Source organism: Rhipicephalus sanguineus, chromosome 7 (genome assembly GCF_013339695.2).
Source record: "Rhipicephalus sanguineus isolate Rsan-2018 chromosome 7, BIME_Rsan_1.4, whole genome shotgun sequence".
NCBI lineage: Eukaryota > Metazoa > Arthropoda > Arachnida > Ixodida > Ixodidae > Rhipicephalus > Rhipicephalus sanguineus.
The window spans coordinates 153,534,827-153,606,915 of NC_051182.1; the positions used below are offsets into that span (position 1 = coordinate 153,534,827).

Consider the following 72,089-nt stretch of genomic DNA (forward strand, 5'->3'; position numbering starts at 1 on the left):
TGGACAGTGGTTTACATGCATAAACTAGAGTATAGTTTAGAACATTCCTGAAAAAAGAAAGAGAAGGGTAGAGGTTGATATAAGCGGGATATTTACAAGCGAATGTAAAAGTACTTCATAGAAATATATGCGTGCATGATGAACAAAATTATTCCTATAAAATAGAATGATTCAGTACAATACGCGAAACAACACTAATTACGAAAGAAGAAGGCGAGCTGACCATACGTCCCCGCCCTAATTTGAATTGGATGCCACAGAAAATTATTGTCATCAACCCTGTTTCAGGCATGCTGACGTGGCGTCGACGTATGCGCAAGCGTGAAATTTTGACTAGCACAGCATACAGTATGTACTAAGCTCTAGCAAGCTCTCCGTTTTTTTTTTCAGGTGTGTGAAGACGACAGCTTCAAAAACACGCTCAACGACTTTCAAGTGTACTCCACACTGACTTATAACAGCAGCCACTTGTTTGCATTCGACGATGAAGACGCCTTCAAGCAAAAGGTACAGTAGAACAGGACTACACTAATATTAGGCGAGACGGAGACACAAAGATGATGAGAAATCAATAGCCACATCCCATGTAACTGCCTATTGTCGAGGACATCGACCACTAGGGGTCTGAAAAATTGGCCGTGACCCAGTTTTGCCACTTCCGCTCGCTATGCTGTGCAATTTAGCGCTGCAGTCACATATCGACAACCCATCGCATGGTCCCCTATATAGGGGTACCTCGTACTGCACCATGGAGCGTCCAAGTAGAAGTACTCGGGTAATCGGCTATACGCGCACAACGCAGTCTCTCGACATGAAACTCAGAGAAATTTGACGGTCTCGCGTTGAGGCACAGTGAACAAACTAGACAGCGCAACATCTGTGAGTGATGACACTACAACTATTGTAAGGGTCAGGTTTGTTAGCTGCAGGAACATGGGCAGCCACATGCCAAACTGAGTGCTACGTGACGCGTCGAAGCGCGTAGAGATCAGATGTGTATCAGCTTGGTGGTTGCTCATCTATCTATCTATCTATCTATCTATCTATCTATCTATCTATCTATCTATCTATCTATCTATCTATCTATCTATCTATCTATCTATCTATCTATCTATCTATCTATCTATCTATCTATCTATCTATCTATCTATCTATCTATCTATCTATCTATCTATCTATCTATCTATCTATCTATCTATCTATCTATCTATCTATCTATCTATCTATTCGTCTCTGCTTCTCACCACAGTTCCTTGATGCTGTTACAGCTGTGCAGGCTGAAAGCTGATCACTCGTCCCTAGACTTCGGCATCGCCGTGTTCGACCTGGAGTACGAAGACTTCTCGAACGCCTGCGACTTCTTCAACTTGCGCGGCGCCTTCAGCCGACTTAAAGCTCTTCGTCATATTATAGACTTCTTTAGGACGAATTTCAAGGAGCCCTCGGACAGGACAACGTGCTTGAGCCTCACGCGTTAATGCCGAGAGCCAAGGAAGCCGTGCTGTGCAAATATAGCACGAGTAGAGAGGCAACGGCCAATAAAACGAATTACCGCTCTCTGTGGAGAATCATCTGAGATCGTGAGCTAAACCGAGAACGAAGAACCCCATTTATTGGAGGAAGATCCCGAAGGCGCACAGAACCTGCCAGTGTCCTATTGCGATAGTACGGGATAACGGGCATTCTTCGAGGGGCTCGTTTCTTTACTTGATACAGCCAATGAAACCAACGGACAATTACGCCAAGGAAAGTATAGTGGACATTTGTTGTTATTAACGTTTGTGTAATGATTACGAACTGTGCGGAAAGGAATTTAAGTGGACAAAAAGCACCCTTTCAGTCTGTGGGATCCGAACACACTGCCTTCGAATTACGCGTTTGGCAGGTTAGGGACACTGTAGACGTTAACTTATTGACGCCGTCGCCGTGATGGTCCCCCTAAGTGCGTCGAGATCCTATCACTCCTCGCGTGCGGTGCGTCCCGGGTAAAGTACAAGCTCTAACCAGGAACTAGGCGACAAACTTGAAGTATCCTGGCTATATCTATGACTTTACCCAGGACATGATTAAGAGTGTACGCTGTGGAATAGAGAAAGATGGCGAGAATAGAGAATAGAGAAAGATGACGTCGACAATGTTAAAGACTGCGACCGGTGGTCAGACGATCCGTTTGTTTTAGTCAGCCGGCCATGAGGAGGTCTACAGTTCGGGCTCACCACTTTCGGTTTCGTCGGTGCACTTGGTCAAATTTCATCAATCCGCAATTAGCGGCGGCCACTTTGGAAAAAACAAACGGGCAATGAGTTTTTCATAAGAAGGACTTGAATTGTCCCATATGAACGGACCTCCTATATCCCAATTGAAAAGTTAGTTTGATTGCAAAAACTGGCAGAGTCCCTTATGCATTCACCTAAGACGATTCGTAGGCCAAGAGCATCTTCTTTTTCTTCTCATTCGATGCATTGATCCTGCCCGCCACCCTCCGAAAGCTTTGTGCACCTCGTGTGGTTTTGCATTGCCTCCGTTATCTAAGCACTTTTGACGAAGCTACGATGTCAGTTGTACTGCAACTTCGGATTATTTTTTCTATGCTAATATAACTGCCCTGTTCATTTTTTTTTCGCTTTAGAGTTAGCGAAGTTAAGAAGCATACTTGACGCAAGTTTGCCGATGCAGCCTGTACATAAAACAGGCCAAGCAGAAGATCGCCACTGACCGGGCCGCCCACGTTATGGAACTGCATGAACTCGTGAACGCACAGCGCAGTGGAGTCGTGCGGGGACCCTGGGACGTACGTGCCCAAATCCCTTGGGCAAATAAAGTTTTACCTCCTCCTCCGACGAGGCTTTTCATGTGCGGTTCTTTAAGTACGTGAACCGTTTCTGAGGTCATTGAGCTTTGCCAGCGTTTCGACGACCTTCGCAGACAGCCTATTCTCAAGCGGCGCCAATCTGCATGCCACGAAGCCTTCTGGAGAATGCATTCCCAGGATTTGGGGACATCTGTACATGACGCCATCTCTAAGCGACAACAACGGCGTCCCGCCATAAGTGAACGGGAAATAGGCGAAAAAAAATATATATCTGACGAGAAAAGCTAGTTACCAAACAGGACTTCTCGTTACATGCAGAATGTAGCCACTCAAATATTTTAGCAAAATCGCAGTATCACACTACAAAACGTGTGGCTTCCCAGGAGTATTTAACACCGCCGATTGGAAACACATTGGACACCACTGCAAAATATTAAACACTCTGGGAAGCAACGCAGTTTGTAGTGCGACACTGTAATGTTACCAGAATGTTCAAATAAGTCTCTGCTGTGTAGAAACGGGAGTCCTTTTTGGCAACTAGGTTTTTTCGTCAGATATGATTTTTTTGGCCTATTTCCAATTCAGTTACGGCAGGCCACCACTCTCACCGACGAGATGTGGCGCTATGTACACATGTCTCCGAATCCTGATCATGACCGTATCTCCTCACCATGAGTCGCCCCTCGGGCAAATAAGAGTTCGTCCGTACTGAGGTGGCGCACAAGCTTTCGCTGCTGTGCAAAGCCGGGCAATCACCGAAGCCCTTGACGGCGACTCCTCACACCCACGCTTTCTCGGCAACAACCTCTGATATACGCCTAGGTTGTTGCTTAGCACCGCCTGAGATTTTGGCGCCATTCCTTCAGCTCTGCCACCACGTCAAGATGCTGGCTCTGTTGAGCGGTAGTACCCGCAGAACAATCATCGTCAAATAGTTTTCACTTGTTACTTAGGTTTATTTTGCTCACGAGCAAATTCAAAATGTTACTTCTGTTTCTATATAGCAGTGGGGCCAACAAAAAATCTAGCACTTGGGTGTGCTGTAAACAAAGTTCCTTAATGTTTATCTCTGGCCTTACAGACTTCGCAGTGCCTTCATAATGTTCAGCAGTGCGGCGGTTTGGGCACGTTGGTATTCCATCTTGAAAAACTATGAGCGCACGGAAAACACGGACGACAAAAAGACACACATATGCACGCACGGGAGTTTGGCGCATCGATATGGGCTGATTGTGTGCTATAAGTAGCAGTGAATCGCAAGAATAAATTTTGTTGGGAGTAGCGCCTACGTGTGTGCATATGTGTCTTCATAAAAAAGGTCTAAATATTGCACTTCCCTGCCAAATGCCCTATATCGAGAGATTTTCAGGTCGTTATAATCGAATGTAGCCAACTTCAGAAAGCGTCGCCATGCCCGGACGGAGCCAACTGCGGAGAGCCCCGGAGCCAACCGCGGAGAGCGCCGCCACACCCGGACGGAGCCAACTGCGAAGAGCGCCGGAGCCAATCGCAGAGAGCGCCGCCACACCCGGACGGAGCCAACTGCAGAGAGCCCCGGAGCCAATCGCAGAGAGCGCCGTCACACCCTGACGAAGCCAATATCAGAGGGCGCCGGAGCCAACTTCACAGAGCACCCTCACACCCCCAGTACAACTAGGGCCAAGTACCCTTGGTGGTCATTCATATGTATGGTATTCACCAAGTAGATGGGAACCTTGACACTCGACCACGTTGTACATGCGTACTAAACACATATCTGCGCAATATATTGTCCCACGAACTCCTTTTCAATGCTACCGTGTGTTACTGGCTAAAATTCTTAACAGGTTCAGGCCTCACCAGAGTGTACGGGAACCTTCACTGCTGCTTTTTAATGTTCTGATTGAGTTGCGTACACGACGCGAACAAGGCTGCGCAAAGATACTTTGAAATTGCCTCGCGATACAAGATACCCTGGCAACAAATATTTAAGATGCAAATACAAGATTATATATATATATATATATATATATATATATATATATATATATATATATATATATATATATATATATATATATATATACTACCCTTTACACTACAGCACACATCAAGTAGCTCTTCTTTACACTGACCTCTCGAAAACCTTTCATATTGTACCGCATTATTTCTTGTTCCGGATGCTACATCTCCAGTGGGTGACGTTCCTTGAGTCTATTAAAACTAGCTAGGATAAAGAAGCTCTTCGTTGCATTGACCTCGCCAAAGTCTTTTGTAAAGTAAAATTTCTTATTGCGGTTAATTACACATCTCCACCTGGGTGAGAATCCTTAAATGTATTAAAGTAGCACGGACGAAGTAGTTCTTAAGATTGGCGTCGCCAAAGCCTTTGACAAGGCACAGCGTAATCTCTTGTTCCGAATACTGAGACATCTCCACTTGGGCGATATATTAATTATAACGAGAGCAATAGGTGATATTCATATTTCTTAGTGTTTGGGCCGCATTGGGTGCTTCCGCCATTTTCTGCTGTGCGCAGTCGCGAAATCGTCTTCTAGCGCCTCCATAAAGAGAGACCATGGAGAGGTTGAACAGTGGTAGTTGGCGGAGGTTGCGAGCCAAGAAAATACGGCTGCTGAAATAACAAAACATAGCCGGTAGAAGTGACAGAACGAGATAACCTTTATTGCTCAGTGTTACTGGCTTTATAACTAAATAGAAAAGGTCATACGAATTTTCCTGATACGCAAGAGTACGACACGTGCAAACACTACTGCTCCTGTTATACATCAGCACGCGTACTTGAAAACACTGCATCCCTCCTCGCTAAGCTAGAGTATAAGTGAGACGATCTGGTGTTTTCCGTTGATGAGTCGAACGTCGTAGTTTTTGTTGGTCTTCGACTTGAGAGTTGACTTCTGGTACGCCTGTATCTTGACGGGGTTTTGCCTGCTTGGAACTACACTGAGCTTCATCGTTGATTTGGCTAAGCTTGCAAAGTCACGACCCTGAGTTCAACGTTTATAGATGCTTTTTCAGTTCCGTAACTCCTCCGCCGAAGGCGGCCGCCGCTTTTACCCAGGCAGTGAGAGGGCGCCACAGTCGTGAATAGCGCTGTCACGCACGCGGGCACACGTGTTCTTTCCCGTGAAAATATTTCCACTTGCGAAATGCGTTAACATTTGTTAACGGCGCACGAATAAAATAGGAGTACTTATTCGACGTGCTTTTTCTGATGATCGTCAAGCTCGCCGCTCTCATAATATGTTGGAATATTACTATTCTTTAATAATGTCAACCGTCTCCTTAAACATGGCTTTCGGCCAATAAAAAAGGAACCATCATCAGCACCATGATTATCATCATCATTCATTCTCGAGGCTGACTGACTCGGCATTGGAACGTGAATCGCACTGTTTCTCTTGAAACCACTTTCCTTCCTGCGAACGCTTATCTGCAATTCTAAGAGGTGGGTGGCTTCTCTCCGCCGCATTGCAGAACTGATTGGTACACATGCTCGGAGGACACATAGGCATGATTCATTCGCGTGAAATGTCGATATTAGGACCCTCTTAGGGTTAAAGGGTTCTTGAAATGTGTTTTTTTTTATTATCCCGCAAGATAACAGGTTACAGCTATGGTAAATCATTAGCACCATAGCTGAAATGGAGCACCTTGGTTTATAGCAGCTACCGATAATTAAGGCCCAACCGCATGCACGCGATTTTTGAGTGACGGCGACGAGCGACAAAATTTGCTGTCGCGGAGGGCCATCCATCGCCATCGAACATGGCAGCATCCCTGATCCTCGCTTCGGTTGCAATTTTCTCTTGATGCTTCTTACCGGCGCGTACTTCAAGGAATGCAAGTTATAGACTGCCTTCTTTACAGCCACATCTCACGCGGAGAGCGAGGCAGCGGTCGTATTGTGTCGTTAATCTTGTTTTCGACGGTTTGTTTGGTGTTTCGGTGGTAGCTTGCTGCACTTGTGGCAGCTTGCTGCAATGTCAACATCGTCGTCGTGTGAGGTAGCCCTTCTCCTTTCAAAGCAGCGATGTGAGGCGCTGCGTCTTTTCTTAAACGTTCCATGAGAGCAAGAGGAAACGTTGTCGAGATACGCCCCGTAGACTAACCCTAACATAACGCTGTTTGCAAACTGCGACGTAGCAGCGTACGCTTCTGGGCGCCCCCTCGAGATCACAACAGATACTACTGTCTCGGTTAACCAAAATATTGCGAAAAAAGAAAGTCACAATACGCTTTTATTGTTTCCTGATCTCACACAAGACAATAATAAATTTCGCATGTTGCCATTCATCTACTTTGCAATTCTTTTTCGCAATTTACCTGCGTGCGCGCGGTAGTTTTCAATCCAGCAATCGTGACCATGTGTCGCGAACATGTGGGTGTTCCCTTCGCGACGCGACAGCGCGACGGAACCCATCTGTCGCTCGTGGCCGTCGCTCGAAAGTCGCGTTCATGCGGTTAGGCCTTTATAGACTGCCTTCCTGGCACGCCATACTTTTTCTCCTGAACCTGTCCGTGGAGTGGTCTAGCTAAGCCTCACCTTCTGCGATCCTCCATGGGCACGTCTTTCATGCGGCCGCGCCTCACGTTTGTGTGGTTCATTTCTATGCACTGTACTTAGATTTAGGTGCACGTTAAAGAACCCCAGGTGGTCGAAATTTTCGGAGCCCGCCACTACGGCGTCTCTCATAATCATATGGTGGTTTTGGGACGTTAAACCAGAGATAATATTATCATTTCTATGCACCCCCCGCAAGGCACGCCGGCCGCTTTTCATCTCTTTGGTCTTCCTCAGCGTAAACGCCGACCGTTCGAAGCCGTGTCATCGCGGAGCCCGATGTGCGCGTACGCGCTCGTTACATCACAGTATATATGCGCCTTCAGTATTGTAAACTACACTCAGATATTTTGCACCCTTGCGCGACAAGATCCCAGCGATAAATTTCAGTGTTATAAAACTCGGATTCTTACAGCCAACTAGTATCTGAAAAAAAAGCGCACGAAGCGCTTACTTCTTCAGACTTCACGTGTGCATGGCAACATCGGTAGCTAAGCGTATCTGGACGGAAAGAAAAACTATCTTGCGTTGGTCTCTGTTTCCAAAAGCCTTTGTTTGGTCGTAAGTACAGAGACCCACATTAAATCACGCTCCGCGTCACTTCCCTCAATATTCTGTGTGAGCTGTCCAGTCACAGGATGGCACGACAGGTGTACTGTCCGTAGATATTTGTCACTGGTGAAATCAAAGCTTTACACATGGCGCGAGCTCAAAATATTTCCCGAAATCGGTGGCAAGAGAATGACTTATTTTGCATAGGAACACTGCGTTTTATCATTGCATGTGACGTTTTAAATACGCAAAGCTGTTGTCACGCTCTTGTAGCATGGCAACTAAGACGTGGCAGGGGTTGCCCAAATACATCCGTCATTTTGTATCTCTTTATGGTTTCGAGCAAATTGCCGATAGATAAACCCCTTTTAATTATCTGAAATACGGAGCCAACACAAATTTCATCTAGATTCACTGAATCAAATTCTTCGAAATTTAGAGTGATAGTTACGCATGGCTAGCCTCCGCGTCATAATGCGGAGGTTGTCGGTTCGAATCCCACCAACGGCAAGTTCTTTTTGTTTTTTGGCCACTTGCGCTTTCGCTTCATTGCATATATACTATGCTTCCATTAAAAATTACGCTAATTTTAGCGTCTTTATTTGTTGGCTTCGTATGCTTGTGAAACAAAACTAGTGCCTCGGTCAACTACCCTTCTTTACACAATGACGCGATGCACTCCGCAACGGGAAGTGCTGCACTGTGTCAAAAATGTTGTGCGACTGTCGTTGGTTATTACAAGTGGCCGACTTAGAACAAATTAAGCTACAGCTTGTTCGTTGAACGACACCAGAAGATCGACACCACAAAGCATTCAGTCACTTTCACATCGTGAAATCCGTCGGACGACAAAGCTGTAAGCACGTGGGTGTATGTGATTGGCTAGGGAGATCACGTGGTGTCGTAAATTTATCGCTACAGTTTAAATACCCCCGCTCAAACTTAATTTGGCAAAGCGAGACCTCCCGGCTCCCGGCGAGACCATGTGACCTCCCGGCTCAGGCACTGGCGTGTGGAGGGCCTCATGGAACGTGCTTTTCGACTGCGCAGCCGGAATCCTGTATTTTATTTCAATTCGCCTTCCTCATGCCAAAGTAATAAATGGAAAGGAACAAGCGATTATCAGAATTGGACATTCACGTCACTTTCACACAACTTCTTGCTCCAGTGAAATCAACATGTACAACTATCCCGTGGTTCAAGGTCAAGCGATAGGCACGCCAGCGTACGGACAGGAGAATGTCAACAGTGTAAACATCTACGACTATGCCGTGGCTCCAGTCCCGGCAATGGGCACGCCAGCGTACGGACAGGAGAACGTCTACGAGATGACGCCGTCATCAAACTACCCGTCCAGTTTCTCTTCAGGTAAAGAATTGCAACAGCCATTAGGATTTCGTCACTTCCATTTCAATGGAAGTTCCAGTCTCGCGTGACAGAGTGGCCGCGTTTTCAGTGAGCCAGGTGCGGTCAGTTAGAGGCATTGTTTTAAAATATGATTATGAATGTCTCAAATCACGTGCAAATATTGTCAGTTCTAAAGAAAAATGGTTATGTCATAAATTGCGACGGCCTACCTTTTTTCGTATAAACAAGGGATCTGAAGTAAATAAGTTTAACAATTATTTAAATATATTTGTTAATTACTCAATTCTATCTTACTTTAGCTTCCACAGAGTACTTGCACCTGGACCTAGAGTTCCCGCAAGAAGATGTATACAGGTGCTTGATTGCCATAGCACTTTGATTTTTAAAAAATCTGTATTATCAAAATAGGACGCCCCGTAGAAAGAGAGTGAAAGTTTGACAGTCCTTCTCCAGGGCTTAGCTCACTGATGCCACAGAGAACCACCGAATTTCTCGTACTAAGCCGCATGGGTGCCAAAAGAGGCACTGGAAAACTTTTAGGCGTTTTGCCGAAGGTGTCGTCTGTGAAATTTCCCTCAGCTGTGGCAAGTCCTACATAGTACAAACGGCATGGTGTACTAACGACCGCCTGAGGGAGCACGCCAATAGCATTGGAAAAAGTGATAGTGCACATCTTCCGGCGCATGTTGAGCCATGCTCATGTGTTCCACGTTTCGCGCAAGTAAAGATTATTGGCAAGAGTAGACATGAAAGGATGAGAGAACTATTATAAGCGTTTAATATTAGAGGGAAGGGGTCCGCCTGTGTCAGTGACATCAGTTGTGCTGTATGGATCTGAGTTGACCTTATTAACAGACAGCTTTCGTGATGACGTGTTTCACGTCACTCTTTCATGCATCTGCGCATGCTCGGAATGTTTCTTGGTTTGGAGCCTTTGTTGTCAATAAACTTCGATAAACGCCGTTGACACACCTCCAATCCTCGTCGTATTGCAGACTAACATATGTTATCCAAACTTCACTGTCATCATTCCATAAGCCAAGTTATGCATGTGTTTTGAAAAAAAAGCCCTTACGTTCTCATTTGTCTTACGAATGCGCCTGCGCGCGCTGCTTTTCAACCTATTTATTCCCGTGACGCCTACTGTTGGAACTAGCGCTGTGTCGGTGCTATTCTGTCCTCCGTCGTGTTCCTACAGTGCACTAAAATATTGTAATGAATCACCAACACGCCCAAGTCTACGCTCTATCATGTCAACGAAGAGTTGGTAGCTTGGCGCTCATCTGTCTCTTTTCCCTGTCCATGTTTCAAGCATTGCGCCAGAAATAACACGAAATCAGCACGAAATCGAGCGAGAACCTAAATTTCGTGCTAAAGACACCCATTGTATGACAGCAACTACGGGTGCAAAATAGGAAAATAACATAGTACTAAGCTCCATGTAGGTTCAAAATAAGGTTGATTTTCTTTCTTTTAACTGACCTAAAAGCACCGAGCAGTCACTGGCATGTTTGTTTCTTTCTTTTGTCTTTCAGCAGGAAGCAAGGTGGAAGCTATGTAAGTACACATTTGAAGTGCAAGGGTTAATTTGTGAGCGTCATAGATTGGCAGTGCGTACATTGGCAGGCAGATTACTGCGAGACTAAAATGAGCAGTTGTAGCGTAATTTCTCTCATATTCTACGAGGTTATGGAAGACTATTTTTTACTGTGAAAATGAGCAAATAGCGCTAATCTCTTCGACTCCGTTATTTCTCTAGCAATGCTGAATTCCACAGATTGAATAGCAATGCTGGTCGCGTAAGCTGCGGTGCTTTGTGCTAGAAACAAGGTTGCGGGTTCACTTCCCAACACCAAGGGCCGCAGAAGGTCGTAGAAGGAAACCATATATTGCCATGCTGCGTCTAAAGTAACTTTTGGCACAGGAAACACGCTAAACGTTACTGTGGACAAGCGGCAACTAGCCCGTCAACGCATTGTTGTTAAATCATACTACGTGAAAGTGGCTTATTCTTTTCCTCCCCTCGCGCGGTAGAAAGCCGCTAGCCTCAATATTTACGCGCGCAGGAGCGCTGCGCAAACCTGCAATAATAATAAACTGTAATAATAACAGCAGAAACAGCAAAATATTTCTTGGTGGGGACGTAGCTATGAGGGAACAAGTCACGCTGGCCTCCAGAGCACCGGGTATGATTTACTGAACGAAGTGTAGTTTAGAAGAATATTACTGAAATAAGTTCATTATTTATTAACGGCCCACAACGGCCATCGCTGCTCGACTCGGTCAATATAAATTCAATATATAAATGTGGAAAAGAATTAACTGGGCATACGCCGTTCACTTTTATTATTCTTACGTGCAGCAGAGGCGGCCTCAGGTACGCAGCCGTATTGATTGGTGTAATCATCGTCCTCGGAGTCATCGTCGCGGCTGTGACAGTGATCGCGCTCGCAAACGGTAAGAAAATTTCGCTCTTCGCGAAATTGGCGCTCACACGCACTGCCGCTAATATCACGCATTGGCGATAATATCACACGATCCCCGATTCTACAGACTCGCACCTTAATGTAATGGGCGTTTAATGCGCTTCTGGGTCTGTTGCACGGTGGTCTGTTGATTAAACATTCCGCTGTCGTCATCTTTTTTTTATGTGCTGTCATTAATACCTGTCATATTCAAGATGTTTTCGTGAGGCTGAAGTTTCCACGGTCTTTCAATTTCGTGTCGAGCGAGCTCCGTCCGTGCAGCCGAGCGCGTACGCGACCCGCGCATTCCAGGTCACGTGATACGCCCAGTCTCGGCGGCGCGAAACACCTGAAGCGGTAACAGGTTTTGCCGTGCGGAACGCTCGATATGTCACAAATTGACTGCTTTCTTTGGGTGTGTTCAGGCGAAAGCCTTAGATGGCTCATTAAACGAGAAAATCGACCGTCGGAGGCGTGAGCATGAGTGATGCAAAAATAATCATCGCGTGATGGTGTCACCATAAGACATCATGACTTCACACATCACTAAAACGTGTAATGTCACCGTAATATCACTATGACGTCACATGACGTGACGTCGCGTGATGACATGATCCCATGCCACTGTCGCCTGGTCAAAGAGGGGCCTTCTGGAGGCTGTGCAAAACCTCGTTAGCTGAACAATGCTTACATGGGAGTGGGGAAGGATAAGTACATCGACCGATAAGAAATAGGTAGCTTTCGCCTACGAGCTGTCTTAGGCTAATGCACAAGGGAACCCTGTGAGCTTTCTCATATGCTCTCCACGGGAACGCAGTTGCTCGTGGCGCCGTCATCTTGGGGCCCGAAGCATTCGTGTTATGATGAAAAGCTACAGCTGTACGAGGCAGGAGAGACAGGAGGGATTTCACGGCGCGCAGTGACGTTGTCATATTTTTATTGCCATAGCAATTACTTTGGCACTCAAAGCGCGCTTTTGCCGTCGCCGTCATGTACCGTATAAAAACGCAGATGGGTAACATCGACCCGCGAGTCGTTTGTTCTACGTGCGAGTTAAAGAGAGCGATGGCTGTCCACGGCAGCGTCTCGATTGGTAATTAAGCGCGCCAGCAGTCGCAGGTGCTTTCTTTCTTTTTCTTTTTCTTTTTGTGGTCGCACCTACAACGCCAACAACACTTGTGAGGCAATGCAAGCTTCACTTAAAAAGCCGCTGTAGACCTCGTTTGTCTAATGTATCATTTGACACATAGGTAGCCAGATGTCATTCACAAGTTATCCGAACTGATGATATCAGACTGGGACCCAGTTTTTTTTAAGTAAAAAATGCATTACAGCTTCGCATCTTTGTGCGCAGAACCCTTCTATGGCAGCTCCTCAGACGCGCAGAGAATCGCCTCTGAGCTGCAGTTGCAATGCAACTGGTTAACTAAAGCTGCAGAAGTAAATATCCGGCGAAACACCACTAACACAACAAACTCCCAAGCAGGTGTGCATTTGTTACACCTTTTCTTGCGCGCATTGCACGACACGTACAAGACGAAAAACTGCCCGATTGCCAATGGAGGCGCCGCAGTACCCTGCGGTGCCAGGTACTATTTGCGAGTATCAAGTGAACTCTTTTGACGTGGACATTATGGAACGTTTCACCATGCTATTTCCGTTATTAAGGGGCATGCGGGGCTAAAACACTGATTTTCGAAAAAAAAATATGCGTTTTCAAATTTGAGTTGTTCTGGACTGCTGTTTCATTAAAGATCATGCTCACCAAGTTCGGTTGTTGTCTGGGCAGCAGAAAAGAAGAGGACGAATTATCTTCACAAGACGGTGGTTGGCACATTCTTCCGAAAAAAGCGTCTTTGGGACGCTGTTTTGAATACGTGGCTGCAGAGCAGGCAAGAAGTCGAACGCAAAGAGAATGCCCGTTCCAGAACGTTTCTTTTCCACGCCTTTTAGTCACGGAACAGCTTCTGTCGAGATTACACCAGAGGACGAACAAAAAGAAAATTAATAAGAAAGGCATATCTTTAGCCGCAGCGACAGTACAGTCGTTGGCAAACCGAAACTGGAGCTCAGATTGGCGGAAGCATATCACGTGATCATCCACCGCCGTTTTTCCCACCAATTCTTAGTTACTCCTACTGTTTTTGTGTGCTGCTCGGCTTATCTATTTATCTGTTATTTTTCATCTGAGTTCATTGCGATTATCTGGTCGTGCGTGTTGTGACCGGCATGGACAGCTATAGAAAGCCTGAAAAAAAAGAGAAAAGACGATTGGGTGCAATTGTCACATAAAAGCCTCATGTGAAAGATGAAGGCCCTACCTATGCGTCAGGCCACATGACTTTATTGACCATGCAAATAAATAGCACGTTGCGAAACCTTTCAACTTCTCGAATAAATGCTTTTCGAATAGCTGCTTAAAAGTTTGGGTCTAGACTGAAATTTTGTCAGGAACAAGATAAGGTACTTTTTTGGATCCCTAATTATTACCGAAGACAAAAAAATTATCAGATGTCAAACATGCAGTGACAAGCAAAGACGTGAACTTCGAATTTAGAGTACCTGCATTTTTACAGAAACGACATAAAAAAATACATGATTGACCACATTCCGCACTACAAACCATCTAGAAGGCATGTAGTTAATGAAAATTTGTATATTTATAATATTTCTGAAAGGATAGCTTTCCTAAGTTGGCATACCTGATCGGTTGTTGTAACAGATGTAAGTATTTTTGTATTCATACCAGAGTGCCGCAATTTACAATGTGTTCTAATAACAAAAAGATAAGCAATCCCAGAAATTGATTAAAATCAATGCTGCAGGTCAAAAGTTGCTTATTCAGCCCCTCATCTCCCCTTAAATGAATACCTAGCTCCAATTTGTCAACCTGGTGTTCGGCTAATCAATATACCGGTTGTGCGGTATTTATGCGTGTAATAATAATCGAGCATTTCCGTCTTGCGGTGGATGCTGAACATTTTTAGTGAAGCTGCCGCATTTTCGTTTTTGCTCTGCATCCTTCTATTTCAAATAGCAGTCGCTACCAATTTCCGTTGATTAAATCGATGTTAAGGATTACATTCATTAATAAATGTTAATGATACCTAACCGACAATAATGCCAACGAAAGTAGAGGGGATGGTATTTGTAGCAGTGAAGATATAGATTTGAAGAAAGTAAAGTGGACGAAAAGATAACTTAATAAAGCCTTCCTTGGTTTCTCAGTAAAACGTGATGGTGTTGAACAAGTCATCTCGCATGTGTTCTTAGCAGCTAAAGTGGTTGCTTGGGCGAGTTGGTACGACATATTGGAGGTTAGCAGCGCGAAAGACGAAGGACCAGGCAGAGTTGTTTGTCCTTCTCTGCTGGTCATTCGTCTTTCGCGCTGTTTCCCTCCAATATGTTCTTAGCACTCATGCATTTAGCAACGTTCGAATCCTATGCAGTCAAATCTCGGTATACGAAATGCGGAAATATCGAATTATCGACTATAATGAAGCCTACGAAGAATAGTTGGGCCATGAATGCAGTGCGACGAATACACATCTACAACAAATTTTCGGATATAGCGAAGCCATTTGCTTGTCAGATGCGTCTAGGTTATAATCAGGTTTCCCTGCATTTTAACTCTGGCTGGACTGTGCCTCAATGAATGGCATTTCATTCTCAGGTCCGAACTCCAAACACACCACCAGTGGGACCGAGGAACACCCTGAGATCACTGAAAAGAATGTGAGGGATGCCAGTGGCCTGACCGTGGTGGTGCCCGAACTCGAGACTGCAGGTACGCCACCCCCAATCGAGACGAAGTCGACAGCACAAGACAACACCGGGGATTCGACCGAAGCGCCATTCACGGTATCGGACACCACTGACGTGGAAACAGAGTCCACCACCCCGACACCGATAACCATACCGTACAAGAGTGAGTGCATCACAAAGAGAAAATCAATTCTCTATTCAGCGACTATCATTTTCCACAAGTTTGAAGCATATTACAGGCAGTAAACGAGGATTTCAAATAATTGCATGCCAGTTGGCATAAAGAAGCGCTTTCCAAGTAAAATTGAGAAAAAACTTGTATTGATAAAAAACGGGGGACAAAGTATTGTCTCATAAGCCTATATAACGAATACAAAAACACACAGTAAAATAATAAAAAAAAAATAAAATAAAAAAGTGTCAGACTTTGTGATAAGCCTGCTATGTTAAAAATAGTGCGATACAGGCTTGCAGGCTCTCCATATTCTACCACTTGCGTACTTGATGAACGGCACGAAAAAAACAAGTACGAATGAGGAGCCCTATCGGGAAAATGGGCGCAAGCGAAGATCTTCTGCGTACCTGACGTACACCTTTTCTTTCTTTCTTTCTTGCTCTTTGTTTCTTTGTTTCGCATTGCGCAATCCTCCGCCCCCCCCCCCCCCACCCCCCGTTCCTTTCCTACATGCGGGGAGTTGGGCTTTGCTACACGTGCTTAAGTGGAGGAAGTGCTTAGTTCTTAGTGGAGCATCGCAGCACTTCATTTGCTACAGGCAACAATGATGTTCACGCGTTCTTATTCTGGCAACAATGAAATATGGCAGCGTGAAATGACAAGTCATTCCGGTAAAAGGTCATGTTGCCATATCAGAAAAGGCTTATCGCCGACAAGGGCGCGTACGAATACGCATGCGACCGGCGCTCCTTCGTGGGCCGCATTGCTTTGCGATCGCTGACGCCGGGTTTATCGCGTAGGACGCCGAAATCTGTTATTTATAAAAGATTCGCTTTAAAACTAGACTAAATAAATCACCAATGATTACGGTCATTCCTAATGCGAATTCTGAGCGCACCTTTTAGGCGTTTTGATTTTGTGATAAGTTGAGGCACGACTGTTTCGCTGGCCGGCAGACCGCGGAAGGCAGCGCGTGGGCGCGTTCCACAACAACCACCGCAGACAGGCCTCCGTTCATGCAGCGCTTTATTTCCATATATGGTATCGGTGGGCGCCTTCGCCGCATGTCTTAGTGATCACATCATCGGCAACCGCACGCATGCGCACTACTGTGGCGCCGCGGGTGGTCACCGCGGGACCTTTCGTCTCACCGCTGTCGTTCCCTCCTCCTTGCGATCTCCTCGCTATCGCCGTATTTCAACCTCCGCTGCTCATCGTGTTTGCTCTCTTTCTTCCTTCTTCGCGCTGCTGGTTACGACAACGCCGACGCCGCTCAAAGCAGGAACGGACACCTAATAGCTGCGCTCCAAAACTTGATTATTATGGGCGAACTTCTGACCAGAAAACTACATGCAAAATTTAAAATTCTGCTAGAGCGTTGCATACACAAGGTGTCCCTTCGACCAACGCACGTCTTCTCCCAAGCCTCGCAGGTCAACCCACTTTCTCCTGCCCGTGCGCGAGAGGCATGCGTTGAGCTGTCACAAGAAGCGCGAGCAGGCACGAGGCGTTCGTTCTCTTTCGTCCTCGTTTGCTCTATCGGTTACGCCGACCACGACAACGGCAAAGCCGCTCAACGCAGGAGCCGGCGTTGCCAACTGTCCAGGTGTACAACAATACTATAGCACAAACTAGGCCCACCGAGAAAAGACTGCACACTATTGGCGCCTATGCTGTGTGTGTGTGTGTTTGCGATCTTTTATGCACATGGCGTGTCCGCGCTACAACGATGTAGCAATTAGCAATGCAGCAATTATCAACGCTGCCCATTTTCTACTGGCGTTGTTTGACGGCCTGTTGGCTAACATTCACCGTATTATATAGTGTTCGCTAGTTGTTGGATAGCGTCACTGCTGTTGCTCAATGTCTCTTTTCTCTTGTAAAAATCGTAACGAAATGCTGTGCATTGTAACGGCGGTGTGAATGCTGTGCATTGTAACGGCGATTATTCTTGGGGAAATTTAACGCAGCAACTGCTTGTGGGACATATATTAAGGGCGCCTTTGTGCCCTATATCAGTCTCTACCATTTGGTGGCAGTCACGAAAATGCTAAAGATGCGCTGCGCCTGCGATTCTGCGATGCGTTGCGCCTTTGGGATTTCGCGATACGTCAATTCTCAGCAGAAGCAATAATGAACATGCGTGGCTTGCCTTGGAAGCGCACCACATCAAGAAAAATGTAGCTGATTCTATCAGTGCCACCGCTATATCTTTGTACTCCTGAGAATATGCATTTATGCGTGCGCATCTTGGTTAGAAATCAATGTTCTTACGTATGCAATACGTCTTGCTACGCGTGCGCATGCAAGAATTGTGTTTGTGGCATATATATGCGATGCCGAGAGAAGAATAAAGCAAGTCGTTAGTAAGCGCCAGCGCTTGTCTCTTCTATTCATTGTGGTCCGTCTTGATTTGCGCTGAAGTTCTGTTTAAATGCATCAACCACACTGCAGAACATTGATTGTTGGGCAGACGTGCCCTAGCAAATATATTCATTTTGTTTTTATCAGCGCATTGAATCATTTGCCGACGTGATAATAGGTCTTCCCGATACGCACTTTCACATTTATTTGGTCTAATAAACCATATTGCATACTGGTACGATTTATTGGCCGTTTTACATCCATTACACTTGATGAAGTGTAATAGTGTAATGTCTACCGCTGTTCGAATACACGGTGCCTACCGCACCTCTTAACCATGTCATTCGAAGCGTCAACGAACGGACGCGATATTGGCCAAATGAAATCACGTTACCAATTCACCGCGAGATCGAGTGCAGTCACCGCCTGGCGGCTCCTGGCTAAAACGCGCCTATAATGTCGAATGCTCCTTGCGTTGTCTGCTAGCCACGTCGTGTTTCCATGTGCGCGTACGTCATGCACGTCCTCGAAGGGCAGTTTGTTCCTTTATTTTAACGCAAGTTTAACTGCTTATACATATTCCTAACACGGTCCACATGGGCAATTGGCATTGCTCAGCTGCATATGCATCGTAATAAGATCAGTGAGTGCAACTTTCGAGAGGTCTGTGTATTGCCTTCGTAACGTCCTTTCGCCAGAGTCAGTTCAGTGTGGGTGCCACTTTCCGGTTCAACACATCATCAATTGCACTTGTCATCGTCCCAAATATGAGGAGTCTTAAATAGTGTGTGAATACAATGTTTTAGCCACTCGGTGGTAAACGAAAACGAGGCTCTAGGCCATGCACTTTCACGCTGTTGTTAGGTGTATAACTGCGGCACTGTAGTTTATCGGTTATGCGATGAGCTTTAGTTGTGGTTAATATGTTCTTTTATTGTACGGTCGTGGTCCCGCTACAGCAAAAAAAAAATATATCGAACAAAGTCTGACACTTCGGTACTTAGACTGTCCCCTAAAAGACAGAAAATGGAATGACACGGAAGTGACAAAGCGGACTTGCCGTGCGCAATTTAACTTGGGGCGAAACTTATGCAGAGACACCCGCGTCATTAATGTACGCTTTGAAGAACCTAGGCGTTCAAAATTAATCCAGACGGCGTGCCTTACTCTTAAGCCCCCTAATTTCACGCAAAACCTTATCTGTTTTTACATTGTCTTGAGCGTTTGTTTGGCGTTGTTATAGATTGACAGAAGGCAGCGGACATTATTCCTTTGAAAAAAAAAAAGCATACTTGTCCCATAAAGAATAACCGGACCTTTTGTTGCATCGCTGCCATGCACGTAATCAGTCGACGCAAGCTCTGTGCTAAGCTGTCACATTTTCATACTTTTACCTGACCAAGAACAAGTGCGTACGTGTTAACTGTCTCCGTGGCTCTAAAACGCTGTCAGCCACGTACCTTTCTTGGCTAAACTTATGAAGTGTCCCTACATTTCACCGAGAACTGAATAAGAAAAAAAAAACTCCGTATGTGTTTTCGTGCGAACAGTGCTATTGAACTCCTCACACAGGAATACAGACTTTCTTTCTTTCTTTCTTTTTTTTTTTGGTGTCATGATGAGCAAGAAGTAAATACTTAAGTAGTTCAGCCGCGCTACAGCAGTGTGTAGTAGGCGGAAGCTAAACACGTTCGAATAAGACAACAAAAAAAAGTCATAGTGCGACAGTTCAGAATGTCACCCAGGGCGATTAAAAGGGTATGGGCTTGAGCTTGTTGGTAAGGCTTCATGGTTTCAAAACAGCGCGTAAAGTACGAGGACACAGAAAGTAAGACAGGACCAGGCGCTGAACTGCCAACAATGCTTTTTATTTGTGCGAACACGAATAAATAGGCTTTTCACATGAGAGGAGGGGGAGAGATATTGCAAAAACGCATGCGCCCTATCCTATACAGCGCATGAAATTAACGGTGCAGATAGCTAATCTCTTTGTCTGTTAAGGCTATCGAAGGTGAACTGACACATGCTGACCCGACGTTATGCATTTCGTAGGCTTCATAGATTTCTCGGGCTCGGGAATCTCGGTAACTGCGAACGATGCGCGTCTGCTGGAAATCGGGGCTACACCCGCACCTAGCGCAGTGTATTGCCAAGTTGCTGCCGGTCTTCGCTCCAAGATTGCTGGCGTGTTCTCGTAGGCGGTCATTCACACACCGGCCGGTCTGACCCAGGGCGAGCATCCCTTTCATTGGCAGATTGCGCTTGTCTCACATTTAAGAGCAACGTTTAACAGGCTTCATGCATCGATTCGGCACTGAAGAGCGCATACATTACCAGTAAGCTGCACTCAACGCATTTTTGCCGACAATCAGCTCAAACCGCTCACAACGAAGCGCTGCTATGCGCGTTTGTATACGCGCCGCCGACCGCCTGTCCACACTAACGCAGCGACGATGCAGCCACCATAGTGTAGCTTGTTTTCGGGATGAATAGGGCTGGAGATATACATAACCGATTCTGAAGGGAGCGGTCCCAAAAACGGATTTGACTTCATCGAGGTAATCGTAAGCGATGGTACATTGACCTTCGATGTGTTTTGATGAAGTGAATAATTATGTTCGCTCAAACTCTATTTACTTATGCATGTTACGTGCTACGTGACATTGCCCCCGGTGTCGCTGTTATCAGTGGGGTGTTTTATGTTCGCTACATTCACCTCATAGTCGCGCGACGTGATTGCTGAACGCTACGTGCAAGCATGTCACCCCCCTTGTTATGGTAGTGTTCACGACATTGGCATCCAGAGGTTACAGCGGATTGTTAAGCGTTTGTTTTCAAAACTAGTACATTCACGCTCTTACGCAGAAAACAACCCATGGATAAAAAAAGACACAAGGCTACTCCTGTTCTGCATGATCGGACCCAAACTAATCGATCGAGGACTGGTGCTCCAGACTGTATTTCCATACTGCCGTTACGTACTCTACGATTCTGTCTTCAAGAAAGGCCCCACGCCATTCGACCCTAGCCATCTGGATCCCGCCTTGAGCCGCTTTCTTGGCTATAACCTACAAGATAAAGACGTCCAGAAGGGCATTGGCTTCGCATACAAGTGAGCAAATATTTACTTAAATGCTGAAGCACGAATGGCGCTGCATTTGTTCAATTTTTCCTTGTGATTTACACGATTCTCAGTAACAGTGCGTGCTCTTGCGATAAACTGAGATTCGCTGTAATTTGTCTACAATTGTTCATGGGGTTTTATACTTTGGCTGAATCATAGAACACGCCATTGCGATGAAAATTAATTGGGGCGTAAGGCCGACAATGACAATGGACTCTGGGTTTCCTTCGCTGTCACTACTATACAGAAAAAAGACGCCCTCTCTGTCATGCCTAAATCGATGAAAATTAATATTACAACTGCCGAACAAGAATTTTTACTCGAACGAAGGTTTCTGGAGAGGTTCGAGTCTTTTTTTTTCTGTCCTTCGTATCTGGTAATGGCGTTCTACTTGCTGACTCTCTGCAACGTGGCGCTAACGAAGTTGACTTGGCGCAATAGTAGACTTGGCGTAGACTTGGCGCAATGTATTCAACATGGGGAGGCTTTGCATTTCCTTATTGGCTTTCAAGAAATTCCCACTTCCTAAAAGCGCCGTCCCAAGCACTTGAGTATTTGGCGCGCACATTCAAACCGTAAAGAAGATAAGAAACTGCAGCGACCGACCATAGTCAATCAAGCCTTAGTGTCTGGCATAGGCAACATTGCACTCCCGAGTATAGAGCTTTTGTATATATTTCTATTGAAACAGAAGGATTCAGTAGATACACCGAACAATGATAGTACGTAAGTCAAACTACCATTCTACGAAAGGTTTTACGAAAAAGCTAGAATACTCGAATCACTAAGTAGTACCACTAGAGCTCTAAAGGTTGTTCTCGCGAATGTTAAAGGAGACGCTACAAACGAACTAAATGAAGGTGAATATTGCTTTCCCACTAATTTCTCATAAGTGCAAGACCAATGCGAGCACACGCAGTTTTAGAGGTCTTCTGAACTCGCAATCAATCTTAACTTCACGCAGGTACAGACAGCACCTGAAGGCGCAACTTACCACAAAAGATGTAGCGACACCAGCGATGGTGCAACATTTCTTAGACAACGGTATTTGCAGCTTTGGCATTCTAGACACTCCGACAAATGGCTTCGATAAATCAGCCGTCGAAGAATTGGTGGAAAGCCTGAAGGTGCGACTATTCTTTAGTAAATTTGTTCTTTCCAGATTTTTCGAACTTGTTGGGTCGAAAATGAGCATCCAACCCCGTAATAATAACTTGTTATGGTATTACAAAAGAAGGGGAGTGGTTTGAGGGGCTCGTATCTTCGTCAGACACAATGGAACCAACAGACAAATAAGCCAAGGAAGTCATAAGGTACACTATTTTTATGTTTTGACTGCAGTGTAGTAATTATGGCATAAATAGAAAGTAGCTAAAGTGGATGAAAAATCAAGTTGCCACGGGCATGAAACGAACATACAACCTTCGGATACCGTGTCCGATGCTCTACCAAGTGAGCTGCTGTGGCGGTCGCTTTCCCATTCGCTTTACTGAATAGTTATGGTATGCATTAACCTGGAAGTGTGAGCCAGTGCCGCTCACGGCCATGACGGCGAGTGTGGAACGCTGTTTTGTTGCCAGCAGGCGCGACGTAGCACGCAATATTTTCTCGAGGTGGCAGCTGACCAATAAACCCAGGCATGCTACATAAGGCGTCAAGTCTGCCAAGCCGAAACCCTCGCTGTGTAAGTACGAAATAATGCCAGTAGCTCAAAGGGCTCGCTCTTGGTAGCAAACAACAAGTGACACCAAGACACAATTATTCCAACGTAGGCATATGACACATTATTACGGTGCTTTAACTGTAGCGCAGGAATTATGACACAAATTCAAGGTAAATAAAGTAAATTAAAAGTAAGACATTTAATACCTCTGATAGCTGAAAATACGTTGTACGACGACAGCTCTGTTTTCAGAGTAGGGTCTACAGACTTATGTTACTAGGCGCTTAATTATGCATGCTATTTTTAACTTGAAAGTCTGTTGCGTGCCCATCATCACTGTTCCCATTTATGATGTGCACATCTTGGTATTCTAGGAGAAAGTTAAAAGACAACGTATGCTTCTGTTCCAGTAAGGTTCTGCATGTCCCAGTGCGTGCTGTTCGATGTCATCACATATCTGGCGTGGCACTGACTCTTGATTCTTTTTACAGTTACTCGACCGCTTTGTGGTGAGCCTGAGAGGCAAAGAGAAATATTGTCCCACCATTCTCGCCTTGCCGATTCCAGACACCAACTTGGAAAACATCTACGTTGAAATATTTTGGTAAGTTAGCGCTGAATGACCTAAATTAAACAAGCTGAAGACGTGAGCCCGTCAACAGTTGTAACCACGTTCAAAGAAAGGCAAAAAAGAATTATCGCACGCAGTTAAATTGCCTCGGCTGCTTGTATTATGGAACTCTCCAATACTGCGACAACCTACTTGATCGAAAGGTGGCTGGTCACCTGTAGATCACTATTTTCATAATCATTGAAGTGGGTTCGTCAGAATATTAACCAATGTTATTTAGGGGTGTCGCATGTGTACATTAAGCAGTTCCCTTCCGCGAAAAGAGTCTTTTTTGTCTAGAAGAACAGTCGAAATATTTAGAGGCGATGCTAGAGCACTTCATCATAATTTGTACCCGAGAATTTCGAGATTATACTGGACTAGGAGTGAGAGAAATGTTGATTGCTTAAATCGCACACATTTTTTAGAAGCTGCTAAAGTTACCGCACTATATACTTCACTTTCAGCCGACAAACAATAGCGATTCTTAAGCGGCTTTTGAGTTCCGTTGCTGAGTAAACTGTCGTTGCATCGACTCTCGTTTTGTAACAGCTTCATTCCAATAGCTACGTGTGGCAAATAAACGATTATGTGCCGAGTTTATGAATCACATGTAAGAAGCACAGGCACTGAAATAGCATCTGAATGCGACCCAGTTGGTACATATCTATACAGGTAGTGATTACACTGTACTGAGCAGTGCAGAGTATTGATGCTGTTCCGTATGCTCCGAGTGTACTGGGTGCCGGGGTCCAGTCAGGAAGTCTATCTATCTATCTATCTATCTATCTATCTATCTATCTATCTATCTATCTATCTATCTATCTATCTATCTATCTATCTATCTATCTATCTATCTATCTATCTATCTATCTATCTATCTATCTATCTATCTATCTATCTATCTATCTATCTATCTATCTATCTATAAGTTTTCAGCTGGCTTTGAGTGATGTCATACATGTTTCTGGCGAATATGGCAGCTGCCATGCCATACCCGCATTTGCTGATGTCCTTACTACCCTAAATATTATCTCGTTCGCATGCGCGAGCAGGAAAATATTCACGCCGACCATGGTAGTCATCCTGAGCCACTACGTGGAGGGTGACAACACCTTCAAAGACTGCCGCGTAATGCCGCCAACTATGCTGACAAGGCCTGCGTCACTCAGTACCAACAGTAGTTACAGATATGATCTGGTGAGAAAATAGACTTCACTCAGTACATGCATGGTTTCGATAGTACAATACGTATCTGTAAGGAGACACCTACTTAAATTGAGATCCAGAAACCTACTAGAAGTCAAAATAAGGCAGCATTTCAGGGGAACATGGAATATTGAAGAGAGAAAGAATACTTGGAATAAGTGGTGTCACTGTATTTAATGAAGACAAGGGGCCTCGCCTTCAGTTGGGCCTTCAAGAAGGCAATGCAACGTCTACGCGCTAGCATTGTCCGGTCACGGTTCTCCGCAGAGCGAAATCACGGTGTCCAACACATCGCGTTATGGGGATATTTTGCGCAGAATAATTCGCGGCAAGTTCCCCTCCGAGAGGAATTGCCGCAGTGTGAAAGACGCTCATTGTTATCGGACACATGCATGGCAGAAGACACGTATTTAAAGGCGGAAACATCAAAAACGGAAAAGTACACTTGACGTCAACACGAGAGATGCAAAAAACATGGTCATGTGATAACGTCACTCTATGATGTCATGATGAGCCACGTATACCAATATTTGTGACGTCATTATGGCGTCAATGTGGCGTCACATCGTGACTTTATCACATGACAACACATGACAGTTACGTCACTGTGACGTCAATTGTTGACGTCATGGCAGGACATCATCGGTGGGGTGATGCCGGAGTGGCGTGAGGTGCAGAAAGCTTGCAATGCCTCGGATCCCGGGGGTACTGCTTATTTATTGCAGAATAATAATAATAATAATAATAATAATAATAATAATAATAATAATAATAATAATAATAATAATAATAATAATAATAATAATATCTGGGGTTTAACGTCCCAAAAGCACGATATTGCCACGCGTCTTATTTTTCATGAGTTGAAGCTTCACCCTCGAAGACTGTGGGCAACGCGCTGCGCAGGCCGCGCCGCGATGTGTAAGACGCTTCGCGATTGTTTTAGAACGTTCCGTTAAGATTGCGCGCCGCACGCGAATGTTCCAGCTTTGTCGAGAGATAACGCCGCCACCAACGATATCGCTGGAAAGTTCTATAGCCCCTGTATAAAAGCAGACGCGCTTGACCGCTTGTCAGTTGATCGACGGTCGACGCTCTGTTCGCCGCTATCAGTGCATACCGTGTGTATTGCTGTAAATTAACTTTCCGTTTCCCGGCCACACGTTCGGCCAAATAAACAGTTTCATCTTGAAAACGACGGCTGCTGTCTTCGTCGACGTCACGACCAAGTGACAATATGATTGAGAGACGCCATAGTGGAAGGCTCCGGAAGTTTCGACAACCTGGGGTTCTTTAACGTGCACGTAACTCTAAGTACACGGGCCTCAGACATTTCCGCCTTCATCGAAAATGCAGCCGCCGCGACCGGGATTCCATCGCGCGACCTTCGGGTCCGCAGTCGAGCGCCATAACCACTAGACTAACGTGGCGGGGCTTATTACAGATTTCTGTAATAATTATTCGGTCCTATACCTTTCTTCGTTGGTGCTCTCCTTTTGTCTTATTGTTTGTCCCGAAAATGGTGCTCGTTAGATCAACCAAAAACGAATTTGATTGCCACCGTAGTTCATACGGCTGATCCTTTTGATATAATGAATTAGGCAATAGCCATGACAAGTCGCGTGTTACAAAACGCAGAGAATGGCGGCAGAAGCCATGAGGAGGATGACTTCACGAGGCATCGAGGCACGCTGGGCGGTCTCGGTCACCATGAAAGGTCGCTGGACTGTCCTAAAACCCGGACAACCAGCAGACTTCCTGTCCGAGTGTGTTTATGATCCAAGCGCGGAATCCTTCGGAAGCTACAAAGAAGTGAGTTCCTCAATAAGGCTTTTAGCGTGCTTGTTTAGGGCGTGCACAAATCAATGTGTGACTAATAAGCCTGCTGAAATGGCTGCTTCGATTTAATTGTGGGTACTTCTGTTTCTATTATTTAGGTTGATTCCCCGTTTCAGTCATTCATTATTCAGTTTCTCACAGAGCGCAGCAACGTCGCCTATACAGCGAAGTCCATTTACCTAAAAGACATCATATCACTCCTTACCACACAACGAACTTATGTCGATTGTTGAGAAGGCAATTTATGCATTTGCTGCAAGGGTCTTTCAAATGAGTGTGGGGACGCAACCGGAGGCTTCTTGGAACTGTTGCATGTTTACTTGAGCTAGACTTACGCTGAATGAAATGGAAGTGTCTTGCTACAAAAAACGGGCGTCTGTATTGCTTCTCGTACAGCCGCGATTTTAAGAGACCTGCTTGTTTCACATTCAGACAGGGAGGCCTGTTGTGCGCTATCAGGATCAGGGATTGACAAATGCTTTCGGCGTGTATATGGCAACCTAGTTTTAATAAATGACGCTACCATTTCTTTCCTCGTTCAGAACACGTTGGGCATGTTTAAAGATTGACTGAGCTCATTGTCACCAGCACATGAAGCCTCCAAAAGAAGTCCAAGGTGGTTTTTGTGCCTCAATTAACCTGTTCAGGTTACCATGCATGTGTGTTGTAAATAAAAACCACGAGCACTTCTGCCGTACAGGTCAGCGAACTGCAAGTTGGTTAAGTAGGTTACAGTGCACACTTGCCTTTAGAATGCACACAACATGTCTGGCCCTGATGCAGTTGAGGGCAGCTTCAGAGCGCCACTAGGTCGTTTTGAGGAAGTTGGTTACCCGACGCAGCTGCTTGTTTCAGTGGCTGAGGCGTTGCGCAGAAGGATCCGATCTGGCAACAGAGTTCGCAAAGCACAGCCAATATCAAGGTAGAAGGCGGCAGACATTCCTCACCTACACCGTGTGTCGCATAGACTGAAGTAGGCAGGCGTCCGGGTGTTTGTTTTCTTTTTTCTGCGCCGCACTAAATACATCAATTATGTGCTAGGAAAAAGACAGGGCGTGCAAGCGCGGACACAAATGAGAAGTCAAGACGCCACGAGAGCCGACCAACAACTGAAAAAAAGGCGCACGAGAGCTGAAAAGAAGGTAGGCACAAAAACGTATCTGCGCATGCCTAGGCAAGAGGCGATACCTATAAATGGGGCACGCCTAGTCGTCTGCGTGAGGTAACTTCTCAACAACGGCAACATTAAGAGCCCCGGAACTGAAGTCAGAACACCTTTATTTCTTTTATCAAACCCAAATTTAGGCGTTACTTTTCTGCGAACTATTTCAGTACCGTTTGCATCAAGCTAAATCCCTCCACCTGTACGGGTGCTCCATGTATCCGGCCTTTTTCGCATTCATTTTCTCAGGTGTGCAACGATCCGAGCTTCAGCAATGAGATCCACAACAAATCGGGAGTTTTCGGCGTGCTATATTACAACCGAACCAACGGCCGGATGTTCTCGTACGACAGCTATCTAACTTTAAGAGAAAAGGTAAAGTGACGTCGCCGCATCCCAGCTTTGATTGGGAACTGTGGTTCAGGGTTCTTTCAGGACTGCACTTGGGTGGCGCCACACTTGTGTCGACTACAGATCACTGAGCAGCACATACTGTGGTTCAGGGTTATATCAGTCAGCCATGTTTGTCTATGAAGGTTGGACGTGAAGAGTCAGACATGTTTTGCACCCTCTCTGGGTACAGCCTCACTGTATCGATGCCACAGTTTAAAACAAACATGGCTGATTGATCTGTCATAGGAATCGGTATAACTAGAAAGTGAGCCGCGTCTTCACAGGAGTAGTGGACTGTTTATTGAACAATAATGTCTGAGAACCTACACAATGTTTATTAAGTGTGCAGCACTTTAGGGGCCCGGGCTGTCGTATGCTGTCGTATGCTGTCATCGCTTGGCGTAACCCAAACAAAACCATGTATAGCATAGCCATCCGTAGCATACTGAGCTCGCGCTCAGTATGCTACGCAGATGCGCCACAGAAAACTGGTATGTGCCGTGTAGATCTTAGAATAGCACAGCCATGCATAATATAGTATAAAGAGGGCGTGAGAAAGCGAAGTGAGGAGGAGAATGGAAAGGGAGAGGGTAAAGCATCCCATAGCCTTTTACGGTATAGTTTGTCCGGCAGAGACAGCGGGCATGTGCAAGCAACTCGTAGCATGAAAAAGCCAGTCATTGTGTAGTATAGCAAGGGAATGGCAAAGGGAAGCGAAGGTGAGAAGTGATGTGAAGGTGAGGAGGAGGGGAAGAAGGAGGGGAGAAGGCAAACTTTGGCATAGCCATGCACGCTATAATTTATAAATTATATGAGAAAGGGAAGTGAGTATGACAACTGATGTAAGCTTGAGAGAGAGGAAAAGGAGGAGCGTAGAGGGTAAACCATCGCGTAGCCATGTATTATAGGAAGAGGTGGGAAAGAAGTAAGGGTGAAGAGTTGTGAAAAATGTGAGAGTTAGAAAGGGAAAATGTGATGTGAGGGTTAGAAGAGAAAGGAGTAAAGAGGGCAATATACAAAGAAAGAAGAAAGAAAGAAAGAAAGAAAGAAAGAAAGAAAGAAAGAAAGAAAGAAAGAAAGAAAGAAAGAAAGAAAGAAAGAAAGAAAGAAAGAAAGAAAGAAAGAAAGAGTACAGAAAGACCAAGATGTAGAATGAGTTAAAGAAAGAAGGAAGAACTAAATCTGCGTTCTCTTGGTGGTGGCGCTCAGATTTCACAGTCGTAGAGCGAGCTTTAATTTTTTTTATTGCGATAGCAATTATTGGACAGTCTCGGCTGGAAAATGTCCGTCCCCGTCGCCGTCATTCACCGTATATGTATAAGTATGTATATATATAGAAAAGCCACAAAGAAAAATAATTCAGAAATTCTTTCCGACGCGCGGAATCGAATGGGCGACCTCTCGCTTTGCAGCCCGCCACGTTAGACGTTAGGCCACGACAGCACCGTCTTTCAGCCTGCTAACGGCGAGCTATTTATATACCCCATGTCATTCAGCATGCTTTCGTAGTGACCACATAGATGGCGCGACGTGCGCGCGTGTGGCGCGCTTTAAAGATCGTCGCCCCGCTCCTGCGAACGCCGTCGCCGCCGTTGCTCTTCGCTCTACAGGATATGGTCGCTTTCGTGCGCTTACCTCGAGGAAAGAAGGGGCGGCTGGTGGCGTGCTTCGCTTCGCTCGCTGCAGCGGCCGCGTTTGCGAAAGGAGCGCGCTGTTCAAACAGAAATAAGTAACAACTGTGACAATTAGTTCGCGTTCGTCTTGTGTGTACCTGTTCGTTCGTTTCGTGCGTCCTGCTTTATGTTTGATCAGTGCGCTTCAAGTGTCGAGCTGTGACGCATTAGTTCGCGCACATGCTGTGTGCGTTCTTTTCGTGCGTCCTTTGGGCTCGAGCGACGCGCTGGCAATTTCGAGCTGCTTTCCGTTCTTCGCGTTACATTCCAATTTATTGCTATCGCATTCATTGCTTCGCCGTTGCGGTGAAACTGTGACTTTTTTTTATTTCTTAGTATGTTGATGAAGCTACACATGCATTACTGGCCTCAAGAATTTTTCAGTGAAAGCTGCTATGAGATCACAACAGCCGATTTTGGCGGCGTAGTTGTCCCTCAACACTGCCGGTATGCGTAAGTTTATCGCGCACAATGAGAAAAAAAAATCCATGACCAAGCGGGATTTGAACCCAGCCCTTTGCGCCGCAGTCGAATATTCTACCGCAGATCCACCCCGTAGTTTCAAACTCATTCGCAAAAAGGCCGTATACAGGCATTATGTTGGGCAAGGAATCACGTTAACCGATGTTATATAGCGTGGTAGAAGACTAGAATAACACCAGGCATTGCGCAATGAAAACTGCTACACAGTGGGTGGTTTAACGCTTCCAAACCGCCAAAAAGGGTTAGTCATAATTCTACATTATCAGCCACCGAATGAAACAGTTCACAAACTGTTTTACATATATGTTGCAAGGACCTCACTTCTCCGCAGAAGAATCAATAATTGTGTTATGAATACTTTCAGACTTCGCGCAAAATTATTTATGGTGGAGTGGGTTCCGCGCAATTTTACTTGTAGTCGCCCCAAGAGAGTTTACAGTGGGCTCCTGAAAGGCCACTCCTCCAGCTTTCGATGTGACTGTGCTGTGTGTTCTTCCCGCAGTAGGGAATCACCACATATAATGAAATTACAGCATATTATAGAGAGAACCGCAAGACATACGCGGCCCCGAACACAGACCTCACAAGGGAACAGGCTACGATCTGGAGGCAAATTCAAACAGATTCTTTTCGCAGCCCCCATCGGCTGTCTAAAATTTACCCGGAATTAATTCAACCACACTGCCGACATTGCGGCTGCCTGAAGGCTACCCAAAATCACATTCTTTGTGAATGCGAGGGAAACCCGCCTCCAAAAGCAGTACTGCCAGCTTCCTCCCTCGAGGCGTGGGAGTCACTCCTGTCATCAAATGAACAACGTATTCAGACAGAAGTTATTAACTGGGCCGAAAAGGTCGTGGCGAGCTACTTGCCACCACCATTCGAACCACCGGCAAGCTAAATTCAACGACCTCGCTGTGCCGTCAATAAAGTTGTTTCTCTCTTTCGTGCAGGCTTGCGTTTTAAATGCGAATGCATTTCTTAGTCGGGCTATGTCAGGCGTCGGTGTCCGCGCGCCTCCCCGCTCTCAATCCCTCTCCCATAGCAACAGCTGCGGGCGCGCGCGCTTATCTTCGCCCCTAGCAACCGGAGCAGGTGGTGCGGCCGGAGTAGCGGGGAGTGAGTGGAGAGGAGGAGCGCGCTCTGGCGTGTGAGGGCGCTCGCATCGCGGGAGCTCGGCGGAGCTCCCGCGTGTGTGGAGAGAGTGTATTAGAGGGTAGGTGCCGTGCTTCGCCGCTCCTTCTCTCGCCGTTCGCTCTCTCTCCTCCCTGCGCCACCGCCTCAATGCAGTGCGTTTCAAACGCGTTTGTAGCGTTTGTGCCGCCTTGGCACAGCCTGAAAAGAGCGCGTTCTAAACGCGTTTGTGCTGCATTGAAGGTGGTGGCAACATCCCTGAGGTGATTACGAACGCACGTAGGAAGCGTTCGTTGAAAGAGGCACCCAAAAGGGAGACACTTGAGCGCGTCGATGTGTCCAGCTTTACGCCATTAGAATTACTACGCCGTGTACTCTCGGCGCAAGAAATGCATTCGCATTTCCTCACGATTCCCTTCGGAGAGGTGGGGGCATTTTTTTAATGCGAAGCATTTCTTAGCGAACTTCTGCGACTTTGAGCGTATCTATCTATCTATCTATCTATCTATCTATCTATCTATCTATCTATCTATCTATCTATCTATCTATCTATCTATCTATCTATCTATCTATCTATCTATCTATCTAGCCGCCTACGACTTAGTGCTCTCCTGCTCGTTTCGTTAATCGAATGTACACCAAAATTGATTTGGCATAACATGACTGTATGACGAACATGAATGACGAGTCAACATAAAAATCATGACATGTATGTCATGAACGACATTATATATATGCCACAGTCTTGGTGCTCTTACGGCCGTTTCGTTAGCTTGATATATACCAAAATTGATACGGCGTGACAAGAGTGTATGACGAACATAACTGACAGGTTCTAACGTGCAAACCATGACACGCATGTCATGTACAGCATGATATACCTATCACGCTCATGGTGCGCTCGCGGCCGTTTCGCTAGCTTGATATATACCAACATTGGTACTGCGCTACGTTACTGTGTAACGAACATAAATAACATGAGCTAACATGAAAATCATGGCACGCATGTCATGTACAGCATGACTTACGTGCCACGCTCATGGTCGCTGGCGGCCGTTTCGCTAGCTTGATATATACTAAAATTGGTATCTTGCGACATGACTGTATGACGAACATAAATAGCACGAGTTAACATGAAAACCATGACACGCATGTCATGTACAACATGGCTTATGTGCCACGCTCATGGTGCGCTGGCGGCCGTTTTGCTGGATTGATCTACCCCGAAATTGGTATTGCGTGACGTTACTGTGTAACGAACATAAATAACATGAGCTAACATGAAAATCATGAAACGCATGTCATGTACAGCATGACTTACGTGCCACGCTCATGGTGCGCTGGCGGACGTTTTGCTAGCTTGATCTACCCCGGAATTGGTATTGCGCGACGTGACTGTGCGACGAACATAAATAACACGACTTTACATGATAATCATGAGAAGCATGTCATGTACAGCATGACTTACGTGCCGCGCTCATGGTGCGCTGGCGGCAGTTTCGCTAACTTGATCTACCCCGAAATTGGTATTGCGCGACGTGGCTGTGTGACGAACATAAATAGCACTACCTAATATGAAAATCATGACACGCATGTCATGTACAGCCTGACTTACGTGCCACGATCATGGTGCGCTGGTGGCCGTTTCGCTAGCTTGATCTACCCCGAAATTGGTATTGCGCGACGTTACTGTGTAACGAACATAAATAACGTGAGTGGCACGCATTTTCCTCAATGACAGACAAGACGATGTATGCAGCTCTTTGCTGGCTGCTTCGCATTACATCGATTCCCACAATGCATGGGATCTGGCGGCTATTTTTCCCTTGAGGCATCCTACGTGGGTCACCTATAGTTCGAAATCGCCGTCCAGAATTAAGGGGTTCTGCAGATCGGTATCGATATATCGTTTGAATCGTGACGCCAAATCCCCTTTAGAAATGACCCGTGTATGAGATTTGAGAAAAAACCGCCTTTTAAATAACAACGTCAGCTGATATATTGTTCAGTGTGCTCTTGGATTTAACCTTAATTCTCCCTACCCTTACGGGACTAAATTTTGTGAATTCGGCCCGCGAGCTGCGGTGAGTTTGAGACCCATGTTCCAGATAATGTACAAGAAATGAATAATACTCAATCCTGCCTATTATGTCAAGCTAATGTTTCTTTATTTTCTGTAGATTGTAGTGCTGCACAGTTCGCTGTGTAACTACGAACTATTACAGCGCTGACATTACTGTGGTGTCGAACGGACACTAAGGATGCAAAAAAAATTTAATTCAGTTCCGCTCCTGTGAAATATGAGTGAACAGCGAGGCTGGCAAGTAAGCGTTGCCACCTCGCAAACGCAGATTAAGTTCTTTCTTTATCGTCTTTTTTCACGCTCCTTTCTTTATCTCATTCTACATATTCTTCCTCGCTTCATTTTTCTCTATCTCTTTTCTATATTGCCCTCTGTCCTGTTTTCTCTCCACCTCATCCTCACTTCTCTTTCCCACCACTTGCTATGCTAGCTGTCCATGGTTACGCTGTGGTTTACCCTTTCACCTCCTCCTTTTCCTCCTCTTTTCCCGCCTCCACATCTTTAACATCTGTCCTCCTCGCTCCCACTTCCCTTTCCCATAGCACTGCTAAACTTTACTAAAGAAGGCTGTATCATGCTATACCCTCTCCCCTCTTCCGTTTCTTCCTCCTCACCATCACATCAATCCTCCTCGCCCTGACTGATTGTTCCACCCCTTGCATGGCTACACTGTGCTAGGAGCTGCCTGGCACATACCCGCATTCTGTAGCACATGCCTGCTTTCTGTGACGTACACCCGCCGAGGTTTCTGTCTACTACCCCTCCCTAACTCCGAGCTGTAAAAGCTCCGCTGTTAAAAATTATAGGGGAACGTCTGAAATGCCATCATGCGCCGGCCTTCAATAACGCAGCGTGCCGTACCGAAACCCGCGCGACCTTAAGGAGCTTTAAAAACCAAATACTCTACCACTGATACACTCCAGTGCTTGAAACCGCCTTACATACAGCCTATCCAATCGTCCTGCCGGGCAAGGAGTCATGTTCACTGATGCAATATGGCATGGGGGGAGCGTGGAATTGCACTGTGTGTCGCGTCACGGGCGCTGCGTAGCGAATGGGTGGTTGAAAGATGCCACCCCCTTACTGAAGGTTTAACTATAGTTACAACCATCGCGACATCAACATCACAGCATCGATAGCGTGCGCAGTTTTGCACGTGATCTCTCAAGCGGCCATGATTATGGTGATGACGATGATGATTATGACGATAAAGCAGTCACATGGAAGGGCTTTCGTGTTCTTCTTAGGCGAATGCATAAGGGACCCTGTGAGTTTTTGGTGCTTGCGTCTGTTTCTGTCTTATAACTTTGCTGTACTCGGTTTTAATTGACTATAGACAAATGAGAATTTTCACTTCTACCGAACGTTTCCTCAGCTCTGCAGGGTCAGGTTGCCGGAGTACAGGTTTACCATTGAACTCATTGGGTATGACCTGGACTATGACGACGACACCAACGTTTGTGGCAAGATCAACCCTAGAGGGGCGTCCAACAGGATTATCATGTTGTATTTAATGGTGCCATTTGTCGAAGGGGCTCCCCATGCCACGAAAGATTTTTGTTTAATCTTGCAAAAATAAATATGACTTTACTACGGCTTTGAGGCATTGGAAGACCAATAAATGTTTGGTGCTTGTCTGCCGAGAAATTTGTTTAGAAACGTATCTTACCCTTCCCGTAGCGCGTTTCAGTTTAACCATTTGCGAATGTTCGCGCAAGAATCTTTAGTGCCTGCCGCGGTTGTCTGATGTTCATGGTGCTCGGCTGCTGAACCGGAGCTCGCGGTATCGGACACTGGCTGCGGTGGACGCATTTCAATGGATGCAAAAGGCAGGCATAGAGAGCCTGTGTGCCTAGACCCCGTGTGCCGTATGCCTAGACTCGCATCATCGTTTTGGAACGTAAAATGTCCGACAATTATAATAATCATAACGCCTTACAATACTTATGCCAGCTCATGGCAACGCACATACAGATCGAGCACGAAAAAGAGACATAAGAATGGACAGAAGACGTACGCGCTTACGTCTATTCTCTATTCTTACCTGCCTGCGTCATTTTCGATGCGCGCTGTTATAAGTTACCTTGACGACTAACCAACCATGCCGGTAGTACGCCTTCCAAAGGTACGTTGTTATGCACTATCACATGAGTACGTGGGTGAAGACCCCTGGTGACGCCAAAGGCATACGAACACTATTGATGCCAACTTAATTCAAAGGACAATATTATGAATACGGACCGAGGTGTGCGTGTTATATTTAACACAAAATGCATTCACATGCATTCAATAGCTAATGAAGCCAGGAATACAATAGGTGGCGTTATTCGTATAATTCATCGAAGTGCAGCTATCCTTAGATATAGAAGTGACCTAAAGAGTACATACGACCTACTCGCCGCCGATGCGGTCCGAACCCAGCACCTTCGAATTACGCGTATGATAATCCCCCATCTGAAGTACCCCGCCTACAACGCATTCTCTCTTAGTTCTATAAATCTGGGAGTGTCAGCTAGCGCCACACGTGGCATGGTAGCGAGCCTGGAACATCCTTCTTCTTTGGAAATACGTTACGTAGCACGCAATCTTTTTGGACCTGGCAGCTAACCAATACACGTTCGAGTAATACATGGCGGGTCGAAAACAGGCGTGTTCTTATTTCTCACTTGAGCATTTCCTGGGGGTCTCTTGGATATTTCACTTCAAATAGCATAGATTTTCGCTCCATTGAACTGGAAGATCACATGACCTGAGCCAATTATCAATGCCGTAGGTTTAAGGGAAACTTGACATTTTCTCACCAAAAATGAAGATATCCACTCAGTATATCTCTGGGTCGTAGCATACATGAAGCTGTGGGCTTTAATCACAGCAGATCACAATTTTGTCTAATGTGTATTGATGCCTCTTGTAGAATATGTGAGCGGAAACAGCAGGAATAGCCTCCTGAGTCGTGGGCTAAAGTTAGGTGCATGAATTTTTTCAGAAAGTTCAGTGTACCTCGAATGGACCACGTAGGCAAAGAGTGTTCAAAGCAATGGTGCAATGTCGAATATTTTGGACATCAGGTCTTGAATTGGTCCTGATGTGCAATATATTGGATATCCAGACCAAATGACACGGCGAAAATAACGTACTTAAAAGGTACTTTAAAAATGATAAGGTGCTTAAAAGTGATAAGCAAGCAAACTTCAGAAATGCAAGCCAAATTACGTAGTTTGACTAGTGCGGCCGTAGAAGACGCCACTGCTGACCGCTGCCATTTTGGACTAGTATTCCAGGCGCGCCGCTGCATTGATTTTGCCCACAGTTGACAGAGGGCGCTAGAAGACGTTGAAAAAACTAAAAAATAGTTTTCAACGGCAAAAAGTGGGTGCTGGGGTTGGAGCAGACGACAACGAGTTGTCCACTATATTGGACAATTCCCCATAGCCGGGACTCAAGAGGATAGAATATTCCTGCTGTTTCTGCTCATACAAGCTACAATATGTTGCACTAACTGGCCCAGCACAACAGCTTATTGTAATGATGCCGTAAGGCAAACTCACCAGATTAAAAAAAGAAGTCACTTTCATTACAAGGGCGAAGGAATGAATGCGATAGCAACAAATTGTAATTTTACACGAAGTAAGGCTGGTAGCTAGCTCTTTTAAATCCAGTCTTGCGTAACTCTACAAAACGGTGGTGAAAGATAACATGGACTCTCTAGGAAGAGCTGCGCTTTTCTCACAATCTCTCTGCGTTGTAAGCGCAACACGTAGAAGGGTATACGAGCTGTCCACTGATGCCTACCCAGATAGCGAGATCAATCAACCAATCAATCAATCAATCAATCAATCAATCGTTTTTTTATTTCAAGTTCTTATCACATGAAAATACACAACACTGATTAGACCCATAGCCACTGGCTAGTAGGGGGTCTAAATAAATATGTATTTAAAAGAACAGATTGTGTTTACAAAGCAGATATTTTATAAGTACACTTCAATCATAAGAAAAAAAAAGGAAAAATGGAGCAAAATATAAAACGGGAACATATTTGTGATAGGTAGATTGCAGTATCGTGCAACATGTTGCATGCATGTAAAGGATTTTATGTGTACAATACAACAAATATAAATACAGAGAAGTACGTAAACCATGTCAAGTATGATTTTGTTAGACATATAATCAGTATATAACGCAGCACAGATTACAGCAAAGTGTGTGCTAGTGTTCCTGTTCATTTTTCTGCAGAAAGTATTTTTTAAGCGCACAGGAAAATCTTTTGCTTTCTTTTATTTGACACGGTATATCATTCCAGATCTTAACTCCAGCAAATCGTAGCAATTGTTTTCCATAAACATTGTTAGTAGGCGGAAGATTAAAATTATGTAATGTGGCACGTCTGGTAAGGCGGGAAGAGGATGAAAATACTGATACATGAAAGTGCGTGTATGGAAGCTGTGGGCCTGAAGTTGGCGCCAAAAGTGTTGGAGGTGCTGGGAAAGGAGGACGTGCTCGCCGGCCTGCCGCTCATGCAGCAGCTCCATCGCCAGCTATGATCAGATATTTTTATCATGCCCGGCACACTTGCCCCATGCCTCTTGCCACCTAAGAAGTCCGCTGGAGTGGAAGGCGGCTTCATCCAGCCCAAGGCTGGATCTGCAACTTCGTCTGGTGACTTGGGCGGAAGACGTCTCGGCTAGGCACGGCCTGTACGCCGCAACCGGCAGCCTGAAGGCTGCCCACGGCGCTGCTTCTTAATATTTAAATATTTATTTTACCGTTTGGTCTTCGCACAAATAAAGTTTTTCACCGCCGCGACCACCACCAAGATAGCACGCGCGCCGGAGATCACGACTGCACACTTTTGTTGAAAGTTCAAAGTTGTTCGAACGACCTCATCCTCCCCCCGTCCTTTCATTCTTCTTCAAGACAGGCGGGACGTTTCCTCTCGGCATGAGCAGCCTTCGAAGGCAGGTCTCGTACGTGGGGTGAGAAAAACCTAGCTCGAAGCGATATCATCTGTCCTCTAAGGACTCGCAGGGTCTTGAAACAGTTTCTCGGATGATGTAAAGTGTTGGGTACGGCTAAATTAGACCATTCTCACGATAACTTAAGCGAATCGCCTCGTTTGAAGGGATCTATATTAACAAGAGAAAAAGAGACAGAAGGAATACAAGAAAGACAGGAAAGACGGGAAAGTTTACTAGACTACGTCCAGTTTAACAACTTTTGCTACAGCCTGTGGACCTCGATTCCCGCCAACGATTTCGAGTGCCCGTTTGCCATGGGTCTCGCAGGAAATACTGAATGCACTGCTGCCTTCGACTGCTTTTCCTGAGCGGGACTTTCAAGACTTCGAAACACACACGTCTTTCCGAGTAAACTTCATTGCTGATATTGTCATAATCTTGTCTGTATTATGACAACTCATTATCTAACTTGTGCTTGGTTCTTCTTTGTGCCCATAAAAAATTTTACGAATTTTGCTAATCTTTTCTACAAATGCATGTTTAATAGTAATGCTTTTAGTGTATGCTTTTTGCCCAGTTCTAATGCTTACTATATTTACTATTTGTTGCTCTTTGCTGTTGCTATTTGTTATAAAACTCGTAGTGTTCTTCTTTCCCCTGCTGTTTGGTCTCTGGGCTTCAGTGTGTCCCAATAAAACAAATAAAAAAATAAATATGAGCTAGCCCCAGTGTCTGTTTCCTTCACTGAGTACAGCCAGACTAGTCTATAGCACTGCGCACAACACACTAACGAGGAGACCGGAAATCCTCATGATCATGTCCTCTACCTGATGGTGCTCACCCACAAAAAAGAATGGGCCAAGAAATGGGTAGCAGGTTGTTTAAGGTAAAGACCTATGAGTGTAAGAAACTCTGAAAATTTGGATTATAAATGAAACATCAAATAAATGAATATGCTTGATGTGCCAGCGGTCGGACTGTCAGGTGGGATTTATGACGGTGATAATGACGCATTGGGAACCAAGGATATGAACAAATAAAAATAGACTAACACGGTAACGTTTTTCTTCTTTCATTTATTAAATGGAACACATTCATGAGGCTATAGCCTATGTAGTGCAGCAAATTTATAAGTTACTGCAACAATTGTTGCTAATCCTGTCTTATCAAATGGAGCTACAGGGTATATTTTTCGCTGATTAAAATATCGGCGACAGAATAAAAAGAAATGCTCTGTTTAGGTTTCGTTGCAAGACAGGCACAAGGGGACGCCTTTAGCCCAGCTTTATGTAAGTAGTAATTCACTTGCGCAATTCTACAGTGTAATAACTTCGAACTGCCGAGGTACACAGCCCTGTTTATTCCAACAATAGGCCATTTTAGAACAGGGCACGGAAAGCTTTGCGTCAGCATTTGACGTCACATCATATACGCCATACGCTGTCCTCTTGGCTGCCGACGTTAAGTTACGAAAACAGCGTACCCTACCCAACAAACGCTCTCTGCGTACCCTATTCTAAAGCTGCCTAGTATTCTGGACGTACGGAATCTTTAAATTTATCCAATGATAATTCAATCCTGTCTTATAAGCCGTATTTGGTAAAATTTGGATGAGGGGTCTGCACGGATACATTATGGCTATTGAGATCGCTATTTCATTCAAACATAATCCGCAGTGGCCCGGCGCCCATAACTGGATTTTTTGTAAGTATCTTGCAAGGGCGACCTCAAACGAATATGTCTTTATCTTCTCAAGCAATTACCTTTGCTAAACTTTATTAGTAGTCCTGGAGGACGCGACCAGCGCGCAGTGGCCTGGTCCTACGTTTATAGTTTTTTTTTTCATTGCAATAAGGCTTGCCCTTAAGGCATAATACCAGTGCGCATGAGAAGGCAGCTTCAGAGGCATTTCATGCATCAACAATGCATCGACTGCGCGTTCCGAGAAGGAGTGTGTAAATATTTGCCACTCATATCCCTGCCCTTCCTGCTCTTTTACATCTAGTTGTATCTTTTACGCCCTCGGCGCACGCACCGGAGGAAGTAGAGTAGTGTATAGTAGACCCTAGAAGCTGTGGCTCGTACCCAAACTGGGGATTGGCCAAGAACCGGTTAGTTTTTAAAGGCAAATTTGAAATTGAAGTTCAAACTTTGTTTAACTAATACGGAAAAATGAATTAGAATTAAGATTCTACTAATAATAATAATGCAGAATAGAATTGAAGCAATAAAACCGAAAATTTGTAAAAAAAAAGGAAAGAAAATACGAATAAAAATTTGGAAAGGTAGATTTTATAACCTAAACCTTTTTGAACCTTTAAGAAACTCCTGCAGTGCATTTGCAATCTTCCCATCACTGTGGCCCCGAGAAAAAGCCCCGAAAGACAGTACATTTTGTTCATTTAATTCTAATCTAAGCAGCCGGAAAACGACATCTAAGGTATGAGTACCTCTTGCAGGAAATGAGATAGTGCTGCGTCGTCTCACGTATTCCGCAAATAGAACAATTAGGTGAAGCTGCCAGACTAGTTCTGTATAGATAAAAATTTAGATAGGCAGTCTGACAACGTAGTCTTGTGATTGCGACTTCTATTGCTCGTGATTGACATATTTTACTATTCCACTGATGATTTAAATGATGAAATTCTAATATGGTCGGTAATGACGATGCGGAAAATTCCTCTAACATCATTTTTCTCCTGTATCTAGCACCTGTAATGAATTTGGATGCGGGCAATACCTGAATTACCAGGCCATTCAATGATGACCTAGCTACCGCATCTGACATTTCATTCATAAATAGGCCCTTATGCCCAGGTTGGTTGGTTGGTTGATTCTAGAGGAATGGCACAACCCACCACGGGGGATCGACCCAGGAACACTCACTGATACCGCTTACTCATCTTCCTCTACTATTATATGTGTGTATGCGTAAGAAAACAATAAAGCCATCTTTTTAGCATTCCTAACCGGTATTGTGTTCTCTTTTTTTCTCGGTGTCAAACTTCCGGTAAATTTTTAAACCGACGTGACCACAAACTAAACTGAATTTATCGTGTGTGCAAGTTTTTTTTACTTTGAGCAGTATCAAATGCGAACACAAATTGCACACTTATCATATGAGCAAGAGAAATATCACATTTGCGGAATACATAGATATATGTCCCAGTGGCATAAATGAAATTGGAGTATTTATTGGACGCCCTTTTCGTGACGACCATCACGCTCGCAATCCTCATAACTATGTTCGTATACAATATTACGAACCATCTCGAGGTATATCCCCTAATCACGACTTTCGGCCAATAAAGAAGGAATCATCATCAGCACCGTCATTATCATCATCATCTAGTCTCGCGGCTGAACTGGGCATTCTGACGTGAATCGCGCTCGTTCCCTTCAAACCGCCGTCTGTCCTTCGATAGCTCATCTGCGATTTGAACAGGTGAGTAGGTTCTCTCCGTCGCATTCCCAAACCGATTGGTTCATATGCCTGGAAAGACGTACGAATGTGTTACTCACGAAGGAGTGTGATATCGTAGGCCATCTCGAGGATAACGGATCCTTGAAATGCATTTTTCTGAAATCTTGCGAGGCGTTAGGCTACAGCTAGAGTCAGCAATTGGTAGGATAATTTAAAGGAAGCACTTTGTTTCGAGAGAGCTACGGACAATTATAGACTGCCTTCCTGGCAAGCCGTGCTTTTTGTCATCCTAGTCACCGAGGTGCGTAGCTAAGCCTCGCCTTCTGCAACCGTCCACTGGCGCGTCTTTCCTTGCGGTGGCCACACCCCGTGTTTCTGTGGTTGATTTCTATGCAATCAGCGCAAGACACGTGGACTGCTTCGTTTCTTTAGAATATGAACGCTGGTCTTAAACCACCTTGACTTCGTGGAGCCCGACGTGTGCGTGTGCGCGTGTTGCGTCAGGGTACGCCTGCGCCTTCATTATTGTCAACGTCGATCAGCTTTTTTGCACTCGTGTCCGATAACATCCTGGCGAAACATTGCATCGTGTTCGGACGTCGGTTCTTGCGGCCAACGAGTATTTGAAGAAAACGCGTGGAGCTCTCGACTCGGATTTCATGGGGGCACTGCCACATCGGCAACACCGCGTATGTGGGCGACCGCGTACCTGTTCCTTTTTTAAAAAGCAGAGCTGTTCTTGGGCTGGAACTGAGGACAGATGAGTGTCCGTCGTGTCACGCTGCACCTTCAAGACACAACTACAAATGACGTAACTACCTCGGTCGCGGACGAAGCGGTATTTCTAGGTGGGGTTGGCCGGAGAGGTGTCAACCAATGCGAGGCCTCGCTGGGTACGAGGAGGAGAAGCGCCAGTGGAGACGAGGCGACCGGCTATGGTTATAAGAGCGGGGGCTTATGTACGCCGCGCGCTGACCAAGACTTGTCGTACGCCCGAGGAAGAAGTCACTCGTCGCGAGTGGCAGCGGGAGTTGGCACGTGTGCACATCGTCGTTTCGACAGCTTTCACTGCGTGGCGCTGGTTTTTTTTTTTTTTTCTTAGCAAGAACTTTGTTTTTAGCGCGAACACACAGGCGCACAATAAAAACCGCACTCCGCATCACGGCTTTCACTATCCTGCGTGAGCAGTGCTATCAGATCAGGACATTCGAAATATGTTATCGTTTCATGTTTTGTTGCTGATGCCGCAGCCATGTACATCGCGCAAATTATCAACATTTTCGCAAATCGGTTGCTACATATTGATTAGCGTTATATAAGAATGCGGTTTCATATCTTGCTGGTAACAGCTTAAAGGCGAAAAGATGTGTTTAGCACTTGTTATACATGGTCGCTTAAGGTATCGTGGCGAATAGCCCAAGTGACCCTCCATTCTATATCATTGTATAGCTTCGAAATAATTCATCCAGACGCATCAACTCGCAGTCTTGGAAATATAGAAGCATAGTAATGCACTAGTCTCAATGTCAGAATGTGGTGGTTGTGGATTCGAATTCGACATATGTCAAGTTCATTATACCTACACTTGCGCTACCCCTGTATTGTCTATTCACCATACTTAACTGAAGAGCTACAAATGACCGCGACGCTCTTTTTTGTGTCTTTATGTGCTGGCTACGTACGCTTGTCAAACGAAAACGGGGTCCCATGATAAATTACACTTCTCTGGTTGATGACGTCACGCACTCCGTAACGTGAAGTCATTCGCTGCTGTAAAGGAAATTTGTGCGACTAGCATTGCTTATTATAGGTGACCGGCAAGTAATAAAGTAAGCTACAGCTTGTCTCTTGAACGACACCACAATAAGCCATAGAAAAACTTGAACATTGTTTGGTGAAGCTGATGGTGGGTGAACGACGACTGTACCAGACCTTCCTCTGCTGATACTATTGCTGAAACATGGCGTAGGAAGCGCTAGATGCCCACCGGCATACCATGTTAAGCCGTAGATTGGTATGCAATAAAATTGAGCGCATGCTTTAGAAGCAATGCACAACAATGCAAAGAAACAAAATTCAAGGGTTTAGCGGTAAAGGCGGGCTAAATACGCTGTCGTTACTTCTAATCACCTCTAATTACCCTGGAATTCCTTGACAACAAAGAACACAAACCAGAGAAATAATATCATTACTAACCACCGCTACAGCCATCGGTTAGCCAACTATAGTCGGTGCTGCTAATCTGCGAATAAGCATGGAAGGCTTCACAGAACAGCTTGTATAAAAATTTAAATGAACAACTTGCATTTGCCATCCCTAGTGCTAAAACAATACATGAAAAGGAACAGGTGCTCATTAGAATCGGATATTCATGTCAACTTCATACAACTTTCTGGAGCAGTACAATCAACATGATGGACGGCTATCCTGTGAGTCTACCCCAGGTGATGGGCACGCCAGCGAACATACAGGAAAACATCAATGAGATGCCACCATCAAGTGAACCATCCAGCTACTATTCAGGTACAAAATTGCCACAATTGTGCATGTTTACGAGTTGCAAGTAAATTACGAAGACCGTGCCGCAGATGTGAACAAGCAGGTTCGACTGTCAATAATTTAGTTGCGGCGCCCGTGATGTAACATCATGTCATGTCATGTGCTGTCATCTCATGTCATCGCTTGGTGTCACGCATGAAAAACCATGTGGGAAAGGGAAGTTAGGGTGACGAGGAGAGATTTTAAGGGTGAGAAGGGGGGAAAGGGGGATGGGGAGGTTAAGACATAGCATAGACGTGTACAGTATAGTATAGAAAGGGGTGGGAAAGAGAAATGAGGGAGAGAAGAAGCGCTCCCTCAATCCCTCCCTCCTGCGCTCCCATTCGCTCCCCATTCATTTCCCTCCCTCATGCGCCATGTCGGCGCAGGAGGGAGGGAAAGAAAGAGCGAGAGGGCGTCACTGCATCACAAATGAATCTTTCCCTTTCGCCATGGACGTCGAGCTGGCTGGACATTTGAAACGCCAGCGCTTGCTTGCCCGTGAACGCCAGCATCGGCGATGGGCAGGCGAATGATTGCTCCGCACTTACAACTCTTTACAGGTTGAGTGCAAATGCATACGTTTTTTTTATTGCGATAGCAATTATATGGACAATCTCTGCTGAATTTTGCCGTCGCCGTCGCCGCCGTCATGCACCGTATATGTATAAGTATGTATATATATACAAAAGCCCCAAAGAAAAATAATTCAGAAAAATGCTACCGAAGAGCAGAATCGAACCAGGGACCTCTTGCTCCGCAGCGAGTGGCGCTAGCCACTACGCCACAAAACGCAGATCCTCCACGTAGCTAACGGCGAGCGTTATATACACACCCTTTAGCTCTGGACGGACTCAGAGACGGCGGGCGCTTATAAGCGTTTCTTCATTACCAGCGAGATGGCGCGAGGAGCGCGTTGGCGAGCTCGCTCGCTTCTTATGTTCGCGCAGGGAGAGCCTTGCCCTTCCGCTGTCTGCTCGCGCGGTTTTCTCGTGCTGAGGGGAAGAGTACGTTTCACGCTTTCACGGTGATGTTTGCGCTCATGTTACGGGGCGTGCGAAAGTCACTCGAGCTCAAGGGACGCCGCTAAACCAACAAACAGAAGATGAGCGCGAACTATCAAGTTTCACAGCTCGACACTTGAAGCACGCTAGTTTCCTTCGCTGCTTCGGCGGCCTTTGCAACAGGAGCGCTGTTCAAACTGAGACTATCCATTGGCGAGCCTCACTTCGTATAGCATTAGTTTCTTGCTATCGCATTCATTGCTTCGCCCTTGCGGCGAAACTGTGACTTTTTTCTTTATGTGCAGAATGCTTACTGTAAAATGTGAACGTTGTGACGAGGATTCCTCGACTCAAGAGAGCTAAGTAATTTTTTTCACCTTTGTGATTTCTTTTTTTCGCAGCAAGCAAGGACGAAGCGTTGTAAGTACACGCTCATATTATTTATTATTTATTTATTATTTGGTTTCGATACACAACGAAACACAAAGATACAAAGGAAAGAAGCAGGGGTTAGGCTGACAACTGCCCCATAAGTGGGCGCAACGCCTGTCTGCTCCTTCGCAAAATGGAAAACAAGAACGGAACATAGGATGAAAAAAGGAAAGAACAGAAGAAAGAACACAGACATAAACACAAATAAGTGGTCACGTGGAAAAATGTCTTTAAACGCGAGGCCAAATCCGTTTTCTTTAAGAAAGTTAGCGGGGCTCGATGGGCCTGGCCATGCCGAGCAGCACATTTTCCCGCGTACCGGCAATCATCGAGCGTCGTGAACTTAGGTCCAATAAGTCCATATTCCTTTATTAAGTGCTAGGTGCATAACGAATGCGGAACACTCTAAAATTAGGTTCTCAAGTGTCTCACAGGCGCCACAAGACCTGCGTAACGGACTGTCTACACGTCCTTGACGTTATAACCGTTCGCACACTAATACACAGCCAATTCTTAGCTTATACAAGAGGGCTCTGTCACAACGAGGCAATGCACTACCACGAATACGGGGAGGAAACAATTGGCTTGCGACATCCTGGTCGCTGTACTGCTTTAAGACGTGTCGACGAAACAGCAGACGACCGTTGCCAAGCAGGCATGGAACTTTTTGGCGGTCGCAATCATTGTGGGAGCAACTTGAAGCGAGGAGGTGGCTTCTTCATACTTGGGGATCTAGTGTTAATGAAATGCCATCGAATGGCGGTACTTACCTTAGCTGCCTCATCTTAATATCTCAGGCCTCGAAATATCAAGGCAATCAAGAAGACGCTCAGTTCTTTTTGTATATTCTTTTGTGCAGTGGTGGTGGCCCGAGAGGCGCAGCAGTGGTGATTGGTGTCATAATCGCCCTCGGAATCATCGTCACGGCGGTGACAGCGATCGCGTTAGCAAGTGGTAAGAAGAATCGACCTTACCGAAATCAGTGCCTATACGTGTTAGCAAACTAAACACGGAATAACTGATTATATATACACCGCCACCTTACTTTACAAGAACAATATGAGATTTGGCATCCATTCGCTTTCATTTCGTCAATGATCAATTTTAGGCAATGCTTTTGTTAGTCACAGATTTTATAACCCACAGCCCCGCGGAACATTCGCCTTGAGACGAGCACACCGTGTTCCTACACTTGCAAATGTTCTCTACGGGAGGAAAGGTGCGCGTGTATCCGCTGTGTTGTGGGTCGAAGCCGCCATGCTATTCTGGAAAGCCAGATCTAATTGGCAAAGCAACCTACCTACGCTTTGTAGCTTCACCCTCCAATACGTCTGCCATCTCCGTAGTCAAACGTGACAGGAGGCACGAGGAGGTGCCCGTCGCACGCGCCTCCTATCGAACAAGAAGAAATCACTGTTTCACCGAAAGGTCGAAGCAGCGAATTCAATAGCAATGAACTAGATTTTTATAGGAGGTAAGGCTAGCAGGTAACCACTTTATTCATCCTACTTGGCGTAGCTAAACCAAACACTCCCGCCGCAGCAAGCAAAGAGGCCTTTGTCCTGTCTATTGGTTCAACACAAACTTAGCAGTAGGAACACAGAGACGCAAAGATATAAGACCTTTGCACGATATGTATAATCCCTCTCCCGATCAGGCGACCGCACCCGGCCGATCAAAGTGCGCAGCACCTAGCGCAACTACGTACTTTGATGGTGGAACGGCGTACCCCAAGGGACTTTCGAGCGTACTAGGTAGGCCCGTAAGATTGACCTCACCTTACTCGCTATCGTCGGCTGCCCTCGCACTCTTTTGCTTGCACGTGCAGCATGCAATGCTATCGCCTTTGAAATTTATACGGAACCTCACGACGCCACCGATACCGACGGCAAAAATGCACAACAGAGCATCCGTTTAATGCTATCAGAATAAAAAGAACACAGCCACAACCATCGCCTTCACGTGTAGCATTTGTCACAAGCGTAGCCTACTAAAGATTGCGGTTTAGTAAGCTGAACAACTCGGCAGTGCTGTACAAGTCATCTCGCATGCGTTGTTAGTCGCCGTGCATTCAGCGACGTTGAAACTCCAATATCTTGAGAATGGCTTTAGCGTGACTGAATAAATGCTTCTCAATTCTCAGCATCGAGAACCAACGAGAGGACAACCTGGAACGCCGAGCAGCCTGACATCGCTGAAGAGAACGTGAGGGGTGGCAGTGGCCTAACGGTCATCGTGCCTGAATTCCGGGCTCCAAGTACGCCACCACCACTCACGACGAAGTCGACAGAAAAAGCAAGCACCGAGCGAGCGAGCACTGAGGGAGAAAACACGGAAGAAAGCACCGAAGTGTCATTTACGACTCCAGAGACACTGAATCCGAAGCCCACTACCACGGCACTTCCAACTACACGGGCCAAGAGTGAGTACACCAGCAACAAAAAAAGCAGTCTCAGAGCACGCAAACGGTGAATTTACATTGATGCGAAGCCTATTATAGGCATTAAACGAGGCATTTTTGTATATCATATAAAAAGTCATAGTTTCGCCGCAACGGCGAAGCAATGAGTGCGTTAGCAACAAATTGGAATGTAACGCGAAGAAGGGAAAGCAGCTCAAAATTGCCAGCGCGTCGCTCGAGCCCAAAGGACGCACAAAAAGAACGCACACAGGACGAGCGCGAACTATTATGTGTCACAGCTCGATACTTGCAGAACACTGCTGAAACATAAAGCAGGTCGCACGAAACGAACGAATAGGTACACACAGGACGAGCGCGAACGAAATGTCGCAGCTGTTACTTATTTCTGTTTGAACAGCGCGCTCCTTTCGTAAACGCGGCCGCTGCAGCGAGCGAAGTGACCTTCGTACGCTCTGTGACCTCAGCGCGGACATCGCGGGGAAAGCACAAGACGTACAACCCCCCAAGCCCGTTGCGCTCCTCGCGCCATCTCGCTGGTAATGAAGAAACGCTTATAAGCGCCTGCCATCTCCGAGTCCGTCTAGCGGTAAAGGGTGTGTATATAACGCTCGCTGTTAGCTGCCTGGAGGACCTACGTTTCGTAGCGTAGTGGTTAGCGCCACGCACTGCGGAGCGAGAGGTCCGTGGTTCGATTCCGCGCTTCGGAAGCATTTTTCTGAATTGTTTTTCTTTGGGGCTTATATATATATATATATATATATATATTGTCACGACTAAAAGCCGGCAGACTGATAGAGGACAACGAAGTGAGGAACACGAGCAGCAACCACGGTCTCTCTCTGAGGAAAACGACGTTGAAGCGTGGGCTCTTTTGATCTGTCAATACAGACCTTGTTTTTCTTGTCGCACCGTGGTCCTGTGTCCCGTTCTTTACGCGTTGCGACACTGGTGGTGTATGTGTGTGTATATATATATATATATATATATATATATATATATATATATACGGTGCATGACGACGGGGACAGAAAAAACCAGCCGAGACTGTCCATATAATTGCTATCACAATAATAGGCTTTAAACGAGCCGTTAAAGGCCAACTCCGGCGATTTTTCAAGGTCGATGGATCTCAATGAAATTCGCTGGGTACGTTCATTTCACGTTTCCGTCATTTATGGCAAATTACAGGCTCGAGACATGCGCAGATTCTTTCCAAATGAATTTTAAAGATTGTCTGCAAACGCCCTCCTGGCTTCCCACAATTATTGGCAACATTGCATCTGTGACGTCAGTATTGGGAAGGCGGCGGAAGTGACGCAGCCGAGGGCACCGCTAACTTCGGCCGCTACAGCGAGTGTCTGCTGTGCTGGCCGACACATTGTCATTATCAGACGCGGCACTGTCAGTCGCAGACATTACAGCTGATGCGCGGCGTGCTTACCTCTCCACTGTGCGCCTGCTCATCCCGGCTGTCACAGTTTTCATACTCCGCGCCGGCGTGACCGGCATGCCTTGCAGGACTTCCGGTTCGTTCGTAACAACGTCTACGTCATACGTGGACAGTATACTCGGTTGGGTTTCGATTTCGGTGTTGCGCTTTTTTGCTTATTTAAAATTATTCTCCAATTTGCCGAGTATTACTGCTATCGGGCCCGTAACAGGAGCGTCTCAGGAACATAAAAGCACCATTACTTTGACATGGCCAAAAAATTGCCGGAGTTGGCCTTTAATGTGAAGCCTTTTATTGGCATTAAACTAAAGTCAAGTATAGGTGTAAGCGAGGCATTAAACTGAAGCCAAGTATAGGCCTAAGCGAGGCATTATTGTGAAGTATATAATAGGCATCAAACGAGCCATTATTGTTAAGCATATTGTAGGCATTAAACGAGCCCTTATTGTAGAGCATTATATAGGCATCAACGGAGGCATAAATCTAAAGTATAATATAAGGATTAACCCAAGCGTTAATCCGAAGCATATTATGGGCATTAAACGAGGCATTATTGTGAAGCATATTATAGGCATCAAACTAGGTAATATTGTGAAACATATTAAACTCATTAAATGAGGCAATGAACCATGTCTTCGTAAGAACATACTTATTAAGATGATGCTAAAACCACGCTAATTAAGCCGGTTCATGCTAAGACCAAGCTAATTAAGTTGATGCTAATCACAGCCAAGATAATTAGGAGCAATGAAATTAAGAAAATATTAGACATTACATTGCTAATTAACACCATGCTAATTAATATCGTGCTGATCGTGACTCCTAATTAACTCCTTGCCAACCAGAGCCTTGCTAGTTAAGCCGGAGCTAATAAAGTCATGTTAATTAGGATTGTTGACATCGTGTAATTCAAACTTCACTAATTAAGACCAAGGTAATTACTACCATGACAACAGACACCAAGCTGACGTGCTCTTCACACCGAAGCATACCGAGAAGACTAATTGACGTTGAACCTCTAAAAATCTGGAAGAATCCAACTGATCTCAAGCTCCGCTGGAGGCTCCAGCCTTGCGCCGCTAGTGCAAGCTGACCACATTTCTTTTTTCTATAGTGTCAGTTTAACGATCTGTTTTTAGACTTCGTTTGTGATGAACTTACGCAGAAGACACGTGGGCTGGCCTGATCTGCACACTCGGCACCAAGCTCAGCTCACCACCAAGGTTCCCAAGGGTCAACTGGTGCAATTACCTATTCTACGACTCTGTCTTCAAGAATGGAACCACGCCATTTTACCCTGGTCATTTGTTTTCCCCGTTGAACATCTTTCTGCGCCACCTTTCAGCATACAATTACACCAGGGGAGGTATTGGCTTCGCGTACAAGTAAGCAGATGTCTTTCTTTATTTTCAGTCCTTACTCAATCAGTTGGCTGAAATACTGAATGACTTGTCTTGAAGTACGAAATGTCTATCTCCCGCTGTCGGAGATCTCTGGCCCTTAGCCGAAACACATGGCTGTTATACGGGCACTCCGACGAGACCATTCGGACACCGCTGCGAGAATAAAACTACAGCATCCAGGCAATCAGTCCAAACTTTAAATGAAACGCGGTCTGTGGCCCCAAACTTCTTGTAAAAGACCTCATTATAGACGGTATTTAACCCCCAAACAAGTTACAAAAAATATTGCTTCCGAGTTCTTAGAGAGGCCATGACACGGTCACCTAATAGTATTATTATCTGGGGTTTTGCGTGCCAAAACCACGATATGACTATGAGGCACAACGTTGTGGAGGTTTCCGGAAATTTCAACCATATCGTGTTCTTTAAAGTGCACTTACATCGTCCAGTGTACGGGCCTCTATCATTTTGCCTCTATCTAAATGCGACCGCCGCAGCCGGGATCAAACCCGCGACTTTCGTGTCATTAGCCGAGCACCGCAACCGCTACGCCACCGCGGCGGACGACAAGCTCACCTAACAATTAGTGGTTTTCAGCGAAAAAATGAAAGTATAAAGCATTTTACGCCTTATACGTATATGAAAAATCGCCTATACAATAATATTTAAGTTCAAAATATGACCTATAAGTAGCCGGCTACAAACCCCGCCCACTGCTGGTGGCCGCCATTTTGCCATGGTGCGTGTGACGTCATGTGCTGCACAGAACAGAACCGTTGTCGGCTACCATATCAGCCACCTTACCAAATGCGGTCAGTGTGTTGCTGCTGCACCCAGCGGCATCATTTCAATCTCTGCAATGCAAATCATTTAAGGTGCGATGAGACTTCCTTTGGTCCAAAAATTCAATTTCGGGACGTTAAAATTACCTGATAGAGAATTTCTTTATCCTTCGGAAAATATATCAGACTTGAGCGTTTGCGGTTTCAAAAATAATCTTGGTCCTTTTTCGTTGACATGTTGGCAGGAAATGCGCGTGTACCCCTACGTAATTTCTGCGTTTTTCTCACAGCACCATTTTTTGGGTTTGTGTACTTTTTTCTCGGGAACTATCCGCATGAGCAAAGAAAATTTCTCATATGTGTTGATTAGTGGCATTCACAGTAAAACATCGGTGATACGAATCTCATGGGACCACCAAAAATATTCGTATCTTCCGAAATTCGTATCACCAAAAAGCATGAAAAATTAGCATGCGACAAAAGAAAGCTGGCGTCCATTTTCATTTGTTGTTGTTCAGGGCCCTGAATGATTGTCAGTTAAGTTTTTAGATGTCAGCAATCATACTAGCACTCGTAAATATGCGGTCCGTACGCGCGTATTTAATTAATGAACCAGGTGCGTTGTGACCCGCGACAGCAGTAGCACCTTCCAAATTTTAGTATGCTTTTTTGCATGACAGCAGAGTACTGCAGCGAAAGTACCGAAAGAAGCGCTTTGATGCGATGGATCAAGGCCACGAAATTACAGAACCACGGTCCTGTATTATGATTTTATTATCGCGGAGGTGTTCGGGATGTTTTTTGGGAGATTTACGGCAGTGCCCGCACAAGTGCGACCTCAACGGTCGCGCATGTTGACGTTGTGAGGCCTGACTCCTCCGCCAAGACCGTCCTCGCCTTCTTTCGGTCCTCGTCCACCTTTCGTAAGATGTCTGATGCACGAGGCAAACACAGTACAACAACAGCAGCCGGCGTCGACGCGTTAGAAAAAAAAACCATGGCGCTAATGTCCTCTGTAATCTAAACGCTAAGGCACACGGAGGCACATAAGAGCCTCAAAGGTTCGCGCACACAATCTCGGAGGCCGTGACGCGTCTCTGAAGGTTTATTCTGACCGTAAGAAAAGTGTTTTTCTTACACCGTGATTCTGACGATTTGGTGGTGCGGCGCGCATGCCCACGCTTGCGTTCCCGCGCTCGCGCGTGCTTGGTGCGTCTTCCGCGACAGCGCGCACAGCAGCTCTTCGTACCTGGGCGGTAGAGTGCGTTCGTATCAAACGTCACTGGGTGAAAATCAGTTCGCAACAACGGTACTCCATAGCACTGCAGGTCAATGGGCCTTGGCCGGGACCAACGAAAAAATCCTATCACACTGAAATTCGTATGAGCTGTCATTGTATCGCCGAGGTTTCACTGTACATAATTGCAACTAGAATCAACACCCTATGTGTCTCTGCATTTTTATTATAAAAAGAACATTCCTAAGTGATAATTTTCATACATCGACAAACGTAAAAAACATAAAACCTAATTTTTGCTGTACGCTCACAATTTTAGTTACACTTTTGTAAAGCGTTAGGAGCTACCTTTGAGCACAATAAAAATGCTCTGCAGACAGTAGATCCTAACAAAAAAAGTTCATATGTAGAAAAACAGAAAAACAAAAAAAACCACTAAACACAATTCGAAACTAATTTTGAGCTCCAACGCAACCTACATGTACCTTTAACATGTCTTGCTAATTTTATAGCCATGGTTTTTTACCACTGCTGTACAGCCAAAGCCTCACCCCAACTTAACTGTAATGACAAGCTGAACAAAGCTGAAATTGTTGCAAAGCATGCGGAGCTGACCATGGAACAATATCATTCACGGAATGCAACCGTTCGCTCGGCATATGCAACTTGTTACATCGTGGCTGGCAGGCGCGCCAGTGTTGCCCGACTTTCAGGCCCCTCGCTTGTTTGTAAAAATATTCAATTATGCATTGAGTCAATTATGCTTTGTCAATGCACAAAGATTGACACTGACGTCATCAAGCCGTCATATCTGGTCATCTGATCGTCTGCATCTTCGGGGTTGTCACCGCCGCCGTCGATGATCACTTTTCACGTTTGGTGTGTCACTTGAGGCGTATGGCCTAAGACTACCATTCCGAACATAATAAATGCTCTGAACTGTTCTGAACTCGGCGACAAACCTCGACTTCACGCAGGCACAGGCAACACCTGAAATCAGAACTTTCCACGGAGAACGGTGCTACGCCAGCGGTGCTGAAACCTTTCTTCGACAAAAACATTTGCAACTTTGGCATACTCGACACTCCTACAGATGGCTTGGACAAATCATCGCTGGAAGAAATGCTTGAAAGCCTCAAGGTGCGACTTTTCTCCGAAAAGAAAATTCGTTGTTTTGAGATTTTTTAATTTATTTCTTCGAAAATGGGTGCCAATCCTCGTGGCACAAGCCTGATACGGGAGAAATGGCATGTATATTTGACAATATAAGATATAGTTTACGAAGACGAAACTGTCAGTTGAGTTTGGTCGGCAAGGATGTCTACGCGCTTAGCTTTTTACTAATAATGAAGCGAACAGTGAGTGAAACGAAAATTGGCATAGGAGGCACTACTTGTAGTTTTTAAGTATAGCGTAGTCATTGACATAAATGAGAAGGAATAAAAGTGGACGAACAACTTACCTTCGGCAGGCGCCGAACCCACAACCTTCGAATTACGCGGCCGACGACCTACCGCTTGGGCTACGACGGAGGGTGATCTTTCATCCCCTTTATTCGGTATATCTGAGTGTAACGCTAGAAGTGTTAGCCAGCGCCACTCGTAGCCATGGCGGGGAGTGTGGAACACACTTTTTTGGCAGAAAGAGGTATGAATTTCAACTATTTACTACTACATATTTATTATACTCGAGTTAGAAACTACAAATAATATTCCATATGCTGCCTTGGCTTCAGTGTCTCTTGGTTTCATTAGGTATTGTCTAACGAATAAACAAGCCCTTGATACACTCCCATTGCTTCGTTCTATACGTAACTTCAAATATGACGTCATGCGCGTTATCATTTCTGAGATTCATCTGCACTTGAAATTGGATGCACGAAGTGCTGAGTGCGCTCGAACAATTTCGTCAAATCGGGAAGTCCGTAAAATCAAGAAGGCATTTTTAGGTTCTCATTAATCTAAAATTGTAACCAGGCGACATTTCGAAAGCTAACATGGCATTCTATTTGCCACTAACCATCGCTTGCTCGTCTGAAGAATCTGCGAGAGCGGCTATGACATGGAACCTCTCATGTCCGCGCGATGCATACCTGCTTGACAGTCTCAACAATCAATGACATGCTACGATATTCGAATTGTTCGAGCAGGTCGAGCAAGAATGTTCCGAGGATATGGCCAGGGCCTGTGACGTCATGATGACGTGCAATAATGAAGTCATCACGTGGTGCTTTTCTTGCATCACTCGAGTTGACGCCGCGGACTCCGGCGGTTAATTTTAGTGTTTGACAAGTCATCTAAGGGTTTCGCCTCAATAAAACTATAGCCGTTGGAGCGCACGCTCGAAGCAAAAATCGTATATGTCTAAAGCAGAAACAGATCACCGCATTTTTACTCACTTCTTTGAGAAAAAAAACTTCATTAAATTGGTCTAGGAGCTAAGTTAGCTTTGTTAATTCGGTTTGATAACAACATTGAACCTTACGGGCAGCTGCCGCGGAATAGCAATTTCTTCGCTAGGTTGAAAATTTCATTAAATTGGGTTTTCGTTTGATCGAGTTTTAACTGCAGCACACATTTGCATAGTCTAGACGAAAGTTTAACACGAACCTAAGCACGGTTCCAGCAGGACTCACCATATTGCTGATTTTTCCTACAGTTGATCGACGCCTTTGTAAAAAGCAAGGGAGCATGGCGTAAGAAATGTAGCACCGTTGTCGCCCTGCCAACTCCAGACAACAACTTGGAAAACGTGTACCTCGAAATATTCCCGTAAGTTCTGCGATATACAGGGCTGAATACAAAGCTCGAAAGACGCGTAGCTATGAACAGTTGTGACCGAGTAAAAATAATGGCAAGGAATAATCGTCCACAACTACATCCTTATACCGATGGTCGAGAAGTCGAGCACTGCGAAAACAATCCACATGGCCCAACAACAGCTGCTCTCCCTTGAACCTTGATGTCATTATTTTTAAAAGAAATAAATTTAGGAGACCTTCCCCCATAAAGAAAATGGGGCCACACGAAGCTTGGTATGAGGGTGCCTGAACTCCTACGTTTCTCTCTTTGTTTGTTCCTTCATTTCTATCCCCGGTGAGAGCAAGAGGACTCTGATTGGTTGCGGGTGTGTCGAGAGGGCGCGTTTATACGCAGTTGTGATCGTCCGTAGACTCACGTTCCCGCGCCGGCGCCGAAACGTGACGTCATGCGTTCATATCCATGCAACAATGAAATGCGGCGACGGGAAACGAAAAGTGGGTTCTATAAAAGATCAGCTAAGCGATATCAGAAACAAATGATCCCTAAAAGCCCATGATCGCGAAAGCGTCATTTATTGGAAAACGGCTCTTACAAACACGAATGTAAACCTTCGGGGGCCGCGTGTCTTTACCAAGCCGGCGACAGGTTTTTAGCGTGCGACGCCACTGCCACCGAAATCCCACTCGTAACAAGCTTCGTTTGAAAAAGCAACGCGTTCGTCAGAAGTGTAATCAATCTTATTAACGAGTATACTTGTATTCATCACACAGTTTTCTTTTCCAAAGATTTTGTTTGGATTATGTGTCTCAGAAAAACGGTCACGAATTATCGAAGACTAAGCCAAGAACAATTGACCGCTAATTAGTACTCGACTGTTCCAAGAGTGTAGAGCGCAAGCATTGTTTGTCATGCTTTCTTGCGGTTACTGAAATTGCAGCTTTTTTTTAGAAGCTACGGGAATGACTTCGCTGTATGTTTGACTGATTGGCTCCAGGGAAACAATAGCGTTTGATAAATAGTTTTCTTAGCACCGCCCCTAAGTGAAATGTCATGGTTTAGATACCTGTCCTGCTCAACATCATTAAAACAGCTACGGGCGGTAACCAAACGTTTCTGTGCAAACATTGTGGCTGACATGGAGAATGACAGCAACTTATATCACAATGCTTCTAGCTGTGCTTTAAATGTTTGCTTTTCTACCGACTGCGGGCAATATATTGGGTGCTGTGCCGTCAGGAAGAGTACACCTGCCTTTTGTCTGACTACCCAATACCTTACCATCAGAATCTATCTATCTATCTATCTATCTATCTATCTATCTATCTATCTATCTATCTATCTATCTATCTATCTATCTATCTATCTATCTATCTATCTATCTATCTATCTATCTATCTATCTATCTATCTATCTATCTATCTATTTTAAGCGGGCAACGATTGAAATCGCAGTCACACTGGTGTCATTTGATATCAAAGCTTATCAACTAAAAAATCATAAGTATAGGAGATTCCATATTCGTGGTGAATATGGCAACCATGATACCATTCACTTGTTTCGCCATGCGCTTCTCGTCTTAATTATTATTTCCTTCACACGCTCGAGCAGGAAAATATTCACGCCTAGCGTCGTGGTCATCCTGAGCCACTACGTGGATGGTGACAACACCTTCCAGGACTGCCGCGTAGTGCCACCAACGTTGCTGACAAGGCCTGCGTCACTCGCTACCAACAGCCACTACAGATTTGACCTGGTGAGAAAAGAGACTTCTTTATTCATTACAGCGCATTTTTTACATAATACGTACTATTTAGTGAGGAGATAACTAGTTAAGGTAAGACCCGCATTTTCTTTAAAAACCTATTGGAGCCAGCACCTCCTAATAATACTATAATTGTTGGGGTTTTGCGTCCCAAAACCACGATATGAATAGAAAGGACGCCGTAGTGGAGGACTCCGGAAATTTTGAGCATCTGTTGTTCTTTAACATGCACCCAAATCTATGCACCTGGGCCTCTAGCATTTTACCTCTATTCAAATGCGGCTGCCGCGGCAAGGATTCGATACCGCGACCTTCGGGTCAGAAGTCAAGCACCGTAACTCCTAGACCACCATAGTGAGTATGGTCGCTCCTGTTTATTTGCTGTCGTAACAAAGCACTGTGCCAGTAACAAAGCACTGATCAACTTTTCACATAGTAATTAATTTAAAGCAATCAGACTGCACTTTGCTGAACAAGTTTGAGGTGCGTAAGCATAATGCGGACTATTTCTCCCGGTTGACTGCTGCGCTCGCACGTGTAGCTGGTAAGCCTACCTATATCCTTCGCATATGTTACTTGATTGAAGTTACGAGCTGACCCCATTCTCATTTGGTCTGTCTTATTCTGTGTCGTCGTTTCATAATTGTGAATCTATGCCAACTCGCCCAATTCTCAGTCCTGTTTAGCAAAGGCAAGAGTTACGGTCAGAGGCTGTATCCAACCTATGCGCTATGTTTGTTCGATTGCTGTTGAATACGAGGTCTAATACAGCTGACCAACCCAAGAAATATGTGGAGGTTTGTAAGAAAAATATGTGGCGACTTCTCCTGAAGCGAGGTACAGTAGATTGAGGATCATGTACAGCACGCAGGCAGACGCGTAGAATTAGACACGTATTATTCATTGCTTCGTCACAAGAGCGAATAGACAACTTTAGGCCATACGAGCCGATGCTAGCCAACATTAAATCATAGCCAAGAGGCAACCACGTCAACCAGACGCCCAACGGTGAGCCAGTGAACCCATGATTGGCTAAAGTTAGCAACCTCCAACACTTGCAATTTTTAGTGAATAAATGAATCAGTCAATCAACTAGTCAATCAAAGTTTAGTTAGCCAGAAAAACCTGGATGGTGGAGTGCCAGATTCTTCGTCCGTGGGCATCTCACTCTTTGCTTCAAGTAAGAAATGGTATAGTGGAATAAATGTCTAGAACGAAACATATCTTCTTGGGCGACCTGGGTTTGGAATTCAGGCACCTACACTCCAAAAGGGAGTGTCTGAACCACTGGGCTGTACCACAATATCGCGGATGCAGACAGGCCCGTAGTCAGGGGGAAGGGGGGGGAGGCTAGGGGCTTGCCCCCCTCCCGAAATTTTGGTGAAGTAGGTGTTTTAAGCAAAAATAAATGATGAAGATAGGTGTTTTTGCAAAATAGTGAAGGTTTCCAGCAAGTGACCCCCCCCCCGCCCCCCGAAAAAAATTCCTGGCTACGGGTCTGGTTGCAGAATATGAATATATCTGAACCATATGTGAACGCGTTGTACCCGCGGTGCAAAACTAATGTACGAGAAGGCTTTCTATGAAGACTGCGTTGTATTTTTTGGAAGTGGGATAAAATCCTTCACTGGGACAACTTGTAAAGCCTACACTGAGACTGTACCCACAAAAAAATTTAGACCGCGAAAATTTGATGCCAAGTTCGCGTATTAGTGGTCGAGTGATTCGGCTTCTGCACTCTAAGGAAGAAAGAGTCCTTCGACTTTTTTATCTATGCTGACTTGCCGCGCGTGGGACTCACTTGAAGGACACACGTCTCTTAGGGAATCACTATACTCCAGTTGAAGTGTCGTGAGACCCAAAAGAAAGTTAAAGTGTCTTTTTAAACAGAGTCGTATACGTGACAAGTCGGGACACGCCAAAAAGAGTACACATAATCTTTTTTCGTAGAGTGTTTGGCGCCGTTCAAGACGCTGACGACCGCAAGAAAAAAGATGGCCAGATATGTGGCGCGAACTGAGAATAGATTGATAAAACAAGAAGACAAGATAGAACGTCCGATCCTGTCTTCGCTTTTTTCGAGCACTCTTCAGTTTGCACCACAAATCTTTCGTTGAGCTATCAACCAACTCGCCCAACGTAACACTTATGAACTCAATGCCGCCTGAAAACTACGTTCTAGGAAATGCCGCAAACTGCAAAATCTGCTTTCGCGTAACATAGAAAACGTCCTGTGTAGATTCTGCGCGAACATTGCTTTTCTCTTCATTTTAGCCCGGAAATTTGTGCCTTGTATCAGCTGAACCATAATACCATTTTTATGAGCCTCACTACTTCATATTCTATATGCTTAGCAGTAATGACCAATGAAGTTTATGCGCACAACCAGAACAGGACAGAAAAGAACACGTGCGACACAGGCGCTAACTTTCAACTCTTCTGTAAGACCCACAGAGCGGAATAAGGCCGCACGTGACCAAACATGACGCCGGCGCAGGAGGCAAAATGACACAATCACTGACAGCGCAGGTAACATAATTCTTTGGAAGATAGAGCTATCGACGGCTTTGACGCACATTTATAACCTGAACTATCTATCCTTTCGGCCTCGATTACCTTAGATAGATATTGTCCCTCTATCGGCCGAAAAGATTGCTTATCTTTTTAGGCCTCGAAAGTGTTGAATGTGAGCGCTTGTGTCGTACGTATTTTTTCTGTCCTCCTCTGGTTGTGCACTTAAAGTGCATTGGTCATGTCTACGAACACGTCCAAACTGCCGCGATTGTTTTTGCAATAATATTATAAAGAAGAGAAATCACGAGTCATGTATTACCAAACGCAGAACACTGCGGCAACGTCCATCGAGAAGCTGATTGCACGAGGCATGGACGCAACCTGGGCTATCTCGGTGGGCATGAAAGGCAGATGGACCAAACTGAAAGCCGGACAACCGGTGGACTTCCTGTCCGAGTGTGAGCATGACCCAAATGCGGAATCATTTGGACGTTACAACGAAGTGAGTTCTTGACCAAGCATTGAAGCGTGTTTATGTAGAGCATTACTAAACCGATGTACAATATAATAATATCTGGGGTTTAGCGTCCCAAAACCAAGATATGATTATGAGAGACGCCGTAGTGGAGGGCTCCGGAGATTTCGACCACCTGGGGTTCTTTAACGTGCGCCTAAATCTAAGTACACAGGCCTCAAACACTCTCGCCTACATCGAAAATGCAGCCGCCGTGGCTGGGATTCGATCCCGCGAACTTCGGGTCAGCAGTCGAGCGCCATAACCACTAGAGCACCGTGGCGGGGCAAACCGATGTATGAATGAGAGGCATGTCGTAATGGCGGCCTCCACATAAAGGGACACTGAAGCGAAACAATACGTTAATTTAGACTGATAAATTTATACCCCGAAAACTCTAGTGTCGTTAAGTTCAATGCCGTATGTTAATAACAGATTGGAAACTCAATGTAAAAAGTTTGTCTTTAAAATTTCCCGCGTAACTTTCCGGTGATGACGTCACGGATTTCAACGTGTTTTTCGCATTTTGGCCACGCTGGTCATACTAAATTTCCCGGCCATTGGTATCTTAAATCCCTGGCTCCCTCAGAAGACAATGTACTTCATTTTTACGGAATTAGAACTACGCAAGCCCTAGTAGACGCCGTCAAAACCTATGAAGTCGCAGTGACGAGGTGTTGTCTCCACTCGCATTTTCTTTTTGCGCTTTTTCTCGCTTACCGAGCGTCTTCTCGCCACGAGCGTGGAGTTTTGGGGGTCGTGAAAGAGCAATTTATTAATGCGAGCAAAATCATTTTTCGCTTTAGCGTCCCTTTAAGTGTGCGCGCTTGTGGTTATTCAACCAACAGTAGATTGCAAGCGCACGAGCGATATTGCTATTCGCCCCGTCAAATTTCGGCGAGGGGAAGGCACTCCTTGCTTATTTCTCTCGAGAAGTGACTACGCTTTGTACGAGCGCATATCGTGTACCAGCGTTTATTACTTGGTTGTTGATTCAATATTTGCGCGAGATTCATCATATGCTGCGTCCCCAGGTGTAACCTGACTACTTAACTACCCCAAAGGTTTGATCATGGTCTGGAACGTTAGCTGTGTCGGGATCGAGATGTACCACCAGGCGTCAATGTGTGTGCGTACACGTCAAGCCGTGCTATAGCTGCCAAACTCGAATAGATATTTGCGAGCTGCTAAGAACCGGCAAGTAGCCATCGGCTACTAGTCTTGTGTGCAACAAGCACTTCCGCGACGAAGATTTTCGTTACTGCGTCGGGGCTTGCGATGTTCGGTGAGTAGCAGACAGCGCGCGCTTCCTGCCGGCAAATGATGCTTATCTGCCACAGGATGGAAAAGGCGCTACCTTTTACCACGTGCGATACCATCTCAGGACCCTCCCGTGCGACCTCTTGATCGTCGACCCCGTGCTCAGCGTCCACAAAATCGGCTGCAGATGCGCAACTCATTGTTTAGATACGTTGAGTTAAAAAACTCACGGGGTTCCTTATGCATTTGCCAAAGATGACCAGAAGGCGAAAGCCATCTTCTTCTTGTCAGTAGTTGTACTGATTCTCCCGCGCCCCCCTCCAAAAGCGTTCTGCACTTAACGCGGTTTGGCACGGCCTCCGTGACCGATCACGAAGGCAATGCAAAGCGACCATGACGTGGGAATATGCCATCATGTGACGTCATAATGACGCTACATATTTTGGCCATCTGTGACGTCATGATGACGTCATATGGTGACACCATCACGTGACCATTATTTTTTGCATCACTCGTGTTGACGCCGCCGACGCGGGACGCCGACGGGCAATCTTCCCATTTGATGAGGCAACTAGGGCCTTCGCCTTCATAAGCTATATAATTTTTGCATTGCCTCCGTGATCGGCCCACGGATCACGGAGGCAATGCAAAGGAACCATGTCGGGTGAATACGTCATCATGTGGCATCACGTTATGTCACGACATGGTGATGTCATAATGAAGTTACAAATTTAGAAGATCTGTGACGTGATGATGACGTCATATGGTGACGTCGTCACCTGATGATTATTTGTTGCGTCACTCGTCTTGACGCAGCCGACGTTAAATCTTCCCGTTAAAGCTTATGAAGGCTTTCGCCTTCATAAGCTACGCGATGTTTGCTGGTGGACTAACGAGAGTCAAATGCTGCGGCTTTGTGCTGCATCCATGTTGGCAATAACATTTTTTTTCAGTTGAGCCTGCGTTCCCTTGACCCAAACACAATGTGCTAAAAAGCCCAACTTTATTTGTGCCACTCTCAAACTCACGTTAAGCCTCTCCAACCCCATGTTTTTTTCTTGGAGCCTCATTTATTTACGTGGAAAAGATGTCACCCTGTTGGCGTTAGACACGACACTGCTGCCAAAATTGCTGGGGTACTCGCCAAATAATTACTATCCTGTTTTGTGGCTGCTGGTTGCTGCAATAAATTCTATTTTATTCACCCCTATTTCAAGTTCATTTGGGTCCTAGTTCACAGCCGAAGTTTGCAGAACAAGTCCGGCAAACGTTACTGTACTTTCTTTCTTTTCCTTGGCGTTGCATGCTACTACCATGCTCGGTCTCGTAGACTGCTTCTCCTTTTACCTGCAATATCGAAGTGGTGAAGCTTTGGTCTATGAATTTGTTGATGACAGAGAGTGGCAAGTTCACTGCAATGCAAAGAGATCGCTAATTAAGGAGTATTAAAAAAAAAGGCGTCGCATTTGCTGACGTTTTGTGTGAGCACCAAACGAAACGAATGCACTGAATAAAGAAACAGCAGCAGCGCCAATCGCCCGCTGAGAACACCGATCAATACGCAGTGCAAGACAACTTGTCAAATGACATTGAAACGTACACAAATTTAGATCGAAAAAAAAAAAAGACGCTGAATCCTCGGGACGGCACATCACAACGATGTCATGCGCACCGAAGCCGTAGTTGTAACGAAATGGTTTTTGAACTGCTCTGATAGCGTCCGCGCAACCGTAGTTGTTTGTGTACTCACAAATTCTCATATTTCGCGGCCTAAAGTTCACAGCGCGGTTCCAAAACGCGCTCGAAGCAAAAGCGAAACCATCAGTACGAACAGACATGCAGACGCTCATACATGCACGGGCACCGTCACTCGTCGCGAACCCGTGCGATCGCTGGCTTGAGAATTCTTTCTGTTATGCTCCGCTTGGTTATACAGGCAGTCTGTTCTAACGGAATATATCATATACTTTGCACTCAGCGAGTGACTACCTTTCACGCAAGAAGCCGGTTCAGGGGTCTCCAACGCGGTGACCGCGTGAAGCGGGTGCTCGGTTTTCTGCAGAGACAGCGGCTGTAGACTATCTTGTGTTTTCAGTTCGTCGAAAATGAGTATTTTGACAGTAAAAAACCACAATTCCTTTCGAAAGTACTTACAGCAATGCCCTGGAGGGCTTCCGCGAGGTGTTCTTGTAGAGCGCCGGCAGCAAAACCTACGGGGAGCGCGCCGGCGGTATCCTACCTAGCACGCAATCGAGGCGCGTCCGATAGAGGGCGACTCCGTAACTCCTGGCGGCCAATAGCCATGCATAATATAAAAGAGCAAGGGCTGGGAAAGGGAGGTGAGGTGGAGGAGGAGAGAGAGAGTAGGGGAGAAGGCCACCAGCTTTGCTACTTCCTGAGTCTTCACACCTGTAATGCGTTGTTGCCCCACTATTTCTCTGCGCCTAACGTGCGGGCTTTGGTTCACCTACCTTAGCCCGCGGGATGACACGTGTTCAGGTCATTAGAAACAACATACTTTTCGTTCAAAATGCACTCGACCTCGTAACTGAACCAAGGATTAGATCTTGCTTCTCTGCGACTCGTTTCAATGCGCCTTGCATAACTATGGCTCTGCGCATGTGCTTCAATGCGTCGTGTGCTCGATCTCTTTCACGCTCTTTGCATTAGGTATGCCAGGACCCCAGCTTCAGCAGCGGCGCCGACTACAAATCGGGAGTTCGCGGCGCACTGTTCTACAACGAAAAGGATGGCCGGATACTCTCTTACGACAACAACGATAATGTTGTCCAAAAGGTAGGCATAAAACGCTGCCTCTCAATTTTTGATTGTCAACGTAGCTCAGCGTTATTTGAAGACTGGTTAACGATGTTGAACAGCGCAAAGCACAGAAAAGAGAACAGGACAGGCACTGACTCTCAACTTAGTTCAATCACACGCGATATGAAAAAAAATATACAGTGGCGAGGGAGACGCAGAAATAAAGATAAACAAGAGAAGAATCCGATACACACTACGCATGGTTAATTGGCTCACATCACTCAAATGCGCCATCTAGATATGCTATTTCATTCTTAGATAGCGCAATCGAAGGCTGGCTCATGCATACCATGCTTTTTCGTGCAATCGGTTCGGCCTCGTCAACTAACCTTGTGTTCATATCTCTATGCTCATACGGAATCGGTGTGTGATTGAAATTAGCCAAGCACTTGCACTGTCGGCAGTACGCGGTCACACGCGCATTGTCGCACGTTTCCGTGCAAACGTCATCAACCAGTAGCAAATTGACCAGCTTTCTCCTCTAACGTTATTTAAAAAGTTTTCATGCCCACGAAAGCAAGACGAGACGTGTGGGAAATGTGCGCCTTCTGTCGGTGCTGCATATAAGTATGGGATACGAAACACAAAACAAATTACGAAGACATCGCGCACCTTTCATCGATGGTGTAATGTTCAGGTTACCGAGCAGCGTTAATGCGGCAAAGATCATCGAAGCGTAAAATGCGTTAGCCGAAGGCTTAGTATCTTATGACGTTTTGCATTGGCGGGAGTGCAAGTTTGCATTTATCTGCCAAATCATAATGGTATTTCTTTTTTCGAGAATACCTTTTCGAACTGTTCTCTCTCGAGAATTTACTGTGAAGATTCGGTGCCTCTAGTCACAGCTTATTTTGCTGTGTTACTACAAGCATTTCTTGTGGCACTTCAGCTCTTTGTTGTAAGAACAGACGGGCGACAAAATTAACTTCTATTGTAACAAGAAATGTCTGTTGCACAACAGAAATGCCTGTGAATACCTCAGGAATGTGTACTGACTGTAGAAAAATCTTGTAACCGCAATTTCTGTGCTGATGGCAAGCAGTGCTGTCATTTGCAACTGGGATCATTCATTCCCGCAGCTCTGCAGGCTGAGGGCGCAGCACTTGACGTTTGCCTACGGCCTCGCTGCCTACGATGTGGACTACGACGACTACAACTACGTCTGCCGCTCTCTGAGTGTATTCCGAGAGTTCAACGGGGTTTTTATTCTGACACTGATGCGGGACTATGCCCAGCTGGTATTCAATGACCCGAAAGAACTCGCAGAATGTCTAAAACAATCCCATTAAATTGCAGTTCGGACCACCACTTGATCCTCAGTTACTTTTGATGCAGGATTTGAAACACGAGTAAATCTTTGCTGCTTGCTTGACGAGAATGTTTGTCTTAGAATAAGTATCTTCTCTCCCTCATAAAATATTTCAGTTTCAACCTCTTATCATTCATATGTGGGTTTGTATTTTCTAACTCCATACAACAGGTGCGTTGTTAGGTGCGAGCCAGTGGCTGATGACTCCTGGTAACATTATGGACGGATCGAAATTAGTAATATCCGCTTCAATAAAATGAAGGGACTTAAAGCCGGGCGGGTCTTGCACTGGTGGCTCAAGGCTAAAAGCACAGCGGAACTGATCGGTTCTAAGCTGGTCCTGCACATACGAAGTGGTGCCAAGTTATACGTAGTGATGCCAAGTCATAAGTTATACGAAGTAATGGCAAGTGATGACAAGTTCCAGTCGAGTCTAGCACAGTCACCTCTGGCCGCTTCGGCCCTACTACGTCGTGTACTACATTAAACGGGTCGAGTACAGCAGTCTCACTTGGCAGCGCGCCGCGATTTTCGGTAGGCGGATTCCGCATCGGCAGTGCAAATCTTCTTCGGTCTTCTCATGTCTGCGTCTGGCGCCGCGGTGCAACGTCAATTGTTGTTGTGGCGCTGGCTATCTAATTTTAGAACAAAGTAATAAGCACTACATATGCGCGCCTACGATACAGGCGTCATAGCAGATTAACGTCCGGTGTTCCCCTGTTGGCTCCGCTTTTATAGCAGTCTAAAAAATACTACACTTGTATTCCTATGATTCAGCAAGCTATATTGAAGCATCGCTCGACCCCAGAGAAATACATAACCGGAAGTTACGTATGACAGTCACACCAGACTGACGCCCTCGTGCGGCGCCACAATAACAGACAACACTTCACGTTCGCCGCTCTTAAAATCCAGTCTCTGCACGCGCATGTTCATGACCTTGACGAAGACACTGTGCTCCAACAAACTTGCATACTGGTTCTTTCTGAAAGCTGGAGCGATAAGTCCATTTACATCAGGGGATTCCAGTGCGTCGCACACAGCAAGCGGCCTCATTGCAGATAACGCCGGCGTGGCCGTATATAAGAACACAGCAGTGTGCAACTTCAACATTGCCGCCATCGCACTGTGCCAACCTTCATACCACTAAGACACAGACGCAACCAGCCGAATCGGCGACGTGTTTTTTGCGCACACAAACTACAACGACAGCGATATAGCGCTCGCCGCCATTTACGTGAGCCCCGGAGCGCAAAAGGACTCCGTGAAAAGCTTCTTATCATAGTTTCTTCGAAATTACGCCACAACCGCGGTGACTACTCGCAACAACAACTCTGCCGAGAGGAGCATGCCGATGATCATTACCGGCAACTACAATGTGGATGTGTCAAAACCCAACAACACCTGGTTCACACAGTACAAGATATACGCTTTCGATGTGGACAGGGCCTGCCAAGACCTCGTGCCCACGACGAGGAACGGAGGTATCATTGATTATTTCTTCATACCAGGCATCCACGATTTTCGACAGCTCAACTATACATCATACTTCAGTGTATGTACATGACTCCTCGTCGCCGCAATAACGGACGTATCTGATAACAACTCTTGTCCTGCTGGTGGTGCTGAATGATCATAGTGATGGTGCCCAGGCTAACAAAGTGTGAACAACGCCCTCCCGACATGGACGCGTATTCGTGACGCGTGTTGTGCGTTAACCACCATCACGGACGAATAAAGGACATTTCAGCCAACCACTGCTTGTGCTGGTAGTGCCCACGTTAGTCGAGGCGTGGTTAAGAAGCTATGAAAACCACTTCTACACATTTGCGTCGTTTCGAGATACGTCAGTTGGTATATAATTTGGAAATACCAAATTAGTCCGCCGGATGCTAAGTGGCTAAATACACGATGATAAGTGGCTGATGTGGCGATGCTGATATTAAAAGAGCGACATTGAAAACTTCCTTATGCATGTTTCGCATGTCATTGATTCCCACGGTACGTGTGATCGGCCATTTTTTTTATCGTTGTTGTTGTCGACGTTGTTTTTGTTGTTCGCGTTATACAGATTACGGTCGACATAATCAGCTCTGCTGTTTAAAAAGTCACGCGGTCCCTACGAAGTTGCCTAAAACAGCCACCCTTATCCTCCGCCCCCTCAAGCTTTCTGCATCTAACTTGGTTTTGCGCGGCCTCCGGGATCCAAATTGTTGCAAGCTTTCTGCACCTAACGTGGTTTTGCAGTGCCTCCCGGATCGGCCACCTTTGACGAAGCGACGACGCCATATGATAGCGCATCTCTATAGAGTTAAGAAGTAAGGAAACCAAGAGAAGCATGCAAGGCATTTATTTTAACAGGAAAGTGTTTTATGCCGCGCCCCACCACGGCTCCACTGACGTATTTCCGTCACGGATATGGCGTTGTAAAATATAAGGTATAACAGATAGCAAAGAAAAACCTAGAAGAAAAAGTTCAGTTACCGGGAGTCGAACTTACGACCCCTCACTCCGCAGCGCGCGGCGCGAAACGACTCGACCACGGACGGCACGTTCTTCGCCGTACTAACGGCGAGCTATTTATATACGCCATTTTCCGGTGGCAGTAGTCAGAGATCGGTGGTACATCAGAGTGTTTTCGTTATCACTAGCCAGGTGGCGCGAAGGGCTCGAGGGGCGTAGTGTGCCTCGATGTGTGCGCCCTCCTTAGGGTGTTGCCATTCTTTGAAGGGGCTGATGCCGCCACGACGCCATTTTTTGCCCCGCGTCTCGTGCCTCTCAGCGCAGCTGCCGTAGAGGGGTGAGACGCCGGTAAGAAGCCGTGGGCTAAAATATGGCAGCCGCGCCGCAGTAGACGCCGCACATGTCCTCACCCTGGACAAAACGCGCAACAAAACGCGCATCAAGGCACCCTAGAGGGGCGCGCTTTAAAGGTCGTCGCCCCACGCGTTGGGATGAGCGCGCCTCTACAGGGTGTGGTTGCTCGTGCGCGCGCGCTTATCTCGTGACGGCGGTGGTTTGTACGTCTTGTGCTCTCACCGCAAGCTTGCGTGGAAGTTACAGAGAGCACGAAGGTCACTTCGCTCACAGCAGCGGCCGCTTTTGCGAAAGGAGCGCGCTGTTCACACGCAAATAAGTTACAAGTGTGACACTTCGCGCCCATACTGTGTATGTTCGTTCCGTGCGTACTTTCTACTTGAGCAGCGCGTTGCAAGTTTCTAGCTGCTTGCCGTTCTTCGCGTGACATAACAATTTGTTGCTATTCATTCAGCATTCATTGCTTCGCTCTTGGGGTGAAGGAATGAATAAAACTCGTTCAAACTCGTTCACAATGTTGTTGTTCTTTCCCCTGCTATTTGGTCTCTGGGCTTCAGTATGTCCTAAACAAAAGAAAATAAAAAATAATTATGAACTAGCCCCATTGTCTGTTTGCTTCACTGAGTACAGCCAGATTAGTCTATGCCACTGCGCACAAAACACTAACGAAGCGACCGGAAACGCTGATAATCATGCCCTCTTCCTGATGGCGCTTACCCACAAAGAGGGATGTGCCAAGAAATGGGCCGCGGGATGTTTAAGGTAAAGACCTATGAAGGTAAGAAACTCTGAAAATTTAGATTATAAATGGAACATCAAATAAATGAAAATGCTCAATGAGCGAGTGGTCGGACCATCAGGTGGGATTTATGATGAAGATAATGACGGATTTGGAAGCAAGGATATGAAGAAATAAGTACAGACTAACACGGTAAGCTTTTCCTTTCATTTATTAATTGGAACACATCCATGAGGCTATAACCTATGTAGTGCCGCAAATTTATAATTTACTGAAAAATTTGTTGCCGATCCTATGTTATGAAATGGAGCCACACGGCATCTTTTTCGCTGGTTAGAATATCGGTGACAGAATAAAATGAAATGCTCTGGTGCTTAGGTTTTGTTGCAAGACATGCACAACGGGGAAATAAAATTAAAAATCCATAAAGGTGGGATAAAGGCAGGGATAAAAAATCCCTGCCTTTATCCCACCTTTATGGGAGTAATAATTCAGTTGCGGAATTCCTACAGTGTAATATGATGCAAGAAACTTCGAACTGCCGAGATACACAGCCCTGTTTATTCCAACAATAGGCCGTTTTAGAACAGGGCACGTAAAGTTTTGCTTCCGCATTTGTCGCCACTGCACATGCGCCATACGCTGTCCTCTTGGCTGCCTACGTTAAGTTACGGAAATAGCGTACTCTACCCAACGAACGCTATCTCTGCGTACCCTATTCTAAAGCTGCCTAGTATTCTGGGTGTACGGAATTTTTATATCTAATGATAAATTAATGCTGCCTCATAAGCCGTATTTGGTAAAATTTGAATGAGGGGTCTGCACGGATACATTATGGCTAATGAGATCGCTATTTCATTCAAACATAATCCGCAGTGCCCCTGCGCCCACAACTGCATTTTTTGTAAGTATCTTGCAGAGGTGACCTCAAACGAATACGTCTCTATCTTTTCAAGCGTTTACCTTTGCGAAACTTTATTAATAGTCCTGAAACACGCGACTAGCGCGCAGCGGGCTCCTCCCACGTTGATAATTTTTTTTTCCTTGCAACAAGGCTTGCCCTTCAAGCACAATACCAGTGCGCATAAGAAGGAAGCTTCGAAGGCATTTCATACATCAACAACGTATCGAGAAGCGTTCTGAGAAGCAGTGTGTAAGTATTTGCCACTGATATCCCTGCCCTTCCTGTTGTTTTACCTCTAGTTGTATCTTCTAGGCCGTCGGCACATGCACCGGAGGAAGTAGATGTAGATGTAGATGTAGATCCTGTACAGCTGGCTCACACCCACTCAGGGGGATTGGCCAAGAATCGGGTAGCTTAGAAGAAAATTAGTTAAAAACTAGTAATGAGAATAATTTCCTATTTTGTTCAACCGGAGAAAGTGTCCGATACCGCTGACTCATATACCTCTTCTTCTGTATGTTTGCATTCGTGTGTAAACAATAAAGCAACCTTTTTTAGCATTCGAAAGCCGTCTTGTGTTCTCTTTTTTGTTCGGTGTCAAGCTTCCGGTAAATTTTTAAACCGACGTGACCACAAAATAAAATAAACCTATTGTGTGTGCAAGTTTTGTTTTACTTTGACCAGAATGAAATGAGAACACGGATGGCACATTCATCTGATGAGCAAAATAAATACCGCATTTGCGGAATACACAGACATATGTCAAAGAGGCACAAATGAAATTGTAGTATTTACTGAACGCGCTTTTCGTGACGATCATCACGCTCGCAATCTTCATAACTGTGTTCGAATATTACTTTTTTTTTCAATAATACGAACCATCTCACGGCCTATCCCCCTAATCATGACTTTCGCCCAATGAAGAAGGTATCATCATCAGCACCGTCATTATCATCGTCATCTAGTCTCGCGGCTGAACTCTTAGGGCAAACAAACAAGTGAATCGCGCTCGTTCTCTTCAGACCCCCGTCTGTCCTTCGATAGCTCATCTCCACTTCGAACAGGTGATTGCGTTCTCCGCCTCGTATTCCCAAACTGATTGGTGCATATGCTTGGAAAGACGTACGAATGTGTTACTCACGAAGGAGTGTGATATCGTAGGCCATCTCGAGGATAACGGATCCTTGAAATGCATTTTTTCTGAAATCATGCAAGGCATTAGGCTACAGCAAGAGTCAGTAATTGGTAGGATAATTTAAACGATAGCACTTTGTTGCGCGAGAGCTACGCACGATTGCAGATTGCCTTCCTAGAAAGCCGTGCTTTTTCTCCTCATTCTGTTACCGAGGTGTCGTAGCTAAGCCTTGCCTTTTGCAACCGTCCACCGGCGCGTCTTTCCTAGCGCTGCCCACACGCCGTGTTTTTATGGTTGATTTCTATGCAGTCAGCGCAGGAGACACGGGCTGCTTCGTTTGTTTGGCACGTGAACGCTGGTCTTAAACCACCTTAACTTCCTGGAGCCCGACATGCGCGTGGGTGCTAGTTGCGTCAGGGTACGCCTGCGCCTTCAGTATTGTCAACGTCAATCAGCTTTTTTGCG

General features: G+C 45.6%; 1 long non-coding RNA gene across 1 annotated transcript; it reads left to right on the forward strand.

The window, feature by feature from the left end:
* The first annotated feature begins 9,100 nt into the window (after positions 1 to 9,100).
* Positions 9,101 to 11,760, forward strand: LOC119399170 (uncharacterized). Its single transcript, XR_007416997.1, has 3 exons — positions 9,101 to 9,178; positions 9,257 to 9,296; positions 11,659 to 11,760. It is a non-coding gene; the product is annotated as an uncharacterized LOC119399170 (long non-coding RNA).
* The last annotated feature ends 60,329 nt before the right edge of the window (positions 11,761 to 72,089 follow it).